At 32.8% G+C, this 72,089-nt stretch overlaps 2 protein-coding genes across 2 annotated transcripts; one reads left to right on the plus strand and one right to left on the minus strand.

Annotated features, from left to right (window-relative positions):
- Window positions 1-26,400: 26,400 nt before the first annotated feature.
- Window positions 26,401-27,693, plus strand: LOC107900628 (uncharacterized). Its single transcript, XM_016826298.2, has one exon. The coding sequence runs from the start codon at window positions 26,706-26,708 to the stop codon at window positions 27,522-27,524; it is 819 nt and encodes a 272-aa protein (XP_016681787.1). The 5' UTR covers window positions 26,401-26,705; the 3' UTR covers window positions 27,525-27,693.
- Window positions 27,694-29,611: 1,918 nt separating this feature from the next.
- Window positions 29,612-32,875, minus strand: LOC107900629 (uncharacterized). Its single transcript, XM_016826299.2, has 2 exons — window positions 31,874-32,875; window positions 29,612-30,222 (listed from the first exon to the last, which is right to left on the minus strand). Exons 1-2 carry the CDS (start codon window positions 32,144-32,146, stop codon window positions 30,031-30,033), a joined length of 465 nt encoding a protein of 154 aa, XP_016681788.1. The 5' UTR covers window positions 32,147-32,875; the 3' UTR covers window positions 29,612-30,030.
- Window positions 32,876-72,089: the final 39,214 nt, after the last annotated feature.

A 72,089-nucleotide genomic window follows, 5' to 3' on the forward strand; every position in this document is an offset into this window, starting at 1 on the left:
ATAAATCTAAAACTTTACTTATATTTTGTAACCGATTCATCTTATTTTAAATTAATATATCACTCGATTTTCGATTCAACTGGTTCAACCCAATTCTGAATATATTTATTGAGATGTAAACATTTAAATTATGTAGATATATAATTACATTGAATGTAAAACAAATCCAAACCCGAGACTAGTCTCAAAATAACCTGAGCTTGAATAGACTCAAAACTGAAACAATCTGACTTGAATCCACTCAAACCCGCTGAATTTAATCAAATGAATTATAATTAGTCGTACATTCAATGATCTAGTTGAATCGATTTTGTACAAATGTAATGGCATTACATGTATTTATATTTACCTAATTATAAACATAATCGAATTAATTATACTATTAATCATATAACCATTAATCCAATTGAATCTAACTATTTATAAATGTAATCGAATGAATTATACTATTAATCATACAAACATTAATTAGACGAAAATAATCAAATGAATTATATAATTAATCATATATTCAATGATCCAATTGAATCATTTATGTACCAATGTGATGACATTATATCCATACACAGATTCCTAATTACTCAACTGAAAATCTACATATAAATGTAATGGCATAATGGTATACAAAAAAAGGAAATTATGGTAAACAAGCGAAATAACCAAGCAGAAGTTTACATCAAACATTCTCTAGCTATAGCATGGCCATCCTTAGCTGCGCATTTGCCATTAATTTAAGCTTAATGTACCATTTAATCCCAATATATACATATATGTATACTCTAAATCAGGACCTAATTGAAAACATGTATACAAGTTAATGGGCTTACATTTGTACATAAACCTATTCAATTAAACAAATAATTAGTTGATAATAGGATAACTTAATCGATTATGTTAGTACTTAGAGACGTGTCTACGAGTTTACGTGTTTACATTCCTTCATAGATCGATTTAATTAAATTAGTAATTAATCGATTGATTCTATAATTTAATCAATTCAATTATTCGAGAAATTTACAAGATCACATTTATAATTAGAGAAATGGACAACTGATAAATATAAAGGTTTTCAAAATTGGATTAGTTGTTGAATCGGTGTGTCACCAATTTCCGGTCAAATCGGTTCGTCTGGTTTAAGTAAAAAATTTTAAAAAAAATTCATAAAAAATGTATTTAAAAATAATGAAAACTGGTTCAACCATCGGTCTAATTAATTAATTTTTATCTCGATTTGTATTCGTTAACTGGTCTAACTCTTCTTTCTGAACTAAAACCTTGACCGGTTCCAACAACCTTAATAAATACTATTAAAATGACTTGTACACTTTCACAATTTCATTACATTCAGATTGACTGATTCAATAAGGATTTTACAATTAATTGTTTAACTCACTAGATTACATTTGCAAATTAATTATTACTCTTACAATTTACTTGTACATAAATTGATTCAATTGAAATAATTTTAATTATCATTCCATTTTAAAAAATTCAAAAAATTAATTCTAACAGTTTATTATAATTTATTATAATATCCTAAAATTTTATAAAATAATAATAAACTATAAATAATATTATATGTGAAATGAAAAGTATATGATATTAGTAAAGAAACAAAGAAATTTAGAATTGATTAAAAGTTTGAAAAAAAAAGAAACTAACAATTGTGCTAAAAAGACTAACCATTTGGAAAAGAAAGAAAGAAAGAAAAGAAAAAGAGGTTACCAATCGAAGGAAAAAAAAAGGGGGGGGGGGAAACGATAAGTAAAAATGAATTTGATGGTTCAAGTGCCCTCATATGGTTCATGTTCTTAATGGTTCAGGCCTCTAATAAAATACTCACTTTCCAATGTAGAAAAGATAATTTTAGGATATTGGTCACCGGTTAAGTATATAGAAATATCAAATAAATTTGAGTTGACATATTTAATAATGTATGGTGTGCCTCATATTTTCAGTTGAAATATAGAAATACCAAATAAATTTGAGTTGACATATTTAATAATGTGGGGTGTGCCTCATATTTTCAGCTGAATAGACAACGATATTACAATAAGAAATTTCTCGACGTTGTGACAACGCGAATGGGTATGTTGCAACGTGGCGATGTGTTCCCCGCATAAATCGGGTTTCTTCTTCTAGTTAAACTCTGCTATCTTTTCCCACTTAAATTTTGATTACTCTATGGATATTTTAGTATGATTAGATCTCTAATCTTCTCTACCTTTTTTCTATTTTGTTGTTTATATGGGTCGATCCCCAATAAATAGTTGAGATTTATTTTTATTAGTTCAATGACTAAGATTACTTTAGATCATATAGAATTAAACTAATAAAAATCTCAAACAAGGTACACCTAAAGCTTAAAAAAGTAGGCGACCTAAAACAATCAAACTCTATCAAGAATTATGTAGCAGTTAAAGAGTACACCACTTGGAAAGTAAATTAACTTTTAGCCCCTAACATACTGTCAAGAAGGACCTTACACAACCCATATTGCAAGGTCGAGAAAACAATAATTTGTGTTGGAAAATATACTACTACAAAACAAATTTGTTAGCACTGATTGGAAATATAAATCAAGAATTAAGAAATCAAAATTTACTGCACCATGGAAAAACAACCTCTTTAGAAATGAATTCGCCCTAATCGGTGTAATTGCGTAGTGGACGTCATCCCTCAAGGTTAACATAGTGCTTCAATATTCATATACCCGAATAAGGAAGGTAGAACATAATTGGTATTGCTTTTCTTAGGGAAATTACATTAGGATTAATTCCCAGGAAAGTTTAAAGGGATCACAGCTGGTCCCGCTTAAAACCCAAACTCCTAGACAAAATTACCTCTAATGTAATTCAGGAAAAATGACAGAATTTTAAAAGGGGATGAAAAAGAGACGAAGAGGAGAAAATAGTTTTCTAATTGTTGTGTTTTTCTTTCTATGTGTAAAATGAGAAATAAACAACTATTTATATTAGTAATAGAAGGGTAAAATAGTAAATATGTATGGGCAAAAAAGTAAAAATTGTAGGGTCAATTTTTTCGCGCAACAGTAAAAAAATATCTTCTATTCCAAATTTTCATAACAGTAAAAAGGGGGAAAAATAAAATTATTTAAAAAAATAGACCGAGTGATGACGGCGCACGTGTGTTAGGCATATAACCCAATTACTCAATAAGAGTAAAAATAAATGCTATATATAAATCCTCTTAATATCCTATACTTAACCAATGTGGGATATACTCACTTACCAACAATCCTTTGCATTACCAACAATTCCCACAAAAGCAAAGTAATTTGAATTTTTTTTTGTAAACATGAGAAAGAGTAGAGGCTTTTCGTGTTAAAACATGAGAAGAGCAACAACGAAATTAGTAGCTTAAGCACTAGTATATTGTGGATTTGAACTAGTACATAATGAAATGGGTGATTATTCTCTTTAACAAGTGAATGAATCGTGAACTTGTTAAGATAGGAGTTAACCCATGACACTCAACTAATCTCATATTCAATTAATGTTCTGCGATAAATCAACAAGTTTTAGTTAATGCACATTAGGATACTGGTAAGTGCTCTAGAAAAACTGCCCAAATGTTTTTTTTTTATAAAAGATGGCTAGTTGTTCACACTTACGTAGGTGATTTCATCAAGTCTATCTCAATATAGACCACCCGAAACAGGGCTATAAAATCATTAAGAGCATTTTTAAGCTCATCCTTTCAAATTTAAATTCGGTGAATTAATTAAGTCCATCTCAATAGAACCACCCAAACTCAGGGCTATGAATTCATTAAAAGTAAGAACTCAACTTTATGCATGTACATCGTTCACAATAGAGATAGGTAAAATGTATACTATGAGTCTTTTCATGGTTTCGTTTGACCACTTTGAACTTAGAGAACTAAGTTGGGTATTCACAATGAATTCCTCAACCACTGGGCTTAAGACTCATCCCCCTCGATGAATTAAGAACCATTTTCCTACTTAACCCTTTGGTTAGTAGATCAGTTAGGTTCCTTTCAGACCTCATGTACTCCAATGCAAGTACTCCATTATTTATTAAATGTTTCACAGATTCATGCCTTATTCGGATATGCCTCTTTTTACCATTGTAAGCTTGGCTTTTAGCAACACAAATTATGACTTGTGAGACACATAATAAAGATACAAGAGGTATTGGTTTTCCCCATAAAGGAATCTCTGCAAGTAGATTCTTAAGCCACTCGGCCTTTTGCTTGGATTAGTCAAGAGCTATAAACTCTGATTCCATTGTGGAGCGAGCAATACATGTTTGTATAGTAGACTTTCACGAAATGGTTGTTCCACCCAAAGTAAAGACAACCCAATTGTAGAGCTCACCTCATCATTATCAGTTACCCAGTTTGCATCATAATAGCCCTCAAGGATTGTAGGGTATCCGAAAAATTTCAACTCCCAAGTTATTGCACCTTTAAGGTATTTAAGCAAACACTTTAGAGCATTCCAATGCTCATTGTTTGGATTATGGGTATATCTACTTAGCCTACTAACTACATAAGCAATGTCCGATCAAGTGTAGTTTGTCAAGAACATAAGACTTCCAATAATCTTAGCATACTTTAATTGAAAAACACTATTTACTCTATTCTTTAACAGTTGTATACTAGAATCATAATGAATTCTCTTAGGGATTACATCAAAGTTATTAGACTTTTTAAACATTTTCTATATATAGTGAGATTGGTTTAATGCAAATCTCTTTTCTAATTTTGTAACCTTAACTTCTAAGATTACATCTACCTTTATCAAATTAGTCATTTCAAATATGGTAGATAAGAAATTCTTGGTTTTATTAATGGCTTCTGTATTGGAACTAAAAATTAACATGTCATCTACATACAGACTTATAATGACACAGTCAGAACCAAACATCTTAAAATACGCATATGCATCTGCACCATTAACAATAAAACCGAAACTGAGAATAATCTTATGAAATTTCTCATACCATTATTCTGGGGCTTGTTTGAGACTATACAAAGATTTTTTGTGTAACACCCCGAACCCGAAACCGACACCGGAGTCGAACACGAGGTGTTAACTGGCTTTAACCCCTTACAAAATTTATTTTCCAGACACTGCCCAATCTGTGTACTAGACGTTTTAAAAATCATATCTTGAGTTTCGTAACTCGAAAGTCAGTTTCGTAATTTTTCCCAGAAACTAGACTCATGTGCCCATCTATGTATTTTTTTTTTAGAATTTTTGGTTGGGCCAATTAGTACAGTTTATTAGTCAAAGTTCCCCAAGTTGCAGGGGTCGACTACACTGACCTTTGCCCATTACGACTGGGATATCTCCCTGCACGGGGCTTCAATACTGTTGCCGTTTGTTTCTATGAAAACTAGACTCAGAGAGGAATCTGCACATATATGGTACGACCCCTAATTATCTCTGGTTAATTTATAATGAATTTCCAAAGTCGGAGCAGGGAATCCAGAAACCGTTCTGGCCCTGTCCCACTAAAATCTGATTATCTCTTAATATACTGCCCATATGATCTTTTCGTTACTTCCTCATGAAAGCAGACTCATCGAGCTTCGATTACATAATTTATTCATCAATTAATTCCACTCCTACTATTTTTAGTGATTTTTCAATCTCATGACACTGCTGCTGCCAGCATCTGTTACGAAAGTAACTAGGTCCATTTCATGCCTACCCTTGATCCAATTCAATCGAACATTCGTGCCATTTTCGCATGGCTTAAAGTTTACATGCCATAATTCAAACACAACGTACTAGCTTATACATGCCAAAATGATCTTCTAAACACACTAAGAAGAAAGTACCAAAACTTGCTATCCGGTGTGATGACTTCAATGACGGCCCGACCCCGCAAAAAATAGATGAGTCCAAGCAACCTATAGTGGGTGACAAGGAAACATCGAGTGAGTTTATAACTCAGTAAGTCATAAGCAATGCACTACCATCTATCAACAACATTATCACAAGAGGAAGCAAAACGGAACGAGACAATTTACTCCATCCATACCGAATCCTACCATAGTTCCTCCAACCTATCAACTCAATTTCATATCAATTCATGCATTCACATTCTATATGCTCATCAATAGGACATTGAAGCAATCTCATAAATCGATTTATTTTCGTTACAATCAAACGACTATACGGCCTTTCACCCATCCTACGATAAAACTTATGTACGTGACTTCAAGTATATTTGTCACATAGGTTCGAACTTACCGAGCTCAACACCAAGTATAAGCATAGCACCTATTAGCCACGTACTTAAGACACTTACCCGACCCGCTGTCCGCGATCGACTCAATAGTGTCGCACACATAGTGTCCATAATGATTCACGAATGTATATTGAGCCCGCACACTCAGTGCTATATAATCAACTCGCACACTTAGTGCCACGTAATCAAATCGCACACTTAGTGCTACATAGTCAGACTCGCACTCTTAGTGCCGCATGGTCAATTCGCACACTTAGTGCATCATATTCATTTCGCACACTTAGTGCAACATAGTCAAATCGCACCCTTAGTGCTGTACAATTTAATCCCGCGCACTTAGCGCCAATCTCATGGTCATAAATGGTTATCCCGCACGTTTAGTGCCGAGATCAACAACTCAGTACATCTTACCTCTTTTCATTCATTCAACAATTTCATCATCACATACGTACATGCATATATATATGTATATTTATTCATTCCAATCAGCATCCATACATACACATTATGACCATTTGAAATACTACCCACTACATGCTTAATGACTTACTTTATGTTGGGTAAAATAATTCCGAGTCGGCTACTCGATGACCTTCGATTTCCCCTTGTTGGACGCCTCTCCTTTAGGTTCTTGAGCTTAAATAATACAAATAAGAGTATTCAATATTTAACTCAATAACATGAATTTATTTATCACATTCGGCAATCACACATCATTAAATTTTCAAACCAAGATGTCATTATATGACCACATATACACATATCCGTATACTCAAGCTCAATAATTATAATGTAATATCATGTACCCACTTTAAGTATATTGCCGAATATACTTAATCATACATACACCTAACCAAAACAATTTCCTAAAATCTTCATATCATTTATACACTAGGCCGATTGCCCTCACCAAGTTCACCTATGTTCTTCAACAATTCCTTCATTGATCAAGCACATATTCGGCTAAGAAATGGCAATTTTAGCAACCTTCGATTTAGTACTTAACTTTTACCACATATCAAATAACTCATTTCCTTACTCATGTGACCACGTATATTCGGTCATGCATGCACACAAAAAATCAATTTGGAGACTCTATCAATCCAACATACATTCGGCACCTTCATCCACCATTCTACCAAGCATGTAATATTCAAACACAACCAAACCCACATTCGGCCCTAGCTCATAACAAGGTAGCCGATTTATTTTTTTTTATAGTTCAAACACTCCTCTATCATCATTCACCTAACTTTAACATGAAACAACAAAACTCACCATTTCTCATCCAAATAACATGAACAACAACCATTCCTTGAACCCTTTCTCATGACCGATTGCTCATGTTATCAACAAGATTCAAGGTTTAAACATGGGCTATTTAAAACATGCATGCATCTCAAAGACAACATCAAACATACCTTAGTCTAACAACCACCATAGCCGATTTTCTCAAGCCTTTTTCCCCTTCCTTTCTTTCCTCTATTCGGCCAAGGATGTTCAAGAATGAACTCTTTTTTTTTTTTCTTTCTTCAATTCACGGCAACAAGGGGGGGTGAGACCATGTACTTTTTTTTTCCATCACCCTTCCTTTCATTATTTAATCACCATGCTTATTATTTTATTTTTCTTAACATGCATCACTAGCATAACATGTTGGAGACATGTTTCCACCTATAGCATGGCCGGCCACTACATATTAGGGAGGGGGAATTTGACATGCAAGTCCCCTTTTTCTTCCACATGCACTAATAGGTCCTCATGCATTGACCTATCACATTTTAAAATTTTCTCATATAAGTCCTATTGACTAAATTCACATGCAATCGACTAAATCGAAGCTTGAAATTTTTACACATTCATGATTACATATTCTAGACAATAAACATCACATTCAAACCTTTCGGTGACTCGGTTTAGCGGTCTCGAAACCACTTCCCGGCTAGGGTCAATTTTGGGCTGTCACATTTTGAGTTTGCAAACTTTATCTTCCATACTAGATGCCACAAATCCTAGAGGTTGTTCCATATAGATTTCCTCATCTAAATCACTATTCAAGAAAGTTGTCTTCACATCCATTTGATGTACCAACAAATTGTGAATCCATTTGATGTACTAGCAAATTGTGAATGAAATCTAAAGCAAACAAAACACAAATGATTAAGATCTTAGTCACATGAGAGTATGTATCAAAATAATCTACTCTAAATTTTTGAGTAAACCCTTTAACCGCTAGTCTTGCCTTATACTTTTGTATTGACCCATCTGATCTAAGTTTCTTTCTAAAGACTCATTTATTACTAATATGTCTAAAACCTCTAGGCAAGTCTACTAATTTCCAAGTGTGATTAGACATAATAGATTCAAGCTTATTATTAATAGCATCTTTCCAAAAAATAACATCTATTGAATTTATAGCTTCATAATAGATTTTTGGATCCTCATCTATGAAAAATACATGAGTAATAGAATCACTTATTAAGTCTAAACCATTAATCTCAATTACAAAGAAAATAAAGAAATCAACCCGAAACTAAATACAATCATTTGTCTTTTACTTCTCCTAGGTTCCACATCATCATTAAAAATATCTTTATTATGTATACTAGAAGAAAAAACATGCTCATCTAATTGTATTTTTATTCTTTTTACTTAAAAAGTAGTAAATTAGTTCTTATACGTTAGATAAAAATGTAAATTGGTCCTTATGTTAAAATTTTCTTTCATTTGACATCGACATGAGGTATATGTGGCACGCCACATGGCATTGCCTGGTTATTATGTTAGACACGCTAGTTTTTAACAGTACAAATAGATGAAAATTTTAATAGAAATGATCAATTTACTTTTTAATTTAACGTACGATAAATAATTTGCCCAGTTCTCCGTATTATTTTTACGGTTAATAGATGTTAAAGGAATAAGCAAGGAAAAGACATAATAAGAAAACAATTTTGGTGTTTTAAATTGAGTAAAGTCAAGTATAGAGCAACGAAATGGGACATAAATGAGTAAAAAAATGATGGGGATCTTCTTTGGTTTTTCCCCATAGAAAACAATGTGAATGGCATGCTTGAGTCTTTTAACAGCACCAATGCAATGCTCATACAATCACCACAGGGTTTTCAATAGATTCGTGGGCTGTCGCAATCATATTTGGTTGGCCAAAAGGTGCTTGACTTTTTGGTGTTCCGGTCTGCATTCGATTTAAAGTAAATTAGAAACATTTATTTATAAATCTAAAACTTTACTTATATTTTGTAACCGATTCATCTTATTTTAAATTAATATATCACTCGATTTTCGATTCAACTGGTTCAACCCAATTCTGAATATATTTATTGAGATGTAAACATTTAAATTATGTAGATATATAATTACATTGAATGTAAAACAAATCCAAACCCGAGACTAGTCTCAAAATAACCTGAGCTTGAATAGACTCAAAACTGAAACAATCTGACTTGAATCCACTCAAACCCGCTGAATTTAATCAAATGAATTATAATTAGTCGTACATTCAATGATCTAGTTGAATCGATTTTGTACAAATGTAATGGCATTACATGTATTTATATTTACCTAATTATAAACATAATCGAATTAATTATACTATTAATCATATAACCATTAATCCAATTGAATCTAACTATTTATAAATGTAATCGAATGAATTATACTATTAATCATACAAACATTAATTAGACGAAAATAATCAAATGAATTATATAATTAATCATATATTCAATGATCCAATTGAATCATTTATGTACCAATGTGATGACATTATATCCATACACAGATTCCTAATTACTCAACTGAAAATCTACATATAAATGTAATGGCATAATGGTATACAAAAAAAGGAAATTATGGTAAACAAGCGAAATAACCAAGCAGAAGTTTACATCAAACATTCTCTAGCTATAGCATGGCCATCCTTAGCTGCGCATTTGCCATTAATTTAAGCTTAATGTACCATTTAATCCCAATATATACATATATGTATACTCTAAATCAGGACCTAATTGAAAACATGTATACAAGTTAATGGGCTTACATTTGTACATAAACCTATTCAATTAAACAAATAATTAGTTGATAATAGGATAACTTAATCGATTATGTTAGTACTTAGAGACGTGTCTACGAGTTTACGTGTTTACATTCCTTCATAGATCGATTTAATTAAATTAGTAATTAATCGATTGATTCTATAATTTAATCAATTCAATTATTCGAGAAATTTACAAGATCACATTTATAATTAGAGAAATGGACAACTGATAAATATAAAGGTTTTCAAAATTGGATTAGTTGTTGAATCGGTGTGTCACCAATTTCCGGTCAAATCGGTTCGTCTGGTTTAAGTAAAAAATTTTAAAAAAAATTCATAAAAAATGTATTTAAAAATAATGAAAACTGGTTCAACCATCGGTCTAATTAATTAATTTTTATCTCGATTTGTATTCGTTAACTGGTCTAACTCTTCTTTCTGAACTAAAACCTTGACCGGTTCCAACAACCTTAATAAATACTATTAAAATGACTTGTACACTTTCACAATTTCATTACATTCAGATTGACTGATTCAATAAGGATTTTACAATTAATTGTTTAACTCACTAGATTACATTTGCAAATTAATTATTACTCTTACAATTTACTTGTACATAAATTGATTCAATTGAAATAATTTTAATTATCATTCCATTTTAAAAAATTCAAAAAATTAATTCTAACAGTTTATTATAATTTATTATAATATCCTAAAATTTTTATAAAATAATAATAAACTATAAATAATATTATATGTGAAATGAAAAGTATATGATATTAGTAAAGAAACAAAGAAATTTAGAATTGATTAAAAGTTTGAAAAAAAAAAGAAACTAACAATTGTGCTAAAAAGACTAACCATTTGGAAAAGAAAGAAAGAAAGAAAAGAAAAAGAGGTTACCAATCGAAGGAAAAAAAAAGGGGGGGGGAAACGATAAGTAAAAATGAATTTGATGGTTCAAGTGCCCTCATATGGTTCATGTTCTTAATGGTTCAGGCCTCTAATAAAATACTCACTTTCCAATGTAGAAAAGATAATTTTAGGATATTGGTCACCGGTTAAGTATATAGAAATATCAAATAAATTTGAGTTGACATATTTAATAATGTATGGTGTGCCTCATATTTTCAGTTGAAATATAGAAATACCAAATAAATTTGAGTTGACATATTTAATAATGTGGGGTGTGCCTCATATTTTCAGCTGAATAGACAACGATATTACAATAAGAAATTTCTCGACGTTGTGACAACGCGAATGGGTATGTTGCAACGTGGCGATGTGTTCCCCGCATAAATCGGGTTTCTTCTTCTAGTTAAACTCTGCTATCTTTTCCCACTTAAATTTTGATTACTCTATGGATATTTTAGTATGATTAGATCTCTAATCTTCTCTACCTTTTTTCTATTTTGTTGTTTATATGGGTCGATCCCCAATAAATAGTTGAGATTTATTTTTATTAGTTCAATGACTAAGATTACTTTAGATCATATAGAATTAAACTAATAAAAATCTCAAACAAGGTACACCTAAAGCTTAAAAAAGTAGGCGACCTAAAACAATCAAACTCTATCAAGAATTATGTAGCAGTTAAAGAGTACACCACTTGGAAAGTAAATTAACTTTTAGCCCCTAACATACTGTCAAGAAGGACCTTACACAACCCATATTGCAAGGTCGAGAAAACAATAATTTGTGTTGGAAAATATACTACTACAAAACAAATTTGTTAGCACTGATTGGAAATATAAATCAAGAATTAAGAAATCAAAATTTACTGCACCATGGAAAAACAACCTCTTTAGAAATGAATTCGCCCTAATCGGTGTAATTGCGTAGTGGACGTCATCCCTCAAGGTTAACATAGTGCTTCAATATTCATATACCCGAATAAGGAAGGTAGAACATAATTGGTATTGCTTTTCTTAGGGAAATTACATTAGGATTAATTCCCAGGAAAGTTTAAAGGGATCACAGCTGGTCCCGCTTAAAACCCAAACTCCTAGACAAAATTACCTCTAATGTAATTCAGGAAAAATGACAGAATTTTAAAAGGGGATGAAAAAGAGACGAAGAGGAGAAAATAGTTTTCTAATTGTTGTGTTTTTCTTTCTATGTGTAAAATGAGAAATAAACAACTATTTATATTAGTAATAGAAGGGTAAAATAGTAAATATGTATGGGCAAAAAAGTAAAAATTGTAGGGTCAATTTTTTCGCGCAACAGTAAAAAAATATCTTCTATTCCAAATTTTCATAACAGTAAAAAGGGGGAAAAATAAAATTATTTAAAAAAAATAGACCGAGTGATGACGGCGCACGTGTGTTAGGCATATAACCCAATTACTCAATAAGAGTAAAAATAAATGCTATATATAAATCCTCTTAATATCCTATACTTAACCAATGTGGGATATACTCACTTACCAACAATCCTTTGCATTACCAACAATTCCCACAAAAGCAAAGTAATTTGAATTTTTTTTTGTAAACATGAGAAAGAGTAGAGGCTTTTCGTGTTAAAACATGAGAAGAGCAACAACGAAATTAGTAGCTTAAGCACTAGTATATTGTGGATTTGAACTAGTACATAATGAAATGGGTGATTATTCTCTTTAACAAGTGAATGAATCGTGAACTTGTTAAGATAGGAGTTAACCCATGACACTCAACTAATCTCATATTCAATTAATGTTCTGCGATAAATCAACAAGTTTTAGTTAATGCACATTAGGATACTGGTAAGTGCTCTAGAAAAACTGCCCAAATGTTTTTTTTTATAAAAGATGGCTAGTTGTTCACACTTACGTAGGTGATTTCATCAAGTCTATCTCAATATAGACCACCCGAAACAGGGCTATAAAATCATTAAGAGCATTTTTAAGCTCATCCTTTCAAATTTAAATTCGGTGAATTAATTAAGTCCATCTCAATAGAACCACCCAAACTCAGGGCTATGAATTCATTAAAAGTAAGAACTCAACTTTATGCATGTACATCGTTCACAATAGAGATAGGTAAAATGTATACTATGAGTCTTTTCATGGTTTCGTTTGACCACTTTGAACTTAGAGAACTAAGTTGGGTATTCACAATGAATTCCTCAACCACTGGGCTTAAGACTCATCCCCCTCGATGAATTAAGAACCATTTTCCTACTTAACCCTTTGGTTAGTAGATCAGTTAGGTTCCTTTCAGACCTCATGTACTCCAATGCAAGTACTCCATTATTTATTAAATGTTTCACAGATTCATGCCTTATTCGGATATGCCTCTTTTTACCATTGTAAGCTTGGCTTTTAGCAACACAAATTATGACTTGTGAGACACATAATAAAGATACAAGAGGTATTGGTTTTCCCCATAAAGGAATCTCTGCAAGTAGATTCTTAAGCCACTCGGCCTTTTGCTTGGATTAGTCAAGAGCTATAAACTCTGATTCCATTGTGGAGCGAGCAATACATGTTTGTATAGTAGACTTTCACGAAATGGTTGTTCCACCCAAAGTAAAGACAACCCAATTGTAGAGCTCACCTCATCATTATCAGTTACCCAGTTTGCATCATAATAGCCCTCAAGGATTGTAGGGTATCCGAAAAATTTCAACTCCCAAGTTATTGCACCTTTAAGGTATTTAAGCAAACACTTTAGAGCATTCCAATGCTCATTGTTTGGATTATGGGTATATCTACTTAGCCTACTAACTACATAAGCAATGTCCGATCAAGTGTAGTTTGTCAAGAACATAAGACTTCCAATAATCTTAGCATACTTTAATTGAAAAACACTATTTACTCTATTCTTTAACAGTTGTATACTAGAATCATAATGAATTCTCTTAGGGATTACATCAAAGTTATTAGACTTTTTAAACATTTTCTATATATAGTGAGATTGGTTTAATGCAAATCTCTTTTCTAATTTTGTAACCTTAACTTCTAAGATTACATCTACCTTTATCAAATTAGTCATTTCAAATATGGTAGATAAGAAATTCTTGGTTTTATTAATGGCTTCTGTATTGGAACTAAAAATTAACATGTCATCTACATACAGACTTATAATGACACAGTCAGAACCAAACATCTTAAAATACGCATATGCATCTGCACCATTAACAATAAAACCGAAACTGAGAATAATCTTATGAAATTTCTCATACCATTATTCTGGGGCTTGTTTGAGACTATACAAAGATTTTTTGTGTAACACCCCGAACCCGAAACCGACACCGGAGTCGAACACGAGGTGTTAACTGGCTTTAACCCCTTACAAAATTTATTTTCCAGACACTGCCCAATCTGTGTACTAGACGTTTTAAAAAATCATATCTTGAGTTTCGTAACTCGAAAGTCAGTTTCGTAATTTTTCCCAGAAACTAGACTCATGTGCCCATCTATGTATTTTTTTTTTAGAATTTTTGGTTGGGCCAATTAGTACAGTTTATTAGTCAAAGTTCCCCAAGTTGCAGGGGTCGACTACACTGACCTTTGCCCATTACGACTGGGATATCTCCCTGCACGGGGCTTCAATACTGTTGCCGTTTGTTTCTATGAAAACTAGACTCAGAGAGGAATCTGCACATATATGGTACGACCCCTAATTATCTCTGGTTAATTTATAATGAATTTCCAAAGTCGGAGCAGGGAATCCAGAAACCGTTCTGGCCCTGTCCCACTAAAATCTGATTATCTCTTAATATACTGCCCATATGATCTTTTCGTTACTTCCTCATGAAAGCAGACTCATCGAGCTTCGATTACATAATTTATTCATCAATTAATTCCACTCCTACTATTTTTAGTGATTTTTCAATCTCATGACACTGCTGCTGCCAGCATCTGTTACGAAAGTAACTAGGTCCATTTCATGCCTACCCTTGATCCAATTCAATCGAACATTCGTGCCATTTTCGCATGGCTTAAAGTTTACATGCCATAATTCAAACACAACGTACTAGCTTATACATGCCAAAATGATCTTCTAAACACACTAAGAAGAAAGTACCAAAACTTGCTATCCGGTGTGATGACTTCAATGACGGCCCGACCCCGCAAAAAATAGATGAGTCCAAGCAACCTATAGTGGGTGACAAGGAAACATCGAGTGAGTTTATAACTCAGTAAGTCATAAGCAATGCACTACCATCTATCAACAACATTATCACAAGAGGAAGCAAAACGGAACGAGACAATTTACTCCATCCATACCGAATCCTACCATAGTTCCTCCAACCTATCAACTCAATTTCATATCAATTCATGCATTCACATTCTATATGCTCATCAATAGGACATTGAAGCAATCTCATAAATCGATTTATTTTCGTTACAATCAAACGACTATACGGCCTTTCACCCATCCTACGATAAAACTTATGTACGTGACTTCAAGTATATTTGTCACATAGGTTCGAACTTACCGAGCTCAACACCAAGTATAAGCATAGCACCTATTAGCCACGTACTTAAGACACTTACCCGACCCGCTGTCCGCGATCGACTCAATAGTGTCGCACACATAGTGTCCATAATGATTCACGAATGTATATTGAGCCCGCACACTCAGTGCTATATAATCAACTCGCACACTTAGTGCCACGTAATCAAATCGCACACTTAGTGCTACATAGTCAGACTCGCACTCTTAGTGCCGCATGGTCAATTCGCACACTTAGTGCATCATATTCATTTCGCACACTTAGTGCAACATAGTCAAATCGCACCCTTAGTGCTGTACAATTTAATCCCGCGCACTTAGCGCCAATCTCATGGTCATAAATGGTTATCCCGCACGTTTAGTGCCGAGATCAACAACTCAGTACATCTTACCTCTTTTCATTCATTCAACAATTTCATCATCACATACGTACATGCATATATATATGTATATTTATTCATTCCAATCAGCATCCATACATACACATTATGACCATTTGAAATACTACCCACTACATGCTTAATGACTTACTTTATGTTGGGTAAAATAATTCCGAGTCGGCTACTCGATGACCTTCGATTTCCCCTTGTTGGACGCCTCTCCTTTAGGTTCTTGAGCTTAAATAATACAAATAAGAGTATTCAATATTTAACTCAATAACATGAATTTATTTATCACATTCGGCAATCACACATCATTAAATTTTCAAACCAAGATGTCATTATATGACCACATATACACATATCCGTATACTCAAGCTCAATAATTATAATGTAATATCATGTACCCACTTTAAGTATATTGCCGAATATACTTAATCATACATACACCTAACCAAAACAATTTCCTAAAATCTTCATATCATTTATACACTAGGCCGATTGCCCTCACCAAGTTCACCTATGTTCTTCAACAATTCCTTCATTGATCAAGCACATATTCGGCTAAGAAATGGCAATTTTAGCAACCTTCGATTTAGTACTTAACTTTTACCACATATCAAATAACTCATTTCCTTACTCATGTGACCACGTATATTCGGTCATGCATGCACACAAAAAAATCAATTTGGAGACTCTATCAATCCAACATACATTCGGCACCTTCATCCACCATTCTACCAAGCATGTAATATTCAAACACAACCAAACCCACATTCGGCCCTAGCTCATAACAAGGTAGCCGATTTATTTTTTTTTATAGTTCAAACACTCCTCTATCATCATTCACCTAACTTTAACATGAAACAACAAAACTCACCATTTCTCATCCAAATAACATGAACAACAACCATTCCTTGAACCCTTTCTCATGACCGATTGCTCATGTTATCAACAAGATTCAAGGTTTAAACATGGGCTATTTAAAACATGCATGCATCTCAAAGACAACATCAAACATACCTTAGTCTAACAACCACCATAGCCGATTTTCTCAAGCCTTTTTCCCCTTCCTTTCTTTCCTCTATTCGGCCAAGGATGTTCAAGAATGAACTCTTTTTTTTTTTTCTTTCTTCAATTCACGGCAACAAGGGGGGGTGAGACCATGTACTTTTTTTTTTCCATCACCCTTCCTTTCATTATTTAATCACCATGCTTATTATTTTATTTTTCTTAACATGCATCACTAGCATAACATGTTGGAGACATGTTTCCACCTATAGCATGGCCGGCCACTACATATTAGGGAGGGGGAATTTGACATGCAAGTCCCCTTTTTCTTCCACATGCACTAATAGGTCCTCATGCATTGACCTATCACATTTTAAAATTTTCTCATATAAGTCCTATTGACTAAATTCACATGCAATCGACTAAATCGAAGCTTGAAATTTTTACACATTCATGATTACATATTCTAGACAATAAACATCACATTCAAACCTTTCGGTGACTCGGTTTAGCGGTCTCGAAACCACTTCCCGGCTAGGGTCAATTTTGGGCTGTCACATTTTGAGTTTGCAAACTTTATCTTCCATACTAGATGCCACAAATCCTAGAGGTTGTTCCATATAGATTTCCTCATCTAAATCACTATTCAAGAAAGTTGTCTTCACATCCATTTGATGTACCAACAAATTGTGAATCCATTTGATGTACTAGCAAATTGTGAATGAAATCTAAAGCAAACAAAACACAAATGATTAAGATCTTAGTCACATGAGAGTATGTATCAAAATAATCTACTCTAAATTTTTGAGTAAACCCTTTAACCGCTAGTCTTGCCTTATACTTTTGTATTGACCCATCTGATCTAAGTTTCTTTCTAAAGACTCATTTATTACTAATATGTCTAAAACCTCTAGGCAAGTCTACTAATTTCCAAGTGTGATTAGACATAATAGATTCAAGCTTATTATTAATAGCATCTTTCCAAAAAGTAACATCTATTGAATTTATAGCTTCATAATAGATTTTTGGATCCTCATCTATGAAAAATACATGAGTAATAGAATCACTTATTAAGTCTAAACCATTAATCTCAATTACAAAGAAAATAAAGAAATCAACCCGAAACTAAATACAATCATTTGTCTTTTACTTCTCCTAGGTTCCACATCATCATTAAAAATATCTTTATTATGTATACTAGAAGAAAAAACATGCTCATCTAATTGTATATCAGGATCTATGCCAGATTTTTAAAAAAAAATTTCAAAAAAAAAACATATATAGATTTACATATGGAAGAATTATGCAAATATATGAACCTATATGTCGCACTGTTTAGAGCATAACCAACAAAAACAACATTAACAATTTCAGATTTGATAGTGTTCTGTTTAAAAGTAGGCAAACCTACTTTTGCTAAGCATTCCCACATGTTCAAGTATTGTATATTAGGGGCAGAACTTTTCCACAATTCGTATAGGGCACAATCTAATTTTTTATGAGACACTCTATCAAGAATGTGGTTTACAGAAAGTACGGTCTCGCCCCACATGTGGTCAGCAAAACTAGAACTAAGTAGTAAAGCATTTATCATTTCTTTAGAGTTCTATTTTTCCTTTCAGCTATACCATTTAGTTGTGGAAAATAGGGAGCAAAAAACTTGTGTATAATTTCGTCTTTCTCACAAACCTCTTTAAGAAAGTTAGTTCCATACTCACCACCTATATTGGATCTAAGACGTTTTATTCTTCTATCAAACTAGTTTTCTACTTCTTTTTATAAAGAAGAAAGGTTTGTTTAGCTTCATCTTTTGTTCTTAGAAGATAAACCTTTGTATGCCTAGAATAGTCATCTACAAAGGTAATATAGCAACACTTTTTCATTTTTACTTTATGTGTTTCTAAAGTCTACTAGATCAGTATGAACTAATTTTAAAAGTTCAATTTTCCTATCAGAAATAGTCTTTAAGGAAGGTCTAGCATGCTTGGCTTCAACACAAATTTCATATTTCTTGAAGCTACTATTATTTAGATTAGGAAGTAAATTCATTTTTATGAATTCTTTTAGAGAATGAATATTCACATGTCCTAATCTTACATGTCACATGTCAAAAGATTCAACAATATCAGTAGAAGTGGTGACTTTATTATTATTAAACATAGCCCCAATCACAAATAATCCTCGACTCGAATAACCTTTCCCTACATAATCTCTATTTTAGGAAAGTACAAGTTTAATGCCTGTCTTATTTAGTAATCCACCACCAATCAAATTTCTACGTAGGGCAAGTGCATAAAGGACATTATTCAATGCCAACGTTTTATCAAAAGTAAGTTGGAGTTAAATCTTTCCTTTATCGAGTACTTTCGAAGTGCTAGAATTACCCATGTAGACTTGTTCACCTTCAGCTATACTTTCAAATTTAGAACATTTCTCTGTTGGCATAGAAATGTTTGAAGGTGCCTGTATCTACAATCCAATCAACATTGTTTTCGACAAGGTTCACTTCGAAAACCACAACAGCTATAACCTCATCTAGATTTTAAACTATATACGCGTGTGGTTTGTTTTTATTCTGGTGATTAGAACGTTGGTAGCATTGGTATGCTTTGTGTCTAACTTTTCTACACATGTAGCATTTCACATAGTTGTTGGTTTTTTTACTCTTCATTGGTTTCTTGAAGTTGACAACCTTCTTGTTCTGGAGTTTTACTATCTTCTTTGAACTTATAGTGTTTATAAACCTGTTAAATTTGGAACCAGAACTAGATTCGACCAGGTTAGCTTTTAAAGGAAATTGAGTTGAAGTTACTAAAGCCTTATCTTTAGGACGATTGGCTTTCTCAATCTTCATATGGCTAATCAATTTTTCTAGAGGAATGTCTTGCTTCTTATGCTTTAGTAAATTGTAGTAATCGGATCAGGATTTTGGCAATTTTTCAATCAAGATGTTTGCTTAGAGAATTTCACACATCTCTATCCCTTTCGCTAGGATATTAGAGACCAGCTTCTCGTAAATATGAACTTGGTCCATAATTGGATTATCATCGGTCATTTGGAACTTGATCCACTCTCTAACAACATATTTCTTGACCCCTAGCATTATCGACTCCATATTTATTCTCCAATGTATCCTAGATGGATTTAGCTGACTTATTTTTGACAAATAGGTTGAAGAGGTTGTTAGCCATATAGCTTAACATGTGACCTCTTACCATTTTGTTACCCTTTTCAAACTTGACTTTTGTAGCTACGACATCCAAGTCTTTGAGAACGGTGGCAGAATCTCTAGGTTTCTCGGTGGTAGGTGGATTGAGGAGGACGTAGTAAACTTCAAGTTGTTCGAAGAAGATGACTATCATTTGAGACTAGCGGCGATAGTTAGTCCCGTCAAGAGGTTTGAGCTTGGAGAGATCAGGGATAAATTTATTGATCGAGGTAGACATGTTTAAACAATTGTAATTCGCTTCTAAATTGTTGGAAAATATAATATTGCAAAGCAAATTTGTTAACACTGATTAGAAATATTAATCAAGAATTAAGAAATCAAAATTTACTACGTCGTGGATAAACCACTACCTTAGAAACGAATTCACCCTAATGGGTGTAATCGTGTAGTGGATATCGTCCCCCAAGGTTAACATGGTGCTTCAATATTCTTACATCGAATAAGGAAAGTGAAACACAATTGGTATTGCTCTTCTCAGGGAAATTCCAGTACGATTAATTCCTAGGAAAGTTTGGAGGGATCATAGTCAATCTTGCTTAAAACCCAAACTTCTAGACAAAATTTTCTCTAATGTAATTTAGGCAAAAATAACATAATTTTAAAAGGGAATGAAAAAGAGGCGAAGAGGAGAAATAGTTTTTTGATTACTGTGTTTTTATTTCTATGTGTAAAATAAGGAAAACCAACTCTTTATTTATAGTAGTAATAGAAGGGTAAAATAGTAAATATGCAAGGGCAAAAGAGTAAAAATCATAGGGTCAGTTTTTTAACAGATCCACCATTTTCGCGCAATAGATTTTTGTGGAAAATAATATAAGAGTTTTATCTAAAAGAAAATACTCACGGTACATGATTAACACACATGCTAACATGGGCACTAACACAAATTAAGCTACAATGACATATGTGTTAAGCCTATAGCCCAATTACTAAATGAGAATAAAAAGAAAGACTATATATAAACTCTGTTAATAACCTATATTTAACCAACGTGAAATATAATCACCAACAATCTTTACATTACCAACAATTTATTGGACCTATGCAATGTACCACTTTCTTCCTCATCACTACTAGATAAACAGTAGCTCAAACCCAAGTATAAATGCAATGTACCAGTTTCTTCCTCATCACCTTCGCTTTTCATACCCTTTACTAACACAACTCCTTTCTTTCTCAAATACATCACACAGTATTAACTCAATCATGAGAGAGCGTGCGTTTTAGAGTACAAAATTCGATGCCATTAGCTGTTTTATCATGAAGAAGTAACCTACAAAAGACTAGTTGGAGAAGTGGAGATATTTAACTAAATATTTGGTCGGGGCTGGGGCGTAGGGTAGGTGGGTGGGATGGGTCACGTGTACTTTATTTATTTATTGCCATTTCACATGTGTAAAATGTGTTGATTGAAGATTGAGAGAATATGACACTATTTTGACACCTCCTCCTCCTCCTTGCATTACGATTTTAGAAAAATAACCATAATTTCACCCTTTTTTAATATTATGTGAGATGCAAATTACAATCTTTTTCTAAATAATAAAAAACCTACAATATTTTTACAAAGGCCTCTCACTCATGGCGTAGAGAGAATTAATGCGGCCAATGGTTTCGTCACTTCCCAAATGCCATTTTTCCTCTCTTTTTCTTGTTTTTTTGGCTCTTTGGTTTTGCTGAGGTTAGCCTTGTAACTGTCAAATTTTATTTAATTATTTTGTTACATTCGTGATTATTTTTTAATAATATTACCTTTAAAGTTGAAATCCACATTCTCTCAAACATCTACAATTTCTTAAATTATGCTATACTATACATGTTGGGATAACCATGAGGTTACATCCACCAATTAAAGCTTCAATTATTGCCTTTTGATTTTAATTTTACAATCATATGATAAAATTCCCAAACAATGGAAAATAAGTGTAAAAATTCTACATAATGTGAGTGTTCAAGGAAAATAATTACTTGGTTTGTGGCTTTATAAATAAAGGCTATCTTTTTATGTTGAGAAGGTTGGTTTTTCCTTTTGAAGTACATAATAGGGAAAGTTGGGATTTTTACACAAATATTATAAAAAAATAAAAATTTACCAAAATATTATAACTTTTTTTATTTACCAAAATATATATAATTTTTTATTTACGAAAATATATAAAAAAACCTGCAAAAAAAATCTGACCGATGTGACGGCACCTTGGTCACGCAAATGGCATTGGCGGCACCAATGGTGCCAATGCCATTGGCGGCACCAATGGTGCCATATTGATTGGCGGCACTATTCGTATTATATATTCGAGATCTGTCCAGCTGAAGGGAGAAAAATAAATAAAAAAGAAGAAGAAGAAGATTTGCTGCGGAAAAGAAGAGAAAATGAGAGAAAAAGAAGGTATTTTTTTTTAAAAACTTTTGATTATATTGGTGTTATTATTTTGTATATTTTGTAATATTTTTTGTTTTAGTTTAGTTATTAAGATTAATAAAACTCAAAATAATAGTATTAGTTAGTATTATTATTATTATTGTTGTTGTTGTTGTTGTTGTTAGTATTAAGATTTATTAATGTATTAAGATGTAACTTAGTAATATTATTGTTAGCAAAAAACTAGTATTACTATTATGGTTACTTATTATTTTTATTTACCAAATTAATAATTTTAGTGTGTATTATTTTTCGTATAAAATTATTAATATTATTAGTGTGTTAGTTATAAGGATTAGTGGTTAAACATTAAATTTTTTTTAAGCAATTTAGTTACCGTTCGAGAATTTTTATGAGATTTTTTTTTTGACAGATTAAATATTGAAGATGGATGATAAGTTTCTTGTATGCGTTTATTTCGATGGAGTCATCTTGACAACAAGTGTTGGATGTGTATTTGAATGTCGGCAACAAATAGCAATGAGATTTAATAGAAATGTATCGTTCGATGAAATGAACGCAATGATTAATGCAAAAATTCATAGACGTTGTGGGAGAAGGTATCAAAAATTGTCTACAAGTTTCCAGTTTCGACAAATCCGGTCAAATTCGTCGAAATGGAACTTGTAGACGACGAAGACGTGGAGACAATGGTCGATCTCTACTATGGGAATGAGAGTGAGAAGAATGAACTGCAACATCCTCCAAGGTCACCGTGCACTCCCCGCACGGAAAATGGAAAGTATGGGTCTCCGGACGCCACTGCTCCACTAGCGCAGATAATAAATCAAATCGCAAGTCGGAGGACCGAATCAATGCTACTGACCCAAATCCGGCTAGCTCTAGGTACGGCATAAATCGTGCATCTGGAGCTATCTTTAAAACACTCACACGGCCTCTTAATACTCAGAACGAGTCCTGATAGTGTAAAATTACAGAAAAAATATTACGATAACATAATTTATTTGTATATACTGCGTATATCGTTTTTAAATAAATAGAACTCCTGATTAACAAATAATAAATCATACCGCGTTATTAGCCGCATCAGGTATGTGTCTAATATCGCTTCGTATCAATCGAGCCATTGCGATACCTGCAAGTTGAAAAAAAGTTAGTAAAAAAAATCTTACTTCGGCCATTTATTCGTATTTTTTTCTCCGCATTTTATTACTTTAAAAAATATCATAATTTCTAATTTTATAATTTTACATTATTTCAGTGCATAATGTTTGAAATTTATTACTCTAGTGTGTTATTTAAATTAATTTGGTGTAAAAAAATAACCCTTACCCTTGCCCTTTGTTCGTATTATTTTCTCGATTTTTATTACTTTAAATAAAAATATATTATTCTCGTATTTTATTGTTTTATATTATTTCAGTACATTTTCTTTGAAATATTTTGTATTAATTATTTCTGAATTTTATAAAAATTAGTAATACACTCTTACTTTTGCCATTTGTTCGTATTTTTTTCTCCGCATTTTATTACTTTAAAAAATATCATAAACTTAGTCTTTTATAATTTTACATTATTTTAGTGCATCATGTTTGAAATTTATTAATTTAGTGTGTTAAGGGGGAATAAAAGAAAATAATAAATAAGGAGGGATTAAAAGGTAATTAGCCACATATTTGTGCCGCCTTTTTTTCCCTCCATCACCCTTTTTTTTCCTCTATTATTTTGGTAAATAAAGAAAAAGTTTATAATATTTTGGTATTTTTTTTGTAATATTTTGCTAAAAAACCCGCAATAAACCCTTTCCACTGCCTTTTGGTCGTATTATTATTTTCCCGATTTTTATTACTTTCAATAAAACTATATTATTTTTGTATTTTATTATTTTATATTATTTCAGTACATTTTGTTTCAATTATTTGTATAAATTATTTCTGAATTTTTTTAAAAAAATTTACTAATACACTCTTACTTCGGCCATTTGTTCGTATTTTTTTATCCGCATTTTATTTTTTTAAAAATATCGCAATTTTTTATTTTTATAATTTTACATTATTTCAATCTATTACATGTGCATTTTTCGCATTTTTTCCGTATTTTATTATTTTCGATAAATATACAATTCCCGTTTTTTCTTTTTGTATTTTATGTTTTCTTAAACATACTTCTTTGTCATTTTACTTTTAATGCTATTTTCCTAAAATTTTAATTTCAAATTCCTAAATAAATTTCATAAAAAAATCTCTAATCAACATACAATGTACATACCATTATTTTTTCATTCTAAATATATTTCATAAAATATATATATGCTAAATAAAATAATAAAATAACTATAATGTACATAACATAAATTTTAAATATACAAATATTACAAAAAAATTAAATTTATAAATAAAATTACCTTTTTTTTCTTTTTTTTTTCCTTCATTCCCTCTTCTTCTTTTTTTTTCTCTTCTCCTCTCCTTTTCTTTCCTTCTTTCTTTCTTTTTTCTTTTCTTTTCCTTTTCTTCTTCTTCTTTCTTTCTTTTTTTCTCTTCTCTTCTCCTTTCCTTTTCTTTCTTTCCTTCTTTTTCTTTCTTTCCTCTCCTTTCTTTCTTTCTTTCTTTCCCTCCCCTTCTGCCCCCCACCGACCCCCCCTATTATTAAGTGGTGCCACCAATGGTATTGGCACCATTGGTGCCGCCAATGGTTTTGGCACCTTTGGTGCCGCCAATGCCATTGGCGTGACCAAGGTGCCGTCACATCGGTCAGATTTTTTTTTGCAGGTTTTTTTTTATTTTTTTATATATTTTGGTAAATAAAAAAATTATATATATTTTGGTAAATAAAAAAAATTATATTATTTTGATAAATTTTTATTTTTTTATAATATTTTTGTAAAAAACTCAGGAAAAGCTACTCATTGTTTTGTTTGGAATTGAATGAAAGACCAACAAAGCTTAAACCATTGGGCAGCAAAAATTGGATTGGGATGGATCACTAACCCAAGATGAATGGGGACCAAAATGGCCTCATACGATAAGACCCAAATGGAACATTTGTCTCATTTCAGCTTCTTGTCTTGTATATTTTACATCCAAGCTTGTTTGTTGCAAATTATGGGCTATATACCTTGTTGTTTGATAGTCCATCAAATTCAATATTTATAAAATTAAATAAATATAACTTAAATTGAAATAATGAGATTGGCTTCCCTATTGACTGTTGATACAGATGGCTAAAGACAAGTAGTTGCGGTCACTGCTCATAAGCAGCATCTCTCTTTGTTTTTTAAGTGTAATCTACTTTTATCGCAAAATCTAAGGGTTGATTAGATGTGGCATATGCAACTTTACCAGTCCAAGATTCCATCATAGGTAGGGTCTCAAATTATTAGCCAAGGGCTAGTGTTTTTGTTCCAGATATTGAGACAATCTAAGAACTTTTTCCTAATCTTATTGATTATTTCATACGTTTCAGAACAGATCATTTCCATGTAAATCCATGAAAGTTGTGGGTCAAGTGTTCGACCACAAACCATAAACCCAATCACAACCGTTCAGTTAACCCTAATAGTGGTCCCACATAGACCGCCCATTCTGGTTAGATTTAGACATCACATGTACCGAGGGACTGTAAAAAGACATACCAATGATCCCCCCACCTCCTCTTCTAGACGACTAGAACATGCGCCGCTCCTTAAAAATTTGCACAAATCACGAGACATATGCCGCTCAAAGGGACTTGAATGAAAAACAACGAAAATATGAAGGTCATTTAGATAAATAGAAATATGTTGTCTAAAGAATAAAATGTACTCCATTGAGTTTACGCCTTCGTTATGGGGAGTGGAGACTTTCTCCATCGAGTCTAAAGCCGGGAAATACTTAATCTACTTACCAACAGATCATTGCTGAACTTAAAACTCAACAATGGCACTTTGTTTCTGAGTCAATCTGTAGATTCTATTTCCTCAAATGGGTTGCTGTGTAAGCACCAACACAGGTTCCCTTCGTGCAAAGGAATCACATTTGCAAGTGGGCGTTGAATCCAAAGCTCCACCGCCTTCGGCTGAAGAAGAAACTGTGAAGGAAGTTTTATCTGAAACCCCAAAACCCAAAGCTCCCATCTTTACCCCACAACAAGGAGAGAGCAAGCAAACCCAGATTGAGAAACCGGTCTTTGTCAAGATCCAAGAGAAGGAAAGCCTCAATTTCAACGTCAAGACCAAACCAAAATCACCTGTCCTTGAAGAGTCAGCTTCGGAAGAGGTTTCCGAGATTTGCAGCGTGAGTTTAAGTGAAAGCCTTTCCACTATTACTGATAGGAGAGATGAAGAAGATGAAGTGAGGCAGCTAAAGGTGTTCAGATCTGCGGCAAGACCCGGGTCAAGGAACCGTGTCGTGGGTCGGAAGCTTGATCAATCACCTAACAAAAGAAATGGGGTCGTGAACGGGGGATCATCAGTGAGGTTGGTTCAAAGCAAGGGGGGATCCCCAGTGAAACGTGGGTCAAGACCCGATCAGCCAAGGAAGGATCCGGATGAGAGTTCAGGGAGGAGGTCAAGATCACCTGCGGTGAATAGAGCTGTAATGGGTCGGAGCTCGTCCGAAGGAAGGGCCATTCATTCTCCTGGTAGGGTCCGACGTGACCCAGGAGAGCAACAACAACACGTTACTACAACTACCATGGAAGGGGAATGGCCAAGCAGCAATAATAATGGTGCTACAACGAGTGCTCCAAACGAATCACTTGAAAATCCTCTTGTCTCCCTTGAATGTTTCATCTTTCTTTAAGGATTAAAAGAAAATATTGTACCTTTGGAGTTCATATATTGTAATTTCTCTTATTGTTTTTGTTTTGTTTGTGAATACTGATTCAATGCAAATGTCAATCCGGACTGCAATGCAATGGGAGATTTTGGTTGTATTTAAGAACGTATGAAATTGAATGCCTTTAACTTGATATGTTGGTGTGGAAAAACATGTGTTTTCTGCAAAATATGATTCAATTTGGTACAAAATGATTGCTCCTTTTCCATCTTTCTTTATCCAAGAACTTGAGGATTCTATTGGGTTTTTGGTTTGGTTAAAGGAGTTCATATTGAGACAACTTTAAGAACAAAAAAGTTTTTATCTTTAGAGATTAATCGTATGATTGAGATGCGTAATTATGTCTTTGAAACTAGATCTTGAGCTGGCTACTACTATACCTGGAACTCCTTTTAGGATTCTCACGAAGACCAGACCATGAGGAGAATGCATGGGTTCTTCATGCAGCTAGCCCCCATATAGGTTGGTTTACGGTGGATTACTCATTAGCACCATGGTTGATGGTTAATTTTTAAGTATTTGTTTACGAGATTAGTGGCAATATCATATCTTTGGCTTTTTTTTTTTCTAAAAAAATTGTTTACGGAACAAATATTTTAAATTTATAAAAGTGTTCATATATTTTAAAATAATCAAATAAGGGTTTATCTTTTTTAAAGTGTTTAAATAAGGGACAAATCTTTTCAAAAGTACTCACATAAAAGTTTATCATGTTGTATATCAAGTTTTAAATTATGTTTTTTTTTCTTTTCAAGCAAACATTCATCGAACTTTTTTTTTACAAATGGAGCTGAAAAAACTATTATTTAACACCTCTAAACTCTATTTTGAACGTTTACCCATATTTTTTTTCTGAAATAATGAGAGAAAGAGCAGCATGGTTGGCACACACTCAGCTTTAAGTATTCTATGATTTTAAAAGGAACACAAATGGAAAATGGAGAAATAAAGAAAGAAATGAAGATTTTGGAGAATGGAAGAGGGGGGAATCATATTTGTAGAGGTTTGAAGATGAAGGACAGTAGGAGTGGTCCAATATTTTAATGTTCAAATGGTTAATGGAATATGTTATTGGACGCTCTTTACAAAAAGGAATAATGGGGGAAAGAAGATGAGATATATCAGTTATTTTGGACTGTTGCTTTAGCTTTTTTCTATGGTCGTCTCTTTTCCATAGGCAAAGACAAAAATACGGAAGTTCAAAAGTTGAAAATATTTCAACCAAAATGGCTTTAGCTTTTGTTTCCATTACAAAGATGATTTTGAAGCTACTTGAGTGTTTCTAACTTGGCTTCTTATATCAGAACTAGATGGATTTCTCTCATGCAACGGCCATTTTTTTAAAGGAGAAACTTACTGCACCATGCAAAACAAAAGGATAAGCTAAGGCATGCATACATATTTTGGATTCATATTCTTTGTAAGGTTGTATACTTCGTGCTCTTCTCTATTTATCTTGGCTTCATCTTCATTCCCAAAGTAGTTTAGAATTGTTGTTAAGAAAAGCATGAGAGTTTATGTTTAAAAAAGGATGATAAATCTCAAAATTATATATGATTTTTACGCTTGAAATTTGACTTGATCTAATTCTCACAAATTAGTAACACAATTATTGATATATTATCATATATATATTTACTATTATAATATAAAAATAAATTACTGTATTTACTTTTTAAAATATGTATCATTGAATCAAAATTAAAGTTTTATATGTATAACTATAACAAATTATAATTCATGTATAATTTTAAGATTTGACATTAGTTTTGATAAAATGCTATAAAAAATTGAAATTTCAGTATATATTAAAAATAAAAAGATATTAAAATCATTTCATCTAAAAATATTCAACTTTCAAAAGTCAAGCATCATTTTTTTTTTTGCTTGGTTTGTTAAACCATGATTTTAAGTTTTAACAATAAAAGTAAAGTGTTTTACTGTGATGGTAAAAAAATATACCAGCAGTAATGGTAAAAAAAATGGAAAACATAGGTTTTTAAAGAATTGGAAGCAATTGTTTCTCCAGCATTCTTTGACAATGATGGGGCTATAGATAAATTCCAGGCCTTAGTAGATTGCAGTTTCTTCAGTTTTCTTTACTCACATTTACAAATAATTCAACCCTTGCCAGTAATTTGATAAATGCTGCACATGGAGGTTCAACTTCACTGTTCTATATTAATTTTCCATCCATCTGCAACAAACTGCTTCCCATACTCTCAATCAACTATATAATATACCTCAATTTTTTTTTTACATTTATAATTTGGATCCATTTGATGGCAATCCAGACCATCTTTAGTCACTGTCTCAGAAAAATGTTGAACATGGAATGGTGGAAATCAGCAGCAAAGGCGATGCAAGTATGAACGGACTTTACGGTCTTCCTTTGTTCCTAGGAAACCTCCTGCTTGAGGGTAATCATGCTCATCGTTTTGGGTAGCATGTGCATCCCAACTTCGTAAATTTAGTTTTCTTCTACTGCACTTACATGAATGTTCCCGGAGGAGTTTGCAACAGGATTGCCAGATGTGTAGTGTTGATGTTGAACCAATGACGAACATTCCGGGGGACAGGGGACTGGAGCTGGGTGTGCAATGAAAGTAGGAATCTCATCCCCAGGCATTAATACGGAAACTCCGCTGGTGTACACCGTCATCTGCACAGAGTAATGATCTTTATATAACCTTCCAATCCAGATTAAGAATGCTTTTTCCAGGAAATTAAAAGAGCATTGTATGTCACATTAGCAAAAACCAAATGAAGTGCTATATAATGACCTAGTTTCTAAGGTTTGACAAATTGATGAATCCAGAGCTGAAGATGGAACTTTTCTGGGCTTAAACGAGAGCAGTAGTAACTACAGAAACACCAAGAACAGCTTCTTCATTAACGCCACCAAGCAAATCCATCCAGCAGGCAGCTTCCAAGAAAGAATCCTAGGTAAAGATGCATGGACTTTACTACCATACATCCACAAACTGACAGCCTACCTAGTTGTTAAGATAAATGTAGCAAATCACCTCTTGGTCGGGAAAAACAAACATATAGAAGAACGGATAACAAGTGGACAAAACTCAAACTACTAATAATGCAGATTTGATGTTTTTAATTGCCTCAACTAATAGTAGAACTACAAACTTTAGTTATTTGAATCAGACAACATCAACCATAAGACTATAAGAACAAAGAAGAGCCTTATAGATCACTAATCAATTTCTCAAATTGACAAAAGAATTTTGGTAATAAATTACACAATATGTTATGACTGTACTAAATTGGTTTCAAATTCTATGCTGTAGTATCGAATGCTTTTCCAAAAATTGACGTTAGGCAGGACAAGTTGCTTACATCAACTAAAATCTATCTTGTCTGTTGATGTAGAGGCAGTTTCCTAACATATTCGGCCCCTCGAATGCAACTAACTATTAACTTCCAAACCTAAACTCTACATTTTCAGTGTCCCCCAATAGGCTCCATTCAAAACACTACCTGGGACATCATGTCTGAAACTTGCAAGGTGCTAACTATCGTGTGAATTGATTTAGACCTATCGCCAACAGGATTCCATGGACATTCTAACATGCCATAGAGGCCTACATTAAACCATTTAGAAGATTTTGAACCGGCTTCTAATTAAACTTAACTTCACAGCAGAGAGACTAGATATTAGCATTGCGTCACTTAGGGGAAGGCTCGAAATAGTAGGTTGGTGAGCCTAGCATCTGCATCAAAATCCATGGAACACAGTAGAGTAGTCTACATGTGTAGCATGCTGAAGGACCAGTGGATACCTTCGGGAAAAGTTTAATAGTTTAATCTAAACTGAGATAGTTCGTCTAATTTGCCCTTAATCTACCATAATTGAAGTGCATCACACATAATATCATTATCCACAGACTCTATGGGTCAATTATCATATTGAAGCTAAAATAGAGCACCATAAGAGCTGAAAATAAGAAGAAAATCAACTGAAGTTTGTGTCCACCATGGTTGACCATTTGTTCCCAATCCGAGATGCTAGCAGACCATTCACTTGTCATAAAGGTCATTGCCTAAACGATCACAAATATAACAACAACACTGTTTTGACCGGCTCCAAAAACAGATCAAACTTTCGAATAAAAGACGCAAAGTTACAAATGCAGGAAAGATGGAAACTTTAAGCTACTGAGATGCGTTATGTCATGAGGCATCAAATTGACAGAAAATTAAGATCTCATTAGCTAACTCTAGAGTTCTAATGTAATTCTAACTTTTTAACAAAATTAAAGAAATCCCAGATGTAGAAACAGAAGGGGGTGACTCACATTTGGTGATGGGTGCCTGAGCTTGCCATTGAAACTAAGCTGAGATTCAAGGTCACCATAATTAGGACCAGTAGGTGAAGAGTTAGGTCTGAGAAAGCGTTCAAAGATGGCCATCACTAAGAACATAGAGATGAGAATGGCAGTAGCAACAAAACCAAAGGACACCGCGTTAACAGAATTGTCAAATTGTCTCCAGTGGTCCTCCCCTCTTTGTATATTCAATGGAGCTCCTATCGGTGACCAACTATACATGTAGCTTTCTTCTTGTCCCATTTTTTCAGCAGTGGGTGCAAAAAAAAAAAAAAACAGAAGTAGTAGCGCCTTACTCAACTCTCATCCCATAGCTCTTCATGTGAGTGAGAGAAAGCAAGGGTTCTTTTTATGGTGTTAAAGTTACGGCAGTACATAAAAGCTTTTACACCAGTACCAAAGCTTCTTGGAGTAGTTTAAACAGGTCAGGTTAGAGGGTTTGCAAGAGAGGAAAAGAGAGAGCAGACAGGGAGACAGAGAGAAGCACGTGGGCTATCTTTACGTGAAGAGGTGAAAAATAGGACTTTGGAATTTGGAGATGGTTTTTCTACCTCTTTTACTACCAGTGATTTTTTTAAAAAAAAATAAAAAGTTGGTGGTGGAAGAACAAACAAAATTCTGGGTATTTGCAAATTAACTGAGAGGCAAATTAAAGTGTCGGAATAGACTTATCATGTCTTCTTCTCTTTTGCCCTCATGTAATCACAATTTACAAGGTCCAAGACTTGGAAGGTTTCAGAATTTACTTTTTTTTTTTAACTTAGGAGCCAAGGTGGCAAGAGAACCTTAGTTGTGTTTTTTTACCTGCTTGCTTTATTGCCACAACCATCCATTTTAATTGCTAAACCAGGTAGTCTTTTCAACTTTGAAATCCCCATTTATTAACCTAAGCAGGGGAGTACATGGAGGGGCAATTGTGAAAATAGTTGAAGGATTTTGACAGAAGTTGAAGAATGACAGATTCCAAAGCAAAGAAATTGCAGTGATACATACACACAAAAAGAAATAGGAAACGAAGTACTGCAACAAGAGAACTGATACAAAATCATAAAAACAAAAAAGTTATCATCATCCATCAGTTTCTTTCTTTCTTCTTCAATCTTGAATAGGGCAACTCAGAGACAGTGGTCCCCCGGTCAGGACCCTCAACGTTACATGCTTTGTGCCGTGATATTTATGTGGCATTACACATCATTTGTTCACAGCTCCTCCTTGGTGAATCCTCTTCCTAAAAGCATGGTATAAAATCGGGATTCATTTCTCTTGCGATTCTTTTTAGTATAATACACAATTATTTAATCATAATCAAGAATTATGTAAGCCTTTTTGGGTTAATTCCATCAAATGCCCAGAAAACTATATATTTAAAGTTGATGTCGTAAACATGCTAATGTATTAAAAGGCACAGGCGTTAGGGCCAACAGCAAAAACCAATGCAAGGCCCCCTTCAAGTTTGCCTATAAAGGAAGGTGCAGTGGCATCTTCATTCCACAGTGAGTGGAGAGGGCTGTTCCGGTTCCTAAATAGGTAGCCTACTATTCCACGAGACCCATTTTTTCATTAATACTCCACATGCACCATGCCGGGGCATACCCATCTTCCTTGAAGGCGTGGAGGTTGGAATGGGACCGGACCTTATGGCCCCTATTTCTGCCTTCTTCGCACGTGTCACTAGAATGACAATGTAATGGTTATTTGTTTATCATGATTTTGATTCGATTTTTTTAGTTACGCACAAACTTTTGATATATATATTTAAAAATAGAACAAGATTGCATTAAACTACCCAAAAATACAATATAAACTATCCCTAAAGGCATTTGCCATCAAAAGAGGGGGAAAGGCTTGAAGGGCACATTACAAATGAATAAAAGATCATGTTCGGAATTAACATTCAAAACAGAGAAATTAAAACTATTTCCCAGGTGAGTAAGGGCATCTATACATCTATTTTTCTCTCAAATGACATTCTTAAATGTTTTTCCTTCCAGTATTGATAAGAGTGCCTTGCAATCGGAGACAACCGTATATAGCAACATATTATGAATTGATACATTATGAATAAGACTAATAACAACGGTAGCATCGATCTCAATTTCCAAATTTTGCAAATTCGGTCTCATGGCAAGTTAAAGACCATCTCTAAGTCCCTAAAGTTTTTGACGCGATCCTGGCCATATCATGTTTTGAAACAATTCGACAATATTAGAATTGGCCCAAACTCGAGGGGCCCAAGTGCAAAATGAAGCTTTTAGTTCCAATTTGTTAATTTAGTTGCTAGAATAAGGACTTTGATTTATTTATTTTAGTAACTTCAGTTATTATAATATGGGTCTTAAATTATGTCTTGTTTATTAAATGCATTTTTAATTAGCGTCTTGCATTATTGATCTACATCATTTAATTATGACATGCATTTTATGTTCTGCATTTAATGAAGTCATGCATTATATAACTTCCATGTTAATTAAAGTTTGCATCTTTCAATGAAATCATGCATTAAGTAATTCATTGTTCATTTAGTTTACATCTTAATTAAAACCAAGTATTTAAGCATCTTAGTTGTTAAATATGTTTGAGTTTGTTTATATTAGTATGTTATTTAATTTGGTTGTTATTTTTTTAATACTTAAGTTATAGTGTGTTTAATTTTTCTTAAATAAATTGACTGTGTGATTGTTGTAGGAAAGTCCAAAAGGCTGGTCACATAACTACAATAGGGCTGTTCGTTTGCCAAGAAGAATCAAATGCTATCACATTCAATTGGCTGTCCAGTTTTGGCATAAAAGAGTGTGCATTTGGTCACTTAATTGCTGGTGCATATTTGGAACGTTTTTGGGGATATTGAAGCACTCAAAGCTCATTATGGTGACTTTTCAAATGGACCAAGAGTGACTCTTCAAGTCTGATCGGTTTCATGTAGTCAAAGTTAGTTATGGTGCTAATTAAGAGATGAATACACAAGCATTAAGGCATTTGGTTAAGGGGAAAATGAAGGGACATTAAGTAGCACATTTAATGGACCAGTAAGCCTTCATCAAGTGAAGAGGCATGACTTTTCAGTTATGCATGAATCAAGTGAAAAGACATGACTCTTTGGCTGCCCATTAAGAGTTATAATCGAATTTTAATATTTTGTTAATAGCTAAAATGAATGTTGAATTTGAATAGTCATAATAATGCCTATAAATAGTTTGTAAGAAAACATTGTTTAGAACGACTTTTTGCTAAATTTTTATGAAATATTTTGAAACTTGTGAGTATTCCAAATCTCCTTGTTCTATTTGGGACTGATCTGATTTATCAAGCTAGGCTTGTGGCGTCTTTTCTTTCCTTTGATATCCGAACTTATAACTTCAAGTGTGGCGTTAGCTATACCTTTGGTTCCTATCTCGTTAGATAATGGGTCAAGGTTTATTTACTGATTTCGCTATACCTTTGGTTGCTTTCTTGTTAGATAGTGGGTCAAGGTTTATTTGCTGATTTCATTTTTTCATTATCCATCTAAGTGCTTGTAAGTCTTGGGTCAAAAATTTCTATATTGTTGGTTCAGCCTTTGCCTTAGCCAAATTTCCTCGATCCATCTTTCAAACTCTTTGAACTCTTGTTTGAGCCTATTTCTATCCGTTTTCAGACTTTCTTGAAACGAAGCATAACTTACTCAGTTTCTCAATCGGGTAAACTATTACGACTCGAAACAACATCAACCGAGTTCGTATCAGTTTTGCTTCTAAGCTATTGGCATGAGGGATGTGTCAATAAGACCCTATGAGCCATTACTCATTTTCATCTCTAATGATAGGTCCAATACTCGCCTTCTAGGGATAGTTAATAGTGAGCCATCTGAATTTAATTTGTCACTCCCTTTTCTAAAGGCTTTCCAACATAATTTTATCAAGATTGGTGTAAAAGGTTCCCTTGTCTTAGCCACAAGTGTAAGGAAAATAATAGCATGTTCAAGGGTGCAAGGAAAGATGTCCATGTTAGCATACTTGGAGTGAAAGATGATATTGTTTCAAGTATTCCGGTTTTCCAAGAGAAAATAAGCAAAGACAATATTTCATGGAAGTGGTGGCTTTCTAAACCATGTTTTATGGAGAACATAATTTGAAAAGCAAATTATTCTAATCCACATTTTAGTAAGAGTAATGTTCCCTGAGTTCCATAGCTTTTTCCACCTAAGTGTTAGAGTATGCCCAAAGATTAATCATGAGATGGTTGTAATAACATACTTGATTTATCATGTTTATTAATATAAGGCGTTACCATTATTATTTCAGTTTCTTTTCTATGTGTATAAATAAACTGTTTTATAATAATGTCCTGAGAATAATATGATTATTCTTAAAAAGTCCTTAGTCAAGTATTATTGTTGGATAGGACAACAATAATGCATTAAGACTAACATGTAGTTGATTGATGATAAAGAGTTGTCATTAATATGGAATGTCAAAATCGATGCATGAATATGTGTGTTAGAGAACAACATATTGGACTGACCCGTTATGAGTATGTTTCTTGGATTATTATGTAATTGTCACAACATTACTCATAGTGATTAATATGTATATGATCCTCAGACTTGAGATCATCATAATCCTAACATCGTGAGTTGTATATTTTGATACAATCAAACGTACACCGTAACTGGTTGTTCTATAAAGGCTGATGTTGGATATACCACGATCTATGTAGAGGGATATGGTTGATCGATATAGGATAAGTCCCTCCTACATAATGGGGGTAATATCTTAGGCCATTTGATTGAGTGAGACTAGAAATGCATGACCATGCTCAAATAAGCTGATATGAGATGTCATACTTATTTGTATATCATAGTCTACTTGAGATATCAAGGAACATGGAATGGACTATGCAAGTGTGACTATTCCATAACTTGTGTCCAATCTAGAGATAAAGGACTTAAGGATTATTGCATGAAAGGTTAATCATAAAAAGGTTATGTTGAATCATGATTTCTTGTGACTTAGGTAGCAATGATGCATTGTTAGGTGTCACTCATTGTTTGTAACATTGGAATCGTTCTAGTATTACTGCTAACGTTACAAAAACCTATAGGGTCACACCCTATAGTTGAAATGAACGGAATAAAACATAGTTGGTATTGTGTTTGGTTGTCGCTTGAATTAAACTAATTATAGAATTAATTTAATCGGGTAATCAAATATCGAACACATTATGTACAAGGTTGTTGTACGCATAATGAGAACATGAATTTGGTTAGTATATAAATTCAAATAAATATATAGTTTACTGAAATCATTATTATAATTAATGTAATTATAATTTTCAGTTTAAAACATTGTTATATTTATTTAATTTCTAGAAACCCTAAAAATAGATATAAAAATCCCGTTTTTTCTTTGCTTGGGGTCTAGCAGCCGTCAAAGCAAAGTCTTTTCCAAAAAAAAAGTTTTAGGGATTCCTTCCATTCATTGTGAACTGAGTGGATTACGTAGAGGCCGGAGTCATGATAGATTGCGGCTTGGTTCGATAGTAGATCAGATTACTCGCTGCTGAGGCGTTGCTGTCTACTTAGAATAAATATTCGGTGATTTCGAAACCTTTATTTCACCTCGATTCATTCCTTACACATGGATCCATGGTTAGGATCGCTGAATGTTTTATTTTTCACTGCGCCGTAGGAGTGCCGGCGTTCCAACACTAAGTTCACTAATTGGACATTAGCGGAGGAGATATTTAATGCCTTCTTGGTGACTATTGCATAGAAGGCACCTCACATCAATAGACATAACCTTATCCTTCAACCGTGACTTAGTTGAGAGGATTTGAAGGTTACACTTCCATAAAAAGATCTTTAACTTAAGGGGAAGGTTCAATTTCCAAATGGATTTCCAAACACGTTGGTCACATTCGTCGCCATTAAGTATCCTATTGTCAACAAGGTCATAGGTACTTTTGATACCTTGTGGTTGGTTGTTAATATGGTTAAGTTGATGCATGTTTTAATGATAAAATTGGTAAGTGATGGTATAGTTACAATGTGGTCAAGTTAGGTTATGCTTTGAGATAAAAATGAGCTAGTTGGGTATGAATCTAGATAATGTGATAGGTCTTCGACGAGCTTTCAAACCGATCGAGCTTCCGATAATCTATAAAATATAGGAAAGAAAACTACGTAAGCGTATAATGCTTAGTAAGTTCGTAAAACATGAACACAACTTACCATTTCATTGTATAACATTAAAATTAAGCATAATATAATCCAACAACAAGCTTGACACAAGCCTAAGCATCGACAATAACACATGTTAGTGCTTTAACACATAACTCAATTAAACTATCACATGGTAAGATAAATTTACATGAACATAGTACCATTGAATTCATGCTTTCCAAAAGCATAAATATGCATACATTGAACATTTCCATTTCATACCTTTCCATAGGTTCATAATATAGCTGGTTGGAACACTTACCATTCCTTCCCTTTACTTTCCAGTTGAACCATTTAGAATAATATCGGATATGCGAGAAAGCTCACAGAAAGTGTGCTAAACATATGGTCGAAACTATTCCTTTTCCTTTTCCTTTACATTGTTGCTTACTCGAGATATAAAATGGGTCTGCTCACATAAGCTGACGGTCAAAATTTAAGCTACAAGATGCTGCTCACACAAGCTGACGAGCATCCGCAACAAATGCAGGACCTCAGCCATTGGTAGGATATTCAAGACCAGCACCAGAAACATGGTAACCCTAATGACATGTCATTTGTATCCTATATATTCCTAAGGTTCAAACGGGGCTCGATAATCGTCAAAACGTCGTTGGATTTCCATCGTTCGTTTACATGATAAATAGCACTATAGCATATATATCAAAATAACATTAAAACGTTTTTAAAGATACGAATTTACCTCGATTATAAAGACGTCGAAACAATATCAACTAATCTGAGGCTTTAGCTTTTCCTCGATATAGATCTGTATAAGGTTTATCTTGATCTAAATAATCAAATTCAGTGTATTTAACACTCATAATGTAACAGCCCGATTTTGTCCCTAATCATACATAGTGGTTTCGGGACCACAAATATGATTCAGAAAAATATTTTAATATTATTTTGTGTGTTTATTATGTGTGAATTTGATTATATGAAATTTTCGTGTTTAAATTTTATCGTTTGAATGACTGATTAAATAAAATGACTTAATCGCGTAAAATGAAAATTTAAGGGTCAGATCTAAAAGAATCCAATTGTTGTTGTCTTTTAAAAATGAGTGTTTTAAATGTAATTAGGCCATTTAGATGTTAGTGGGTGGCAATAGTCAACATTGCCATTATATTATATGTTTTGTTTATTTAATATTAAAGGTTACATTAGTAATATAATAAATAATATATGTTAAGTAAAACAAAAACAAATGTCCATTTCATCATCTTCCTTAGCCGAAATCAACAAAGAAGAAAGCCATTAAAGTTTTTTTAGGGTTTGAAACTTTACTAGCTTGATTAAGGTATGAATTTGCTTCAATTTTTGATAATTTTTACGTTTTTGAGATCGATGCTTCGAATACTATCCGACCCATGTTTGAATTTTTGATTTTGATGAATATTTTGAGTTATGCCATTGATGAACATTTGTGTTATGTGATGTTTTGTAACACCCCTAACCCGTATCCATCGTCGAATTAGGGTTACGAGGCATTACTGGACAAAACACAACTCAATACAGACGTTTAGTAGAATTCAAGAATTTAACATTTATATGCAATTTGTTTGAATACAGGTTTAAATAAACTATTTCCAAATCAAAATATGATGTGATCCGGCCCGGATTAATTGAGTCGATTCACTTGATTGCCCGATCGTCGACGAGGAATAGTTGAGTTATCGAAAATAGGATGAAATAAGGCTAAAGATGCGAAAGCTTTCAAATGGTTTTAAAAGATTGGCTAAGGTGATGGTAAATTTATAAGGGTATTAGGCTCGATTTAAGGATAAAAATAAGAAAAATGGAAGTTGATAAATGAAGGCTCGGTTTTGTAAAAAGATATTATAGTTGGGTAAAATCTAGGATAGTCGGTGGAATGGATAAATGAGCTTAAACGCCAGAAACGATTCAACACTAAAAAGTGTCACCCCGATTTCTATTCGGTTCAAGGTGGGATTGCGGAATTGTAGAAGGTTGAACGCCACACCAAAGCAAGGTGATAAGTTCAAAAGAGAACGATAGACGCCACTAGCACGCTAGATAAGTCAGATCGAAACTCGTACGAATTTAGAGAGGAGAAAACTCACTCTTTGAACAAAGTTCATTCAAATGATCAAAAGTCAAAAGTCCTTTACAAACGAAATCAACAAAATATTTATACTAGTTTCTTATGCTAACCGAATAGTCCATTCATGAACTTAATGATTAAGTAATGAACCTAAATTAAGACATGAACCTTCTAGAAAAATGACCAATGGTGTCCTTGTCCATGTTCGGCCGAATGGTACTTCAATGGGCAGCTTCATGGCTAAGGAAATGAACTTGAAGGCTTGGTGATGTATGGGAGAGCAATGGACATGTCTAGGTTCGGCCAAGGTGTGAATGGACACTCCAAGAGATGCCTTTTGGCCGAATAGGTACTTAGGAGATCAATGGACAGCAACCGATGCATGTAAGTGAATATTCATGCATTCTTCCATTCATTGTATTAAATCATTCATGCATCATCCTTATGTTCATTGAACCAGCCCATTCATGAATCATCTTTAATTGTGTTCCCACATCATGCATTGTAAGTAGACGTTCATGCACCTAGCTTGAATGAATCTCCACATTCGGCTGTACCTAAAAACACACATGAACTTAATTAATTTCAAGCAAATTCAGCTGAACTAAATTAAAGTATAATGTGAACATCCTAAATAACATTGAGACAACTTAAATATTAACAAATCATAACACATAAATTCGGCTGGACAAATTTAAAACATGTAATAATTTAGACAAATTAAATGACATCTAGACACCTTTAATTCAGCCAAATCAAGACATATTAAACACTTGTAATAAATTAAGACATATTTAAAAGCTGTAATGAAACTTATTTACATGCTTATTTAAATGGTCTAAAACTCCAGCAAATAAAGTTAATTTAGCTAAAGAGCTAATAATGAGCTGAATTGAATTTAAACCAAGCTCAAACGAGCTGAATTAAGCTCATGTGAGCTAAAATAAAATTCGGTAAGCTGAACCAAGCTAAATGGAGCTTGAGGAGCTGAATTCAAGCTGAAATCAAGGGCATCCTTGACCAGGGTCATATCATTCCCCCTTCTTTAGAACGACTTGTCCTCAAGTCGAGCCATTGGTTCACTCGATCGCAGCAACTTTTACTTAGCTTTCCTCAGTCGAACGGGATGGATTGGAATTGGGACAACTGAAAGGAATAACCATGAGTTAACAAGAATGGTTTCAAATAAATTTGTAATCCAAATGCAAGCAAAATAGAATAAGAAAATCCCATGGGAGTGGACGGATGCAAAGCAACATGTTCACAACCATGCAAACAAACTAATTTACTCGTTAATGCCTCGTCAATTATTCGAAACGAAAATGAACATGTTCTAAGGCAATCAAATGTCTCAAATCGTTTCCACAAGTCATAACCAATATGTGAATAACGAATCAAATCAACAAAACAATATTTGGCACCACCTAAAGAGAACAACGATGTTTCAAAAAGTTCATGAGCCTTACCTTTAAAAGTAGTAAAACAAAGATCATTTTTAAATAAAGCTGAACAGTTAAACACATCACAATTTAAATTCCTTGCAACAACCAATTCTTCAACAAAAATTTTATTACCAACCGAATAGGGCAGAGAAATTTTAAAGTTATCGTAAATCATACCTTGTTTACCTCGAGGGATGGAAAAACAAGGATCATTTTTACCTTTGTCGATCATCATAAATCTTCTCTCCTCGGAAATATAGTCTAGTCGAATCTCTGTGGCTGAATTAACCTTAACGAAATGAAATGCGAACTTCAAATACAACCACAAAAATGGATTAAGGAATGAATTTAAATTGAAATCAAATTTTTCATACCTCAGTTCCTTATTCAACACCCAATTATCAAAACAATAGAAATTGTTCACACAAAATTGATGAAGCTTGACTTTCCCATAAAACGAACCAAAATAGATTCCGGGTTTAAAAACTTGATTTTGAGTATTCATGCGAAAATGTAGCAAAAATTTCATTAAACCAAACACGTTAAACCAATGGGATTTTTGCATACACAGGGACAAACAATTAAAACTCTTTACATTCATCAATTCATACTTGCACAAATTCATGGATTTTCCACAAAGCGTTAATTGGTGCACAAAATTGTCACAAATGAAGAATTTAATCGCCTTTCGTGAAAAACCGTCATCACGCAAAATTAAACCTTTGGTTTGTTGATTGGAACAAAAATCAACCACATTCAGGGAGTAGCAATTAATCAGACCAAAATAAGGAGAGCGTTTAGAAATTAAGTCACTAAAAAGTATTTCAACAATTTTCAAACCTGGGGGTCGTGACTCGATCGTTAACATTTCCTCACCTCTCTTACCTTTGAACTCTTGAGGCACGTTTTCATCTTCAACCTTACCTATACTGACCATATGAAAATGTCTTTCATCGGAAAGGTAGTGAAGTTGAAAATTATCGTTTGATATCTCGGGCACCTGGAAAGAAGAAACAGAACAAGAACAAGTTTCATATAGATTAGTCGAAATGCTCCTCACTTTTTCTGGTTCGTTTATCTCTTTTTCTCTCGTTTCTTTTCTAATCTCAACTTTTTTTTCTCTTTTCATTTCCTCTCTCATTTTCACTTTTATTTTCGACCTCACTCTCTTTTTGGATTTCTTTTTCTTTTTCAATCTCTTTTTCTTTCTTTCGATTTCTTTTTCTCGCTCGTACTCTTGTACAATCTCAATTTATTTTTCGAATTCTTTCTCTTCATTTTCTTTTTCTCTCGCTTTTTCGATTTTATTACAATGTGCAGTCGACACGAAAGAATCAAAAATATAATCATTTGCCCCAAAGGAAGAGAAAATATTTTCATAGGCTTCTCGTCCATTTCTTCGGGAACAATCCTCCGGGAAGGACTTCTTTGAGTCATACGATGAATAACTCGTCCTCTCTCGTTTGTCATGTCGAGAAGTTGCAAGCTCTAGGTTGTCGCGTCTTGAATTCCTTGACGAATAGGAATCCCGATAAGAATCTCTTAGCGAGTAGTCTTTGGACGCGTATCGCCGTGATGATCTCGACTCCGTTTCTCGACTTGGTGGATTTTGTTTTCGTCTGGCTCTTTCCTCCACTCGATCCAATCGATCATGCAATTTATCAAAATTTGATTTCACAATTCTACGTATCTCTTGCTTCAAATATTGGAAATCTGATTCGGAAAATTCTTGTGACATGATTTTTTTTTTTCAAAAAAAAATGATTAAAATAAAATAGAAAGTAAATACCTCACCACAAAAATCTCACGTTTCACTCACAATGAAAATTGGATAACACTCCACTCGTGTTTACACTCGTTAAATGGCTTTTGCTCGCTCTAATGTACTCACCACTCGTGCCTTTTTCCGCTCGTCTCACTCTCGTGAATTCGTATTTTGTTTCAAGAAGACTTATTGCGGCTTAGAGGGTCGGCTTCAAATGGGTTACAAGGGATAACGTCGGGTGTAGGGGAGGCTAAACAAAGAAAAATAAAAATCAAAGTATGTGTGGCGTTTTGGGAGGGGTAGAGGGAATGGTAGAATGAATGGATGCTTGAAAGCAACAAGAAATAATAACAAAATAAAACTCACAAGACTTTTCACTCTTTTTTTTTATACTTCGATTTTTCGATTTTTTTTTTAAATTTTCTTTTCGATTTTTTTTAATTTTTTTTTCAAATTTCCTCTTCTCTTTTTTTTTTCAATTACAATATGCTGAAATATAAAGGAAGTAGAAAAAAAATTACAACCTAAATTTTTTTTTTTACGTTACGAACCTACTCCGAGCTTGGTACGAGCGTCGGCACTCCATGTTTTAATAGCTCTGATACCAAATGATGTGATCCGGCCCGGATTAATTGAGTCGTTTCACGTAATTGCCCGATCGTCGACGAGGAATAGTTGAGTTATCGAAAATAGGATGAAATAAGGCTAAAGATGCGAAAGCTTTCAAATGGTTTTAAAAGATTGGCTAAGGTGATGGTAAATTTATAAGGGTATTAGGCTCGATTTAAGGATAAAAATAAGAAAAATGGAAGTTGATAAATGAAGGCTCGGTTTTGTAAAAAGATATTATAGTTGGGTAAAATCTAGGATAGTCGGTGGAATGGATAAATGAGCTTAAACGCCAGAAACGATTCAACACTAAAAAGTGTCACCCCGATTTCTATTCGGTTCAAGGTGGGATTGCGGAATTGTAGAAGGTTGAACGCCACACCAAAGCAAGGTGATAAGTTCAAAAGAGAACGATAGACGCCACTAGCACGCTAGATAAGTCAGATCGAAACTCGTACGAATTTAGAGAGGAGAAAACTCACTCTTTGAACAAAGTTCATTCAAATGATCAAAAGTCAAAAGTCCTTTACAAACGAAATCAACAAACTATTTATACTAGTTTCTTATGCTAACTGAATAGTCCATTCATGAACTTAATGATTAAGTAATGAACCTAAATTAAGACATGAACCTTCTAGAAAAATGACCAATGGTGTCCTTGTCCATGTTCGGCCGAATGGTACTTCAATGGGCAGCTTCATGGCTAAGGAAATGAACTTGAAGGCTTGGTGATGTATGGGAGAGCAATGGACATGTCTAGGTTCGGCCAAGGTGTGAATGGACACTCCAAGAGATGCCTTTTGGCCGAATAGGTACTTAGGAGATCAATGGACAGCAACCGATGCATGTAAGTGAATATTCATGCATTCTTCCATTCATTGTATTAAATCATTCATGCATCATCCTTACGTTCATTGAACCAGCCCATTCATGAATCATCTTTAATTGTGTTCCCACATCATGCATTGTAAGTAGACGTTCATGCACCTAGCTTGAATGAATCTCCACATTCGGCTGTACCTAAAAACACACATGAACTTAATTAATTTCAAGCAAATTCAGCTGAACTAAATTAAAGTATAATGTGAACATCCTAAATAACATTGAGACAACTTAAATATTAACAAATCATAACACATAAATTCGGCTGGACAAATTTAAAACATGTAATAATTTAGACAAATTAAATGACATCTAGACACCTTTCATTCAGCCAAATCAAGACATATTAAACACTTGTAATAAATTAAGACATATTTAAAAGCTGTAATGAAACTTATTTACATGCTTATTTAAATGGTCTAAAACTCCAGCAAATAAAGTTAATTTAGCTAAAGAGCTAATAATGAGCTGAATTGAATTTAAACCAAGCTCAAACGAGCTGAATTAAGCTCATGTGAGCTAAAATAAAATTCGGTGAGCTGAACCAAGCTAAATGGAGCTTGAGGAGCTGAATTCAAGCTGAAATCAAGGGCATCCTTGACCTGGGTCATATCAAAATATAAGCATTGTATATATATAATTTGAAATATATTAAGCTTAGTCAAATTTTAAATAAGTATAATTATAAATTCTACTTTAACCATTTAAAATAAACCATAACATTTCGATCCCGTTAAACCATAAGAAAATAAGCCATTTTCGTATGGCTATTAATTATATATACAATACTTCAAAGTACGACTTCCAAAACATTATCTAGCCTATACATGCCATAAGTTAAAATTTAAACATTTCAATACCAAGACAATAGATAGAGTGATGATCTTTGCTGACGATCCCCGAGCCTGTAGCTTTGTTTTTATCTATAAAACAAATGAACGTAAACAAACAAAGTAAGCTTTTATAGCTTAGTAAGTCTTTAGCATATCTATAATATATATAAAAGAATCATATAATTCCTTAAGTAAATTTATTGAGATCACAAATACCAAATATAATTACTATTCAAACATTGCTATCTTAAGTCATTTTGTTGATATCTAAAAGAATGAATATTTAATTAATACATATAAATGAACATATGTATATTCATTATATGCATATAACCAAGTTATAAACATACTCACTAACTGCATATACTGATTGCTAGTGTACTTATCGCTTGCACTTCATCGAATGCATTTATATTTATAATTATTAAAATACATATACCAAAAGCATATATTTATACTTATCAACTACATGTGCCGAATGCACATATATACTCACATATGCTGAATACATACATATATATATCCAACAATTTCATAGCAACCAATATACGTACTTACTCACTAAACACCAAGATCCGAACATTTATGTGCTCATCACAAACATAGAAACAAATGTTCATATATTTATCCATTACATATAACCAAAATCATATATATACCCAATGCATATAATCACTTAATTTAAATAGATTCACCGGCACTTAGTCTGTTAGACTTAAAGCCTGATTCAGATCACCTGCACTTAGCCTGCTAGGCTTATAACCTGATTCAGATCACCGACACTTAGCCTGCTAGGTTTTAAAACCTGATTCAGTACACTGGCTTTTAGCCTACTAGACTTATAGTCTGAAATATTTCATCGGCATCAAGCCTGCTAGACATAAAGTCTGAATTATCTCACTGGTGATAAGCCTTCTGGGCACTGAGCCTGAAATCTCATTTCACATAATTTGTAACTCATATTCAAACTATATATGTATATAAAATCCATACATAAAAATTAAACCCAAAATTTATAACTTATATTCTTGAACCACATGGATATGTAAAGTTCAATCACCAAATCCAACATTAATATCTCAATGATTCAACCCAACACATTTATATATAACTTCATACTTTAGATACTACTACTAATATCATACTATTTAACTTATAACATACTATGTACATTTAACATTCGAATCTCACATATACCTATATAATTTCATATCCCATTTCAATACAAGAACTTATACATGTACATATATACATATTCGAATCTACATATATACATATATAATTTTATACTTACATTCAAAACAAGTATTTATACTTGCATACACATACATATTCGAATTTAACATATACATATATAATTTCATTCTTATACTCAATATAAGCAATTATACATATGTATACATGCTTATTCGATCCAAACATATACAAATATATTATACATATATAATTGTAACATCCTTACTTTTAATGAAATCCAAGAATTTATACTCATATATACATACCTATTCGAACCTCTTGTAAACATATATAACATTCAACATTAACTAAATTCAAATCTTATTCATGTATATACATATATATTCGAACTTTATATATATAAATATAACATACATACTTTTAACTAAATTTCAAGAATTCATACATGTATATACATATATTATCCACTATTAGTTCTATATTATTGAACTTTAAACAAACTTTAGGTAACATACATGTAATTTGCATCATTAATATCAACTTACCAAAGTCAATTCTTGTATTCGGCTATCAATAATAAAATTTAAAGTTTCATTCAATTTGAATATATTAAGTTTCAGCTTATCATATGTAAAATAAATATAATAAAAATATATTTAATTTAGATAACATTTAATTGCTAATTGACTTACCTCGGACAGTGAAAATCGAAACTGGCAATTAATCGACGACTTTAATTTTTTCCTCGGTCCAACTCCGATTTCTTTGGTTCTTGATCTAAATATATTCAAAATGAACTAGTTTAAGTATCATTTCATTCAATTTAGTCCAAAAACACATAAATGGGAAAATTACCATTTGCCCCTAATATTTTACACTTTTTGCAATTTAGTCCATTTTGCATAAAACAGAAAATACACAAAATTTAAACAATCCATGCTAGGGCCGAATATTCCAAATGTTCATAAAAGTCCTCACATTTCATTTATTTCACATTTTAGTCCCTCAAAAATTTATTTTCACAATTTAGCCCTAATTACACAATTTCACCAAAAATTCAAAGACAAAACATGTTAATCTTTCACATATCTTTTATATTTCATCATCAACTATCACAAAGCTCAAGCATTCATCAATGTCATATCTCAAAATCACCATAAAATTCTAAAATTAAAGCATGGGCTAGCTAGAACACGAAGCAACGATCTCAAAAACGTAGAAATTATCAAAAACCGATTAAAAACTAACCTGGATTCAAGCTCCCAAAAATGGCCGAATGTTCAAGCTTTTAAACCCTTTTTTTCTTTTCAATAATCGTGAAGAAGAAGATGAACATTATTAATATTTTTATGATTTATTTTATTATAAAGTTATAATTTACCTAATTACTATATTAACCTTCTAATAAAAAAATAATAATGTATAACATATATCTTAAGGTTAATTTTGTCTAATGCCACCCACTAACTAACTTTTGGTCTTATTGCATCATAAATCCTCCCATTTAAAAAGACAACAACAATTAGGTGCTTTTAGATTTAACCTCTAATTTTTCATTTTACGCGATTAAGCCCTTTTATTAAATCGGACACTTAAACGATGAAATTAAAACACGAAAATTCACACAATCAAATTCACTCATAATAAACACACAAAATAATATTAAAATATTTTTTTGACTCAGATTTGTGGTCCCAAAACCACTATGTCCGATTAGTGTTAGAATTGGGCTGTTACATGTTTGATGATCAATAATGAAAGATATGTTTTAGATTAATGTTTTGTATTAGAATTTTTGATGAAATTGAGTAAATAGGGTTAAATTGCAAAAATAATATTTTGAGGGGTTAAAGTGTGAAATAAATGAAATGTGTGGACTTGTATAAAGACAAGGAACAATTGGCCCTAGCATAGTGTGTGTAAATTTTGTGTATTTTGTGTTTTATGCAATAGGAACTAAATTGCAAAAAAGTGTAAATGTTAGGGGCAAAATGGTAATTTTCCCATTTAGGTTTTTTGGACTAAATTGAATAGAATAATATTTAAAATAGTTACTTTGAATATATCTAGATCAAGAACAAAAGAAATCGGAGCTGGATAGAGGAAAAACCAAAATCGTAGATTAATCGCCCTATTTCGATTTTCACTGTCCGAGGTAAGTCTAATAGCAAATAAACATCATTACATTAGTATATATATGGTCTATAAACAAAAATATAATGGTATGAATTGTATAAAAATGTTAGCCGAATGTATATATATATGTTTTGAATTTTATAAGTTAAAATAGAATGTATGAATTGTATATATATGTGTGTGTTAGTCAATGTATGTTTTGAGTTTTATAAGTTGAAATAAATTGAATAAATTATTTATATATTTAGCCGAATATATATGCTAAGTTTTGTAAGTTGAATGAAATTTTATGAATTACATATATGTTAGCCGAATGTATGTATTGAATTCGATAAGTTGAAATTAATCATATGAGTTATATGTATGTTATCCAATGTATGCTTTATGCTCTATAATTTGAAGCTAATAGTATAATATATATAGATAATAACCGAATGCATGTATTGAGTTCTATGAGCTGAATTTAATGGTATGAACTATAGATATGTTATTCTAATGTATGTTTGCTATGAAGATTGGAATATAATTCGATTTTTGTTAAGATACGATTATTGAGAAGATTTATATGAGATATAAAGAATATCTAGATTTTCTTATAAATAATTTTGTGAAAGAGCAATTTCATATCCCTAGTATTCAGGCTCGATGCCTAGCAGGTTTAATGCCGGTGAATTATTTCAGACTTTATGTCTAGCAGGCTTTAGCAGGCTTAATGCCGGTGAATTATTTTAGACTTTATGACTAGCAGGCTTTATGCCGGTGTACTAAAGAAGGCTTTAGACCTAACAGGCTTCGTGTCGGTGTGTCATTTCAAGATATGTGCTTAGGAATTTCTATGTAAATGTGATATCAAATGGGATTGTGAAGTATCTTAATCAGGTATGTGTTATGTCATATATTATTTGATGATTAGGTAATTACATTTGGTCGTTTATATATAACAAAAAGATACTTATATGTGTATATGTATTTGATAATTATATTCGGCATTATGCTAATGATAGGTATAAGTTTGAAAGTTTATATAATGTTAAATAGTTATGACTAAAATGTCTTGAGATTAATGAATGTTTTGATAATGTTTATATGTTGTATTTTAGCTTTAATAAAGTTACCTAAGAAATTATATCATCCAATAATATGTATGTTTTGCTAAAGACTTACTAAGCTAAGTTAGCTTACTTTGTATTTTTAATTGTATTTGTTTTATAGTTTTTTTTGGAGATCGCTACGTACTCGGGGATTGTCAGCAAAACCTATCACACTATCGATAATTTCCTTCAGTATTTCATTAAGTCGATTTTGAGTATATGGCATCTATAGTTTAGTTGGAAGGTTGATTTTGGCTCAAGTACTTATTAATGTAATCAAAAGCCATGGGAAAATGGCTTACTTTGTTTTGATCTATTTTGGTGTTTATGCATATAGTTTTAATGGTCATTAAAATGGAGTTTATATTTATGCATATTACAGTTAGTTTTAAGAACTTAAATTTAGCTAGTTTTATGTGTTACATAATATGTGTGGTATGTATAGATTTGATAATTAATTGAGTTGGATGAATATAATTTTGGAAGTATAGGTTAATTTGATTCAGTTTTGGTGTTCATATTTATATTGATAAGTATGTGATTTGATGAATGCCAATATAGTATAAATATGCTATGAATAATGTGTTAAAATGACCAAATAAGTACTACTTAGCTTGATAATGATATTGAAATATAGTTATTTAGAAATGGCTTATTAGGAGTTCACATGCGTAAGCTTATGATAGGTAAATAAACATGTTTTGGTCTTATTTATAATGAAGCATGATTGTCTTTTAAATGAGCTTAAAGTTAGTAAGTAATGTACAAGATAAATTTGGGTTATGTTAATTAATTGAGAGATACATGTTTTAGATCTAACTTTACATACTTAAATGGGTTAGCCGAATTGAGTTCATGGTAATTGACAATGTATGAGTATAAAATTGATATGAATAAATGTACATAAGGATTTTAATTAATCAGGGATATTTTTATTTATTTATTTATTGAATTGATGTAATAATACATAACTCTTGCTTAATATTTTTATTGTACATTTTCTTTGTATGACTTTGTGACATGTTTGTTTAATTATAATTATGATTATATACAAGTGAAATGTATGTGTTAAATTTTTAATCAGTCATTAATTTTAATTATGCAAATATATCATATATGCATTCAGAATTGTTTGAAAGTTGTGTCTTATTTGGTAATGCTTCGTAATCTTGTTCCGGCGAAAAATACGGGTTAGAGGTGTTACACATAATATTCAATTTAGTCCAAAATTTATACTTTTGCAAAATTACATTTTTGCCCCTAATATTTTAACTTCTTTACAATTTAGCCCTAAGCTTGTAAAATGAAATTTATGCAATTTCATCCACATTTCATGCTAGCTGAATTACCTAGGGACTTATATCAACCCACACAAATCATCATTTCACAATTTTACCATGATATTTTACTACTTTAACAAATAAGTCCCTAAATGATAATTTCATAAAAAATCACTTTACAAAACTTGTTTATTTAACAACAAGGACTCATAATATTTCATTAAACTTCAAAAACCATACAAACATGTTCATGTCAAAACCCTAAACCTTTAACAGTTTTTCCAATTAGTCCAAGGGCTAGCTAGATTAAGCTACAACGATCCTAAAAACATAAAAATCATTAAAAACAGAACAAAAATTACTCACATGCAAAGAGATATCCCTAACCGAACCTAGTAAGCTTCTATGGAGTTTTTTTCTTTTATTTTTCAGTGGAAGAAGGAGAACTAAAGATGATATCTTTTGTTTTCCTTAATTTACATTAACATATTTATTGATTTACTAAATTAACCTTATTAATTAACCTTACAATCACTTCATTTTATATCCATAAATGTCCACTAATAATAATGGTCTAATTACCATCTAAGTCCTCTTACATTAAAGTTTCATAGCTATTGGATACCTTTAATGACTGAAATTCCACTTTTACACTTTCTACGATTTAGTCCTTTTTACTTAATTAAGCATGCAAACGACAAAATTTCTTAATAAAACTTTTATACAACATTACTAATAAACCATAAACATTATAATAATAAAATAAATATTTGCTCATTAGATTTGTGGTCCCAAAACCAATTTTTTGTTTTCACTAAAAACAGATTGTTACAATGAGAGTGCTTAAGAATAGATTAAAGGAAAATGAGGCTTGGATGCCTTTATTGCATTCCTTTTTAACTTGCTTAAAGGTTTTATCTTCTTCACCTAGTGGTAGAAGGCGTGTAACGAGGTTTCTAGCTGTGCCAAATCCTCATTCAATTATTTTTGTGAAAATAGACAATGTTACCATCATTGATTACACATCTTAGGCATTATTGAAAGAGTAGGTTGACCCTTCTAAGGCCACTCAATGTGGCAGAAACATTGTTGGGTCTAAGACTCTCTGATCGAGATTAGGTGTATTTCAGAAGGAGTGTTTGGGCCTAAAGTTTTTCCTTTTTCATGTAATTATTGCCATCCTAGCTTGAGCATGAGAGCTTGATTTGAGACCTTTGTTTTTTTTTCAAGCCAAGTCCCTCTTTTTATTTTGGCCTTATAACATTCTTCCAAATGGTTAGGTGCATTTTCCTTGATGATTCCAACCTACCTCGAGGGAAGTTCCTATTGATATGATATAATTGTTTCCACGTACTAGAGGGTGCCATTCGACTTTGCATGTAGTAGCATGGAATTGACTCTGTAGTGGATTGGATTAGGATAAGTTGACTAGCTTGCGAGAGGGTGTTCACCTTCTAAGACTTCAAATTTCTTATGTCCGTCTCTACAATAAATTCAAAATATATTTTTCTCACTATATCGAGTTCAAAAGGAAACCAAAATACTTACACATATTATTAGTAGCCTTCAAGTTAATCACAATTGAAACATCATTTCATTGTTCTTGTAGTGTGGTGAGGGAGAACAACACTCTAGACTTGGCGAGGTTGGTCAATTAACCTGATTCTTTCATGAATCGCTCAATGACATTACAAATAGTAGTTTTCTATTGTTCTATCTATCCTAGAAAATATTATCATTGTTAGTACAAATCTTTGGTGAGGAAAATCTCAAACACACAAACAGAACTCGAACAAAAAATGAAGAAATATGAAATACTCCAAGGCATGTATCAAGCCAATATCTTTAAGGTTATATTGACCCTCACATATATTTGGTGTGCAAAGGAGTTTCAAGCAAATTAGCCTCGAGGATACAATGAAGCCAATGACTATTTGTGTTTTGCACTGATGAAAATAGTCCACTAAGCACTAAGCAATGTATAATAAAAAAATCAATTTCTACAAAGAATTTCTGTAGTAACTCTTTATAGAACAATCTAATAATATTTGAAAATGAGAAAGGATAGAAAGAATTTTTAGAACTTGTTGGTGTGTTTTCCAAATGAAATCTCATTCCTATTTATAGAAATTTTCATTTATCTTTATAGAGACATCTTTCAATAGGTGTCTTTTCTGAATAATAACATCTTTAAAAAGACATATAATTATTCATCTAAATTATAACTATTCAAGTAATATTGTTTGAATAGTTATCATTCTTTTGGTAAAAAATCAAGTAATATAACTCTTGACCAATGACCAAAAGATTTATCTTTTGATTAACCACACGTATTCATTTATAATTATTGGAACATTATAAATATTTGAAAATGTTCCAACAATCTCCCCCCATTTTCAAAATATTTTAGATTTTGATATTCTTGGAAACCAATTTGTATAAATGAAGGTGTCTTACAATTGAACCTTCATTTATTGAAAACATGTTAAAGTTAATCGAAATTGCATGGTAGACTAAGCTTTGAACCAGGTATTCCATTTGATTAACTAAACACAACTCACACAATTATTTCAACATTGATCAATGCATAGTATCCAGGGACATTATTGTGGCTATGTGTCTATGTCCTCTTTTCATGAGTACTGTCAGAGCCAAGCCCTTGATCTCCTAAAAGCGGTCACACTTCCACTCACATAGGTAGATCCTATCAAGAGTGTTCTTGTAATTATAACACTTTAACATATTTATGCTATAGGTCTATTATAAGTACATTACTCATCCTTCCTTTATTATAACAGGTACTTAGCACTTTAATCTTAGGATGGATTTATTTATACTGCTAACAGTCACATACTAATGATGAACTTTGCCTTATTGAACTCAAGACTAGACGTTATACTAAGCGCTGAGTCGAGTTTCCATCATAGGTGACTCTAATTGATAGGCTGGAGTCCCATCCCTTTTGAGGTCTTGTTGGCTACATCTTTAGCAAGACTTTTTGTCAAAGGATCCACTAAATTTTTACTTGACCTCATATAATTAATAGTGATCACTCCATCAGAGATTAATTGTCAGGCATAGCTATGTCTTAATCTAATGTGTCTAGACTTTCCGTTATATATTTGGCTATATGCCTTTACTAGAGTAGCCTCACTATCACCATAGATAGAAATAGGTGAAATTGATTTAAGCCATAGAGGTACATCATAAAGTAAATTTCTTAACCATTCTGCTTCTTTAGATGTAGCGGCTAATGCAATAAATTCTACTACCAAGGTGGAATCAGTAATACATGTTTGTTTCTTGAAACCCCAAGAAATGACTCCACCACCAAGAATGAAGATCCATTCACTAGTAGATTGTGACCCAACTAGCATCCAAATACCCTTCTAAAACTAAAGGATATCCATTATAACATAATCCATAGTTAATAGTTTTCTTTAAGTACCTATGCACTCTACTCAAAGCTTGTCAATGCAAACTACTTGGACTACTTATGTACCTATCAATTTCCCAACAACATATGCAATATCTGGTATTGTACAAGTCATTATGTACATAATACAACCAATTAGACTTGTGCATTTCAATTGATCAATTTTCCTACCAACATTAGATACTAATTTTCTTTAAGGATCCATGGGTGTAGATGATAATATACAATTGAAAAGATCAAACTTTTTAAGCACCTTTTCAATGTAATGTGATTGTGATAAAGCTATAGTGCTTTCCTCCCGGGTTATTTTAATCCCAAGAACAACATCTACTACACCTATATCCTTCACAGCAAAGTTGTTTGACAAGAATTTCTTTATGTTTTCTATTTGTTCCAAATCTATACCAAATATGAGCATGTCATCCACATATAAGCCAATTATGACACATTTTTCCATTTTCAAATTGTTGTATATGCACTTATCAGATTCATTTATTTTATAGTTGTTAGTTAGAACAACCTTGTCAAACTTTTAGTGCCATTGCTTTGGTGCTTGTTTAAGCCCATATAAAGATTTAACAAGCTTACATACCTTATGCTCATGTCCTGGAACAACAAATCCTTCTTGTGGTTTCATGTACACTTCCTCTTCCAATTCGCCATTTAAAAATGTAGTTTTAACATCTATTTGGTAAACAACCAAATTATACATTGAGGTAAGCGATAGTACTAGTCTAATTGTAGCAATTCTTACTACGGATCACTTTAACCCTTAACGTTTGGCTACCAACCTTGCTTTAAATTTAGGCATAATGCCAAAAATAACCCCTAACGTTTGACTATTTGGTCACTTTGGCTCTTTCTCTTTTTTTTTTGGATCACTTTAACCCTTAACGTTTAATTTTTTGCAAATTAATCTATTTTTAATGGACATACTGACATGGTCGTTAGCTGACTAACGATCAACATTAATCGCTGACGTGACGGTCTAAATGTAATTAAATGTTGATGTGGCATTATTTTGTCTTATATGCCACGCCAGTAAATGATTTTAAAATTATTAAAATTATTTTAAATCATCATCATTATTACTATTTCTTCAATTCTGATTTTTCCCCTCCATCTGATTTTTAAAGACAAAAAAAAATCAAACATTCTTCGCCATTGATTTTTATCTCAAAAACCGCTGAACTTAGTGAATTGTCAAAAGAAAACCTAGAATTTTAAAGACAAAAAAATGTCTTCTTCTGCATTGATTCTTATATCAACCATGATTTTTGAGAACTGAAAAAAGAAAACCTGAAATTTTAAAGAAAAAAAATCTCTTATTCTCAATTGATTCTTATATAAAAAACCATGATTTTCCCAGACCAAAAAATCAAACCTTATATGCCCCATTGAAGTAAAACCTTGACTACATTTGTAAGCTTAAATTGTTGTGAAACAATGGTGTTGAAATTACCAACTATGGATTTAACCCAACCTGTAAACTTACATTAAGCATTGTTCCAATATTGTGATATTTCTCGTCCAATAACTATCCTAAAAACAGGGCTAAATCTATATTGTAGCTTGGTAAATTGAAATCCACGATCGCCAAATTGACAAAAGAAAACCCAAATCCAATATTTTCTAACCCTTGTTTTACTTTTATTACTCACATCCTCAGCATGCAAAGCTACATCCTTGATAACTACTGACGCAGATTGTATAACAAGGTTAGGCTTCTTTTCAATGGAAGAATTTGATCTGGATGAGTAGAACTTGAGTCGAGACCGAGTTGAAGCTACAAGTGGGGTGAACGAGTGAACTAGGTTTTGGCCGATTTTGGTATAAGAGTGAAATGCCTCTGAGCAAAACCTTTTTCATGGCTTCCAAAAAGAAATGGTTTTAGTATCAAGTGTTTTCCCCTTCTTTGTTTTTCAATGTTTCTTTGATTTCATTTGGGGGCAAAGATTTAGGGTTTTTTTTATTTCATTTGGGGGAAAAGAATAAGTTTCAAAAACACAAGTTTTTGAGAAAAGAATCAATGGAAAAGAAGACATTTTTTTGTCTTTAAAATTATGGGTTTTCTTTTTTCAGTTCTCAAAAATCATGGTTTTTAAGAAAAGAATCAATTGAGAAGAAGGCATTTTTTTTGTCTTTAAAAATCTAGGTTTTTTTTTTCAGTTTACTGGGTTCAATGGTTTTTGAGATAAGAATCAATGGAGAATAAGGTTTGAATTTTTTGTCTTTAAAAATCAGATGGAGGGGAAAATCAGAATTGAAGAAACGATGATGATGATGATGATTTAAAATAATTTTAATAATTTTAAAATCATTTGCTGACGTGGCTTATAAGACAAAAGAATGCCACGTCAACATTTAATTATATTTGGACCGCCACGTCAGCAGTTAATGTTGACCATTAGTCAACTAATGACCAAATCAGCATGTCCGTTAAAAATAGATTAATTTCACAAAACAATAAACATTAGGGGTTAAAGTGATCCAAAAAAAAAGAGAAAGGGCCAAAGTGACTAAACAGTCAAACGTTAAGGGCTATTTTTCGCATAATGCCTTAAATTTATCAATGGTTCCATTGACTTTCTTTTTCTTTTCGAAGATTTATTTACTACCTATTGGTTTGGAACCCGGTGGAAGATAAACTAAGATCCATGTTTGATTTCTCATTATTAAATCTATCTAATTATTTCTTACTTTTTTCCAAAAAGTAGAGTCTTGAGATTTCATTGCCTCTTCAAATCTAATAGGATTAGATTCAGTATTATAAAAATAAGGTGCCTTATTGCATATACTTTCACATTTTCCTTCTACAAGGAACATAATGAAATTTTGTCCAAAATCTTTTATTTTTTTAATCCTTTTACCTCTTTTTAATTCTTAACACGATTCATCATTATTATCGACTTGTTCCAATGAAATCTCATTCTCATTTGAAGAATGAACCAATTGTTGTGGCTGTAATTGTCTTAAAATAGAATTAAATCTATTTTCATAAAAAAATAACATCTCTTGATTCAATAACAATATTAATTGAAATTGAATCAATTGGTTCAATTATCATGAACCTATATGCCTTGCTATTATGTCCATATCCTATAAATATGCATTCAATTCCTCTTTCACCTAACTTTTTACGTTTAGATGTTGAAACTTTGACAATAGCTCTACAGCCGCAAACCTTAAAATAATTAAGGTTTGATTTTATTTTATTCTATTGTTCATAAGGGGTTATTTTAGTTTTCTTATTAGGAACTCTATTCATGTAACACCCCAGAACCCAGCCTAGAAGTTTAGATCAAATCCCAGAGGTTACATTGACCACCGAAGTGATCCAGAAGCAATTTGACAAAACGAATTGTTAAAAGCTCATTTCGAACACATTTTGCTAAGTTCGAGCTAAACCGTTTAACCATTTAGGATACAAAATAGAAAATTTAAGTTACGATAAAAACATTCGAAAATATAATTTCACAGTTTCTAAAATTTAGTCCAAAATAAAATTTATACCATAGTTCTTATAAGACATTTACAGTCCAAAATAGTTTAAAAAACTAAGAATTAGAACAAAATAATTTATTTAACTAATTCAAATTTTATCCGTCAGAGACCTCTGGTCGCCGAGTCCAACTTCAGAACACGAGAGTACCTGAAAGGGTGAAAACTAAGAGATGAGCTACACGAGCTCAGTGTGAATCCAAAACAGACAAAAGGCAAAGATGATGTAACTCAACATACATACCAGTAAAGTGTATCTTTACCAATCACATACAAATATCTCAAACGGCTATCCGATATACAAAAAGTTACCATTAACAAACTGAACACATTTATATTATCATTCCAAACACTCATGCAATCCAATCCCAACAGACTATTCAAAGCATTTCATAAATGTCCCAATGGTCATACAAATAGACATAAATTAAGATGCGTAAAATATGCGACAATCAGAAATCCCACCCATCAAACTGAACACCTCTTCGACCCCCTGCACACCACAAATGAGCTATAAAAAGCCTAACTAACGCTGCACACCATATAGGACCTTGAAAAGCCCATCCACCCTACACACTACATTTGTAGAAACTAAGTTACACGAAATCACAATATGCAGCTGAGCTGACATATATATAGAATCACGCGATAAACCGCTGCTCAAAAATATTATAGTTGGACTGCCGAATCAGACTCCCTTCTCTTTACAACCAAAACTCCAATTTTATGCATATGTATGAATGGACATCAAACGCCAACAATCTCACAGATACAGATGCTCATATTCATCCAGTCAATTATAAAATTTACATGCGATTGTAAAATGCATACAACATACAAACATTCATACAGAAACCGAAACACATAAGCTCAATTGATTAGATTCAGAATCAATTATGTTTGTAACTATTTACTAGTAACATCACATAACATTTAACCAAACTGATAAATTAATACTATTGTTATGAACAGACACACAAATCTAAGCTGATCAAAGTCTCAACCAACCTTACTAAGGCCTAAGCGAGGGTTGGAACATACTGAAACAAAAAATGAGGCAAAATCTGACGCAGAACAAAAATTTGCGAAATAGGGTCACACGGTCGTGTGATGGTCTACATGCCCGTGTAACTCTCTATCTAAAATTGTCAAAACTAAGTGTAGAGTAGATATAGCCGTGTGGAAATCTCACACACCCGTGTGGCTAAGGGACACAGCCGTGTGTCTAAGGCACACGCCTGTGTAAAAATTGACAAAATCCCCAAATATCAACCACGCGACCGTGTGGCACCAAAAATTGCCTAAAAACCTTAATTCCCAATTTCACACAGCCGTGTGGACCGCCCGTGTGGCCACGCATGTGGTCACAAAACCACACTGAAATAGGTTGCAGAATGTGCATTTACTGTCGACACAGTTCCCCAACCCTTGATAACTAAGAATTATACCAAATTATACTGAAAAGCAAGTGATTCAATACTGAATTTGAACAGTTTTAGAACACACACATGAATACGCGATCTAAAATGCCCAAAATGATTCATGCCTCAAATCCACCAATTCTGAAAACCTCTTTGGTCAACATAAAACCTTAAGCAATTACCCAAATCGGTTCTAATGAATCATTTAAGAAACTAATCTAAAATTCATTGTTAATGTTAATAAAGGAAATAAATGAAAATTGCTGTTAATTATTTTTTGCTCTTTTTTACCCCAAAGTTTATTGAATAGAAAGCGCTAGTTTTTTGCCACTATATTTTTGAAAATGAACGTTTAAATGACCTTCAAGAGTAAGTAAATGGATCCGAAACATATAAAATGTTGTTAATCCGGTGATAGACCAAGCTATTATTGCAAAAATCAGTGAATACAACCAACTGTTACTAAGAATTTCATCTTTGGACCAAAAACAAGCAAGGGGTGGAATACGATAAAGAGAAAGTGTACCTATTAAAAAAAATAATTTGGGTAATGGACACGTACTTTCTTAAACTGCCCATAATAACCATATTCTGGCTTTTCTCTGGAGAATATCCAACAATAGCTTCCATGGAATGAATAATCGATTCGAATGTTAAAACCAACAATACTTTCGAATAAGCATGAGTAATCAAGTGAAATAAAGCGGCTCGATAAGACCCCATAATACTTACCCAATTCTATACCTAACAATTGAGCAAACAACTGCTCTAATGGAAGCGCTTGGACACTCGAAGAACAAAAGGATAATGCACAAGAAGAAGAAGAAGAACAAAAACCAACCAAAAATTGAAATAGAAAACCGAAGAAGGAATCAATGTGAGAGAAAAGAGAAAGAAACAAATGTAAGAGAAGGAGAACGTGCCAAAATTGGAAAAAAAACATGAAATTGTTGAGTTTTGAAATAAAAATAAAACAAAACAAAATAAATAAAATAAATTTAAAACTTAAAACCAATTTAAGATATAATAAAAATAATTCCCCAAAACACACATGAGTAATCGAACCCAGAACCTAGAGGTAAACTAACACACATCCAACCACTGAACCAACATGCTCATTCTGACATTAAAATGCAACTACAAACCCAATTGCTCAAGCTACTCACTAACCCTAACCATGAACCTCAAAACTTCTAACCCCAAAATCTGGGATGTTACAATTCAATATATGATATGTGGTTAGAACAACTTCTCCCTAAAAACCTTGTCCAAGACTTCAATATGATAACATTGAATTTACCATTCAGTCAATACTATATTTTTCCTTTCAGCTACATATTTTTTTTTGGTGTGTAAGGGGCTGAAACTCGATGGATAATCTCAGTGGATTCAAAATAAATTGGATTATAGTATTCTCCATCTCTATCTGATCTTAAACACTTGATAAATGATTCACACTGAAGTTCAACTTCAAATTTATAAACTTTAAATTTATCAAGCGCTTCATCTTTTGAATGCAATAAGTATACATAACAATATCTAGAACAATCATCAATAAAAGTAACAAAATATTTCTTTCCACCTAATGTAGGACTATTATGCATGTCAAATAAATCACTATGTATTTCAACAAGTTTGGAACCAAACTTATTCAACAGATTTTCAGACACTAAATTCTTCCTAACTTTTGGCACATAAAGTACATCATTCAAAGTTAAGTCCTTTCCAAAGGTGAATTGTAGTTCAATAGACCCTTTGTCTTTGATTGTTGCGGTGGAATAATTTCCCATGTATAAGACATTATCATTTTCACATTGTGTGAACTTTGTGAACATGCTTTTGTCTTTACATACATGGTTGGTTGCTCCAATATCAATCCATCACGCATTACCATTTTGTGCCATATTAATTTCAAATATCATTACAAGAAACTTTTCGTTATTGTCAGCCTGAGAAAATTATTTCTTCTTTAAAAACCGGCATTCATTCTTGAAATGTCTCAACATACCACAATGATACCATGAGCCTTTTTGTTTCTTTTTGAACTTAGGTGCTCTATCAGTCTGTTTGAACTTTCTATTGGATGGTTTATAGTCTGTACTTCCTCTGTAACATGCACTTTGACATTTTCAAAATCTAGGTTCTGATCTTGCTTTCAATATTCTTTTTTAATACGAAGATGATTTGCCAAAGCCTTAAGAGATTTTTCATCTTTCTTATGTTTCAGACTTCTTTTAAATTCTTTCCAAGATGGAGGAATTTTGTCTATTATGGAGGATATGACAATCGTATCATCCATTTTCATATCATATTACTTAAATTGATTCAACTTTTTTTCAATATCACAAAATTATTTCATAACAAAACGACCATCAACCAATTGATAATTATTGAAACGAATGACAAGAAATTTCTTACTTGTAGCATATTTGGTCATGTATCTTGTCTCCAATTTGTCCCATAAATCCTTAGTGGCGACCTTGTTTTGGTAGGTGTCGAACAAACCATCGGATAAACCATTCAATATGTGGCCTATACACATGTAATCAGCATTGTCCCATTTTTGCCTTTCTCGAGTTACAACAATAGATTTGTTTTTATTCTCTTCCAATCTTGGAGTATCCAAAGCATAGGCAATCTTCAAAGTTGATAATAATAAGTGCATCTTTTTCTGCCATTATTGAAAATTACCACCATCAAACCGATCAAGTTTGACAAAGTAGGAAGCAAACTCCCTTAGTGTCCCACTTACATGTCTTGTGGTAGTCATCATGAAATATAACCTTAAAATTGTTAATACAAATATCTGGTGAGAAAAATCTCGAACACACGAATAGAAATCGAACAGAAAATGAAGAAATAAGACCATACTCAAAGGCGTGTATCAAGCCACTATTTTTAAGGTTATATTCGCCCCTACCCCTATTCGGTGTGTAAAAGAGTTTCAAGCAAATTAGCCTCGAGGATATAATGAAACCTATGACTATTTGCATTTTGCACTAACGAGAATAGTCCAGTAAGCGCTAAGTAATGTATAAAAAGAAACTCAATTTCTACAAAGAATTCAGTAACTCTTTATCGAATAATCTAATAATATTAGAAAATGAGAAAAGATAGAAAGAATTTTTAGAACTTGTTGGTTGTTTTCCAAATGAAATCTCATTCCTATTTATAGGAATTTTCATTTCTCTTTATAGAGATATCTTTCAATAGGTGTCTTTTTTGAATAATAACATCTTTAAAAAGGCATATAATTATGCATCTAATATTATAAATATTCAAGTAATATTGTTTGAATAGTTATAAATCTTTTGGTCAAAAATCAAGTGATATAACTGTGGACCAATGACCAAAAGATTTGTCTCCATTCATTTATAGTTATTGGAACACTATAAATATTTGAAAATGTTCCAGCAATCGCATCATCCGTAAAGAAGAGATGAGTAAGTTTTGGTCCCCTCTTAGATTTCATGATTAGTGTCCATAATTTTCACCAAAGGCTTCTAAGATTTGGAGATTGAGGAATTTCATGCATAGGATAAACATGTATGGTGATAAGCGATTTCCTTATTAGATTCCTTAGGATGGCTTGAAGTTTGGGAGGCGAAAGCCATTCACAACTACCAAGTTATGAAAAGAGGAGACATAGTCTATAATAAGCTTGATCTAAGAGGTGGAATGATTGAAAAATAAGAGAACTCTTCCAAAGAAACTCTATTCCAATTTATTGTAAGCTTAGTTTAATTATCATACTACCCAATGCTCTTTTTTTTTCTAATTACAGGAACGAAATACTTCTTGAAAAATGATAATATTATCAACCATTTGCTTACTCAATAAGAAGTTTCCTTGGAAAGGTGAGATAAGTTTTTCCAAAAAAGGGCGATGGTGATTGACCATTATTTTGGTAATGATCTTATAAGTAGTATTCAGTGACTGATGGATTTGAACTATTACACTGTGGTAGCTACAACTTGTTGGAAAAATCAGTTAAAAAATAGTTATTATTGGTCAAGCAAAATTTGAAAAATGTTCTTGAAATCAAGATCTTTTGTGATATTTATAGTAGTAAACCCTAAGCCAAAATTGTACATGTGCTTTATATGAGGCAAACTTTAAGCCGATCTTGGATTTCAACTGAAAGACCTTCTCCATTATCCTCGTACCACAAATCATGTTAAGCGTGGGCTCGAGCAACATGAACCAAAAACACAAAAAAATGAACTGTTTACTTACTTTTAGTAAGAATGTAAGTTCTCTCTATAAATTCATAGAACTCGTAATCCCTAGAAATTAGAATTTATTCTTAGTAAATAAATTATCACTACTTTCTGTTAGAATAACAATATAACAATTATGAATGAAGTGTATCTTTTTTAGGTCAACAGTTTAACATGAATGACTTGGTAGAAGCTAATTTTGTTCTAGGTATTCAAATCCTAAGGGTTTAAAAGAACAAAGTGATAGCATTATCACAAGCTTCATACATAGGCAATATATTGAAGCATTATGCAAAGAACAATTCTAAGAAGGGAACCCAACCTTCAGTATTGGAACTTTATCTCTTTTTGGAGGACTCTCCTAAGAGAAAGGAAGAAAGAGAAAAAAAGGTAAGGTTTCTTATGCTTGTGTAGCAAGAAGTCTCATGTATGCCCTGTTATACATATGTCCAAATATTTGTTTCATAGTAGGTTTGAGTCGATATCAAGTGAATCCTGGTCCAAGGCACTAGCAAGAAATCAAGCATATAATTAAGTATTTACGGAGAATGAAAGATTATATGCTTGTGTATTTCAGAAGAGAGTTTACTCTTATCGAATATATCGATTCTGACTTTCAAATGTGTCAGGATTCAAGGAAATCAACATCAAGCTGTGTCTTTGTCCTAGGCGGTGAGTCCATACTGTGGACAGGTTTCAAGCAAAGCTATATTGCTAACTCCATTATGAAGGTTGAATATGTGGCTACTTTTAAGGCTAGAAAAGAAGTAATATGGCTTCGAAAGTTCTTTATTGATCTTGAAATCGATCCTGGTATGAAAAAACTATCACACTATATTATGGTAATAGTGTGGCAATAGCTAACACCATGAAAATTAGAAGCCATAAGAGGACAAAGCACATTGATAGAAATTATCACATCATAAGGGAGGTAGTAACAAATAGAATAGTGGATTTAGTCAAAATCGCATTAGAGGAAAACCTTGCAGACATTTACCAAAAATTTACTAGCTAGGAGTTTTGAAAAATATGTGGAAAGCATGAGAATGCGAAATATGACTCATCTACTTCACTAAGGCAAGTAAGAGACTGTTGGATCTGGTGCCCTGAGTGTAGTATATTCGTTTGTATACATGTATTTTTTCGAACAAATTGGTTTAATAAAATTATCCATGAGTTACATTAATATTCTTTGTATATTGTCCTCGATGGTTTTTGCACGCAAATCAAGATAGAAGTAAATATTAGCTCACTAGTTATCTAATGTTTAACTAATACTAAGAAGTATTACATGGTCGGATCATAATACGAAAACACATCATGTATAAGTAGATAAACCTAGGCATGTCCTTAGTTTAATCGGCAATGATAAAACTGATTCAAAGACATAAATGTCCTTAGTTTAATCGTCTATCAATTCCAATTAGGTAGATGCTTTATCTTGGGCATCAGAGTGAATGACTCATAGAAGATAAAGACATAAATGTGACTTGCTTGACTTGTAACGACCCGTTTTTAGTGAAATCGGAACAACTATTTTGGGACCACAAATCTGAGGTCAAAAAACTTATTTTAATATTATTTTAACATCTACAACATGTTATAATTATGTTATAAAAATTTTGTTAAGAAATTTTACCGTTTGTATGCTTAATTTGTGAAAAAGGACTAAATCGCGTAAAGTGCGAAAGTTGGGTTCTATTAGCAAAAAGTTTTAAATAGCTATAGAACTTTAAAGTGGAGGTCCTTATTTGGTAATTAGACCACTAATTGAGATAGTGAATGTGCATGTGATACGAGTCACAAAGGCCCAACTCAAGCTCAAGAACGTGATGGGCTCAAATTACCACAAGGCCCAATAACAAGGTGAAAGGCCAGGAAAATACGTATGAAACTAAATGGAACTGTTCAAGACTTCATTAGCAAGGCCTTAGATGTGTATACAAAGGAAAAATAAAGTCAAGATTCACTTTCTTGTTTTCAAGAAAATCAAGAAACCGAATCTTGGTCCAAATTTGCTGTTTTGAGCGATTTCAAGAATCAAGAAAATCAAGATTTCAAATATTGGAAATCTTGGTCCAAGAAACTGAATCTTGTAGCTAAAGCGCATTGGATCTCAGTTACGAGCATCAACAAACCAATTTCAGGAGAGAATGGATGACAAGCCCAAGTTCTTGAAGATACGACCTTATAAGATGTTCCAAGCATAACCAAGGAGTTTAAATTAGACTTAGTTGAAAATCAGGCCAAATTGTCAAAGTGGCCCAATTTGTAAAATTTTAATTCTTTAAATACTTAGTTTTTATTTTTAGACTTTATGAATAAATTTCTATGTAAAAATTCAGTCCAAGAGGCCCATTTAAAGGCCTTGGACGAAATTCCCCTTGAAAGTCAACAATTAGGGTTTTTTTAGTTTTCCTAGTAGGGATAGGAAAGTAGTTAGAAGGCCTATATATATGGCTTGGAAAGCCACCCTTAAATACATTACATTGAATTCAGATTTTTGTAGAGTGAAAATTCTCTTTGAGTTTCTCCAAGAATTCTCTCTTGAGTTTTCTTTAGAAGTAGTTTTAACAATCTTTTTAATTGGGGGAGCCATCTTCAACCTTCTTCTTGCTGTGTTTTTACATTGGAGAGTAGATTAGAGCTGTTTGAAGGGAGTTGTGAAATCTTTCTTGATTTCAAGGCCTCTTAGGACTTTCTTTATCTTTCTTGCTGTTTGGTCTTTTTTAATTATTTTTGTTTGTGCCGAATTGTTGATTAACTTGGTTTAATTATTCTTGGTGCATTTTCAGCCATTCCAAGCTTCAAGAATCGGTTTTGCAACATTATTTGGCATCAAGAAACGACCTTTATTCATAATTTTCAATCTTTCTTGCTGCCCAAGTATCCTACTTCTACTTCAATTTGGTTTTCTTGGTCTTTTGAGTTTAATTTTCTGTTTTGGGTTTTCCTTGTCAGATCCAGCTTTGGAGTCTTTCTTGAAGTTAAATTTCATTTTCTTTGCTTCCAAGAAACCCTATTAATCAGTGTTTTAACTCTTGGCTAATTCTTTCTTGTTTTGGGGTGTTTCTTTATATATCTTTTACTTCTAAGGTTAATTTTCTGTTTTCGTTTCAGCCCAAGTGTCTATAGCTTTCGTAGGACTTTCATGTGACTTAACAAGCTCGATCTTGGTTCGCGCGCAACCCCCTATCATTTGGTGTCAGATTTTGGGCGTTTTGGGTGTTCTTGGTTGATTTCTAAACCGATTTTCTTTAAAAAACAACATATAGCAGTTTTTACCCAGAAAAATTGTTGGAAAAAATTCATTTGAGTGGATAAAAATTGTCCAATTGGTCTAAAATTTTATATTCATATTTGTGGCACTGTGATAGAATATTAAAAAAATATTTCCCGCAAAAAAAATCAGTACAAAAAGTCAAAAAAATATAAAAAGATGAAATCAAATAAAAATTTTAAAAAATATTCAGCGGGCTGAGTTTAGTGTCGAAACTTTCCATATTAAGTATACAATATTTAAGGACATTCCAATTTAAATTTTGTGATTTTTGGACATCGGGAACACCTCGAACGAAGTTGTCAAGTTACTCCGCAGTTTTTTCGGGTTTTCGGGTGTCAACAATTTTTATTGATTCTTAGCTGTAGGTTTTCATTTGTTTTGCTTTTATTCTTCCTTTACACTATCTAACACCTTCTTGTTTCTTGTGTTAGTAGGATTTAAATGTGTGCACAATTCTACCTCGGTGCGACACAATTCAATTGGTGTCTCATCACTTTTTTAGACTCCTAGTGCAATTAGGATTCTTTGGTAGTTACGGTTCATACACTTTCTAATTGATTGATATATACTCTACTAAAGAACTCACACGACCGAATTCTACCTCTTTGAGAATTTGATTTTCCTTTGTGAGTGTTGAGTGTTTGTTTTGTAGGTATTTCAAAAAAAAAAGAAAAAAAAGATGCCTAGAATTGGTCAAGTCGATGATGAGAATAATGACTATAATGATGTCCATGATAAATTTAAAGAGTTCCAACAACAGTTAGACGAACAGGCTGCTGCACTCAAACAACCAAATGTCATACTTCGAACATTGAGTGCTACTATCAATGAGATGCGATTGGATCAAGAGCCTCAGTATCAGGGTCCAATTAAAGATGATGTGGATAATCAGCCTCGTGCTCATAGGCATGCTCCTAGACGTGTCCCTAGAACTGACTATGACTTTCATGATCGCGGACAATCCTCTTTGGCAAAACCAAAATTCACAATTCCTCAATTTCGTGGTAAGAATGATCCAGAAGCTTATTGTGAATGGGAATCTAAAATTAAACTTATGTTTTGCTATTGTAAATGTCCGGATGATAAAAAAGTATTGTTAGCAACACTGGAATTTTCATATTATGCATTAAGTTGGTGGACTCAACTTGGGGTAAATCGTCATAGGAATTATGAACGTGAGATTATGACATGGGATGAGTTGAAACAAGTCATGAGTAAAATATTTATTCCACCTCATTACTATAGAGAGGTTAAAACAAAACTTAGACGACTTGTTCAAGGTAGTAGGACGGTAGATGAATACTTTAAGGAGATGGAAATGCTCATTCAGAGAGCTAATGTAGAGGAGGATGATGAAACAACTATGGTTCGATTTATTGATGGTTTAAATAGGCCAATAGCTAATACATTAAGGCTACAAACATACATTGATTTAGAAAAAGCATTTCATAAAGCCATTAAGATCGAGCAACAATTAAAGGAACAAAGGTTTAGTTCCTTCTCTACTTCACAATATTATAGAGGTAACACTTCCAATTCTGATTTTAAAAGTTCGAAACCACCTTTTGTTACTAATAAGTCTTCTTCGAGTAGTGGTAGTAAGCAATCAGACTGGAAGAAAGGGGCTCCTATTAAAACGCAAACACCTTTTAAGCAGCCCAATTTAAGTGATTCGAATGTAAAGAGGACTCGTGAGATTGAATGTTTTAAGTGCAAAGGGCGTGGTCATTATAGTAGAGAATGCCCTAACACGAGATTTCTTCTTATGAAAGATAATGGTGAGTACACTTCCGACTCCAATAAAATAGATCCGGAAATGCCGGAACTTGTGGATGATAGTGATAATGAAGAAGAGTTGGTTGAACCACCAAAAGAAGGGGACTTTGCGGACTTTCAATGCCTTGTAGTCCGCCGCACCCTTAACATCCAAATGAGAGACGATTTTGATAACCAAAGGACCAATATTTTCCATTCTAGGTGTTTTATAAAAGGTAACTTATGTTCACTTATTATTGATAGTGGGAGTTGTTCGAATGTAGTTAGTAGTTATTTGGTGGATTCCTTAAAGTTACCTTGTACCAAGCACCCTAAGCTGTATCACCTTCAGTAGCTTAATGAATGCTCGGAAGTTAAAGTTACAAAATAGTCCTTGATCACTTTTAAGCTCGAAAATTATGAGGATGAGGTATGGTGTGATGTGGTCCCAATGCATGTGGCACACTTGCTCCTTGGACAACCTTGGCAATTTGATCGTGATGTTACACACGAAGGCAAGCTCAATAGATACTCTCTTGTGTTTAAAGGCCGAAAATTCACTTTTGCTCCTTTAAATCCCAATGATGTATATAAAGATCAATCAAAAATGATGAAATTTTGTGAAGGGGTAAGGAGAAAGGACAAATAAAAAAGACAGAGAGAAAAGAGGCTAGTAGTGAAAAAAGTCAAAATTTAAATGGCCCAAAGGTGAGTGAATCCACAAGTGGTAAAACTAGAGCCAAAAATTGAATTGCAACAAAAAAAGATATGTGGAGAGCCCTACTCAATAAACAGCCTTGTATCCTTGTGAGGTTTAGGCAAAACTATTTATCTCTATCTAACATTAATGAAAATTTGCCTAGTGTGTTTCAATGTCTTTTGCAGGATTATGAGGATGTTTTTAGTGAGGCCCCTAAAGGTTTACCACCTTTACGAGGGATAGAACACCAAATTGACTTAGTACCCGGAGCTTCAATACCAAATAGACCAGCCTATAGAAGCAATCCTGAGGAGACAAAGGAATTGCAAAGGCAAGTTGAGGATTTATTAGACAAAGGGTACATTCGTGAAAGCTTAAGCCCTTGTGCCGTTCCTGTCTTATTGGTACCTAAGAAAGATGGTACGTATAGAATGTGTGTTGATTGTCGTCTAATCAAGAAAATAATGGTAAAGTATAGACATCCAATTCCTCGACTTAATGACATGCTTGATGAATTACATGGTTCTACTATATTTACTAAAATTGATTTAAAAATCGGTTATCATCAAATTCGAATGAGGGAAGGGGATGAATGGAAAACAGCCTTTAAAATAAAATTTGGATTATATGAATGGTTAGTTATGCCTTTCGGCCTTACTAAGGCACCGAATACATTTATGAGATTAATGAATCACGTTTTAAGGTCTCACTTGGGTAAATTTGTAGTAGTTTACTTTGATGACATTTTAATTTACTCAACAACATTAAATGATCATGTTTTCCATGTTAGAACGGTTTTAGACATTCTAAGAGCTGAAAAATTGTTTGCCAACCTTGATAAATGCACATTTTGTTGTGATAAGCTAATATTTTTAGGTTTCATAGTTAGTGCTCAAGGTATTCATGTTGATGAGGACAAAGTTAAGGCAATCAAGGAGTGGCCAACTCCTAAATCGATAACTGAGGTGAGATTTTTCCATGGTTTAGCTAGTTTTTATAGACGATTTGTGAAAAATTTCTCCACTATTGCTGCCCCATTTACAGAAGTTATTAAAAAGTCCGTGGGTTTCAAATGGGGTGAAACTCAAGAAAAGACTTTTCAAACCCTAAAAGCTAAGTTATGTTCTATTCCTCTTCTTAGATTACCTGATTTTACTAACACTTTTGAACTTGAGTGTGATGCTTCAGGAATTGGCATTGGCGCCGTTTTAATGCAAGATAAGCAACCAATTGCTTATTTTAGTGAAAAATTGAATGGTGCACAATTAAATTACTCAACTTATGATAAAGAACTTTTGGCATTGGTTCGTGCACTTCAAGTATGGCAACATTACTTGCTGCCTAATGAATTTGTAATACATACAGAGCATGAATCCCTTAAATGGTTAAAGGGACAAGGTAAGTTAAGTAAACGGCATGCTCGATGGGTGGAATTCATTGAAACATTCCCTTATGTGATAAAATATAAAACACGTAAAGATAATGTAGTTGCGGATGCTTTGTCTAGACGATATGCTTTAAAAACTACATTAAATGCTAAAGTATTAGGGTTTGAACATATTAAAGAGTTATATAATGATGATGCTGATTTCAGCCATATCTGTAGTAATTGTGGAAATACTACTTTTGAGAAGTTTTATCTTGTAGATGGATTTCTTTTTCGTGTAAACAGGTTGTGCATACCAAATTGTTCGATGCGAGACTTATTGATTCATGAGGCCTATAGTGGAGGTTTAATGAGACATTTTGGAGTGACCAAAACACTAGACATCTTGCAAGAACACTTCCATTGGCCACATATGAAGAAGGATGTCGAAAAGGTATGTTCCAAGTGCATCACATGTATACAAGCAAAATCTAAGGTAATGCCTCACGGCCTTTACACTCCTTTGCCGATTCGTACTTCACCATGGGTAGACTTATCCATGGATTTTATTCTACGTTTTCCATGAACTAAGAAAGGAAGAGATAGTATATTTGTTGTTGTTGACAGGTTTTCCAAGATGGCAGATTTTATTCCTTGTCACAAAACAGATGATGCTACACATGTGGCAGACTTATTTTTTAAAGATGTGGTAAGACTTCATGGCATCCCTAAAACAATTGTTTCCGACAGAGATGTCAAATTCCTTAGCCACTTTTGGAAGGTATTGTGGGGTAAGCTTGGTACGAAATTACTGTATTCAACTACATGTCACCCCCAAACCGATGGCCAAATTGAGGTAGTCAATCGAATTTTAGGAGCCTTATTACGATCTGTTGTGGGAAAGAATATTAAAAATTGGGAAGAATGTTTGCCATTTGTGAATTTGCATATAATAGATTTATTCATTCTACAACTGGCTATTCACCATTTAAACTTGTTTAT

This window comes from Gossypium hirsutum, chromosome D06, assembly GCF_007990345.1.
Source record: "Gossypium hirsutum isolate 1008001.06 chromosome D06, Gossypium_hirsutum_v2.1, whole genome shotgun sequence".
NCBI classification, from domain to species: domain Eukaryota; kingdom Viridiplantae; phylum Streptophyta; class Magnoliopsida; order Malvales; family Malvaceae; genus Gossypium; species Gossypium hirsutum.

What these genes read in the sequence shown, in the direction of transcription:
- LOC107900628 (XM_016826298.2), top strand. Translation starts at nt 26,706, where the DNA reads ATGGGTTGCTGTGTAAGCACCAACACAGGTTCCCTTCGTGCAAAGGAA.
- LOC107900629 (XM_016826299.2), bottom strand. Translation starts at nt 32,146, where the DNA reads ATGGGACAAGAAGAAAGCTACATGTATAGTTGGTCACCGATAGGAGCT. An exon ending in TCAGGCACCCATCACCAAAT is followed by an intron (nt 30,223 to 31,873) that starts GTGAGTCACCCC and finishes TACTCTGTGCAG; the next exon opens with ATGACGGTGTACACCAGCGG.